This window comes from Epinephelus lanceolatus, chromosome 21 (assembly GCF_041903045.1).
Source record: "Epinephelus lanceolatus isolate andai-2023 chromosome 21, ASM4190304v1, whole genome shotgun sequence".
NCBI classification, from domain to species: domain Eukaryota; kingdom Metazoa; phylum Chordata; class Actinopteri; order Perciformes; family Serranidae; genus Epinephelus; species Epinephelus lanceolatus.
This window is the reverse complement of record NC_135754.1, coordinates 29424864-29485811: the sequence shown is the minus strand read 5'-3', so window position 1 is coordinate 29485811 and position 60948 is coordinate 29424864. Positions and strand designations below refer to the sequence as shown.

General features: G+C 42.4%; 3 protein-coding genes across 3 annotated transcripts in view; all 3 read left to right on the top strand.

Moving 5' to 3' along the window:
- The first annotated feature begins 556 nt into the window (after nucleotides 1–556).
- Nucleotides 557–50020, top strand: kif19 (kinesin family member 19). The gene is made up of 19 exons (XM_033611720.2): nucleotides 557–1102; nucleotides 6563–6643; nucleotides 32555–32665; nucleotides 32786–32873; nucleotides 35136–35272; nucleotides 40390–40515; nucleotides 40619–40813; nucleotides 43127–43273; nucleotides 43378–43500; nucleotides 43869–44025; nucleotides 44134–44308; nucleotides 44517–44715; nucleotides 44850–45120; nucleotides 45393–45517; nucleotides 46301–46464; nucleotides 46584–46689; nucleotides 47248–47371; nucleotides 48019–48407; nucleotides 48844–50020. The coding sequence occupies exons 1-19, from the start codon at nucleotides 1064–1066 to the stop codon at nucleotides 49126–49128; spliced, it is 3042 nt and encodes a 1013-aa protein (XP_033467611.2). The 5' UTR covers nucleotides 557–1063; the 3' UTR covers nucleotides 49129–50020.
- A 1986-nt stretch (nucleotides 50021–52006) lies between these two features.
- On the top strand, nucleotides 52007–59076 carry LOC117247298 (uncharacterized). The gene is made up of 5 exons (XM_033611721.2): nucleotides 52007–52100; nucleotides 54254–54907; nucleotides 55130–55330; nucleotides 56233–56362; nucleotides 56468–59076. The coding sequence occupies exons 2-5, from the start codon at nucleotides 54511–54513 to the stop codon at nucleotides 56934–56936; spliced, it is 1197 nt and encodes a 398-aa protein (XP_033467612.1). The 5' UTR covers nucleotides 52007–52100; nucleotides 54254–54510; the 3' UTR covers nucleotides 56937–59076.
- Nucleotides 59077–59932: 856 nt separating this feature from the next.
- LOC117247611 (rap1 GTPase-GDP dissociation stimulator 1-A) overlaps nucleotides 59933–60948 on the top strand; it is an 8014-nt gene continuing 6998 nt past the window's right edge. Inside the window, exon 1 of the mRNA XM_033612197.2 lies at nucleotides 59933–60387. Coding sequence (XP_033468088.2) covers nucleotides 60294–60387 — 94 coding nt within the window. The 5' untranslated portion in view covers nucleotides 59933–60293. The remainder of the gene's footprint in view (nucleotides 60388–60948) is intronic.

The window sequence follows — 60948 nt, the reverse complement described above, 5'->3', positions numbered from 1 at the left end:
ATGAAAAGAAAGAAAGAGGGGGGAAAAAAAGCAAATTAAAAAATTAACAATACAGGCAGCAACTTGTTGAAAATATTGATTTCCGGTTATTTTAAAAAAATGAATAACTAATTTATGGTGGAAGGATGGTCGTGCATTTTCCCCAAATCACTCAGGGAGTAAAGAAAAATAAGGAAAAATATTTGTTGCTTCGGGGAGGGTCAAAATAATAAATACCGGTAGATAAATCAAATAAATAAATCAATAAAAGTCACACCCCTGCCCTCCTGTGATAAGTAAAGAACAGTCCCTAAATTTCTCAGACTTGCACTTCAGTACGGTAGTTAAGTAAATATACTTAATAAATGTATAATTATACGTTATAAATTTCATCTCAGTACATTTGTGACAGAAAAACATTAATAATATTAGAAAAAACAAGTTTTTATTCTAGGAGGAAGTAGCTGTTAGCATTGTTTAGCTAGCTCGACACAACGCCGGTTGCTCCGCAGGTCTCCATGGACAACAACGTACACGCACGCGCACTCTCACTCACTCACACACACACCAACCCACCGCGGCAGCAGGGCAGCGGAGAGGAGCCCGGACACACCAACAGGGAAGTGACTGTAGCAGGTGGGCTGCTGCCGGTGACACCCACCTCCTCCTCCACCTCCTCCTCCTCCTCCTCCACCTCTCCTCTGCTCCTCGTCTGCCGCAGGATGAATGATTCTCGCGTTTCTACCCTGCGGAGCGGAAACACACCGCACGAGCGGCGGAGCGTCGACGCACTTTGAAAAGAAGGACGTAGAAAGAAACAAACGGTCGCCGGGACCGACAGTAAGACGAGAGGTCGTTAAGTGAAGAAGACACGACGTGAGGGTGTTTAGCTCGGTAGTAGCTGCTGTTAGGAACCATTACATTAGCTGAAGAGAGTCCTGTAGTTGTTGAGTGTGTCTACAAAGGGCTGCAGGTGACTCTTGTTTTACCTTTAGAGGGGGTGACATGCAGGTACCGACAGAGAGGAGCATGGTCCAGGGTCCCGTTTGACGCTCATTATCCTTCACTCTGAACACAAGTGACCATGAAGGACACGGGGGAATCAAAAGACCACCAACTAACCGTGAGTTCAAACTACACAGTGTCCTTTTAAATGCTTGTGACTTTACATCTGTACCATTGAGTCAGTGAGGTTTCCCTTTCCTCAGGCAAACTGTTGTATCGGTCTATAGTTGGTGAGGTGGGTGCACTACTAGGAAGGTGGGTAGGTTACAGAGGAGGAAGTGAATATGCTCTTCTATACATTTAAATGGATTTATGGCTGATAGTAGGGTATACTGTAGACGGACAGACAAAGAGGTGGGTATATCCTGCCTATACCCAACCAATGCAGTGTACTGTGGGTAATACAAAGAAACAAACATAGAAATTTGCTTCTTACTGTACACTCAGGGGCCACTTTATTAGATATACCTATGCAACCCAACGGTTCTGCCATAGAGTCTACTTATAGATGCCGATAATGGTAGATAGAAAGATAGAGAGATAGAAAAGGAGGTGGGAAGCTACAACGAAGCAAACCTAGAACTCATTAGATACACCTATGCAATCCAACCAAACTGTTCTGCCATAAAGTCTACTTATAGATGCCTATAATGTTAGATCAGTAGGGTGTACTGTAAACGGACAGACAAAGAGGTGGGTATATCCTTCCTGAACCCTCGACTACACCAGTGACCTTAACCAATACAGTATTCTGTAGGTACGACAGAGAAACAAACCTAGAAATCTGCTTCTTACTGTACACTCAGGGGCTACTTTATTAGATACACCTATGCAATCTATTGCAACTGTTCTGCCATTAAGTCCACTTATAGATGCTTTTAATGTAAGATAGATAGATAGATGGATAGATAGTAGAGTATACTGTTAACGGACAGAAAAAGACGTGGGTATATCCTTCCTATACCCTTGACTACACCAGTGACCTTAGCCAATACAGTGTACTGTAGGTAATACGAAGACAAACCTAGAAATCTGCTGCTTAGTGTACACCCAGGGGCCACTTTATTAGATACACCTATGCAATCTAATGCAACTGTTCTGCCTTAAAGTCTACTCATAGTCATAGATGCCTATAATGTAAGATAGATAGATAGATAGATAGATAGGGTATACTGTAAACAGACAGAAAAAGACATGGGTATATCCTTCCCATACCCTCAACTACACCAATGATCTTAACCAGTACAGTGGACTGTAGGTAATACAAAGACAAACCTAGAAATCTGCTGGTTACTGTACACTCAAGGGACACTTTGTTAGATATACCTATGGAACCCAACTGTTCTGCCATAAAGTCTACTTTTAGATGCCTATATATAATGTTAGATAGATAAATAGTCTCACTGTTTTGTTGTCTTATGACCTCCTATGTACAGCACTTTGTTTCAGCTGTGGTTGTTTTAAAGCGCTTTATAAATAAAGTTGAGTTGAGTTGAGTTGAGTTGAGTCTTTATTGTCCACCTCTGTGGAAATTTGGCTTTTCTCAAACACAGCAAAGGTACACAGAAACACATAACACAATACTCCACTGAAAATGTACAAACATAGAAGATAAAACGGTGCAAAAAGGCAGGTAGCAGCAATACGTTTTGTAAATGCTAAAGACAGCACGTCTTATAAAGTATAAGTATAAAGTAACAGCATTCCCTGATGCAGTCATTCTGTGGTCAATGCCTATATGGCAGTCATCTTCCCTGCAATGTTGACAGTCCCTGAGAGGTTTTTTTTTTGTTGTTTTTTTTTTTAAATTTGCACTGATGTTGTTGTTTAAAGGATCAAATGCTTTGTTGTAATGTTCAGGTTTTGTTGACATTGTATGAAATGTTATGAGGAGGTAATGTGATATAACGACCAAGTGGGTAAAGACAAATGATAGAACAGCTAAAACCTTTGTATACCTTACCTTGCCCTTACCCTAGTAAGTCCAGAAAATTACATCACTTTACTGTAATGTAACCTTTAAAACTAAGCAAACACAACACTTCCAATATTACAATTAGGGCTGTCACTAACGATTATTTTCATTGTCGACTAATCTGTCGATTATTTCTTCGATTAGTCGACTAATCATTTCATTGAAAAATGTGTTAAAATGTTGAAAAATGTTGGTCTGTCTCGCCCAAACCCCAAAATTACATTATCTAATGTCTTGTTTCATACTCACGCCAAAGGGTTTTAGTTCACTGTCACGGGAGAGTGTGTAAAGCTGCCAATATCTGAATGTAAGAAGCTGCAGTAAGAGTATTTTGGGGTACTTTTATAGTACTTTTCTATGAAAAATGACTCAAAACGATTATTCGACTACTAAAATAGTCACTGATTATTTTAATAGTCGATTAGTCATCGATTAGTCGACTAATCGTGGCAGCCCTAATTACAATATACAAAATGTAAGACGATATAGTCTCATATCATGATTATATATATTGATATTATATCGTTATAATATCAATATAATGACCAATCCTAGGGTATAACATGACATCGACGACTTTTCTTTTTTTGGTTAGTGACAGAGAACAGCAGAATGACTGTAATAGACATAAAGATAAGGCGAGAAAGCGCAGCAGCTACTGGTGTATACAGATACTGCTGAAAATGAGTATTGAAACTGTTGAAAATATTCCAATTTAATGTGTATTGACATGTTGATATTTTTTACCGTAATACTTCTCTTTACGTACATGAGGGATAACACCTCTGAATATAATGCCGTCCAGTAAACCACCTCTCACTATGACCCCACTGCTAAAACATACACTGTAATTCACACGACCTGTGACAGTGTCAAAAAACCCTGATTATGAAAGGCATCATAAAAGAAGAATTTTGGGCCGAACAGTTTGCATACGTTGGACTGAATTAGATCGTACAGGTGTACTTAATAAAGTGTATTTTCTTTCTTTCATTTTTTAACAACTAGATGTTTCTTTTTATATTCCTTCCAGCATCCATTATTGGTGTTATATTTTAGATTTCCCAGCCTTACACTACCTGCCCTGTGTTCTGCAGCCCATATCTGAATAATTGAAGTGGCTGTTTCAGTTGCCTGGCCTCTCTCTTGTACAGCATGTAATACACTTTCTACAGGCTGCTGACAGAGAGAGTGCCTTATTATTATTCCCCTTTGCATTCACATTTTTTTCCTGCAAATGTCTGTGGGTCACATGCATGCCATTTCACTGAAAAAAAGTCATGCAGGGAGAGAAAGTATAACCACAAGGTTGCTCTGTGTGTGTGTGTGTGTGTGTGTGTGTGTGTGTGTGTGTGTGTGTGTGAAATAATACAATGTTCTACTCAGTGGTTTTGTATCTGCGAAGTGTTACCCAGTGTTCATCAGGATAATTCACCCTCGAAAATTACAGGTGTCTGAGTGTTACTGATTGTGGAGAGAATGGTATCACTCTAATTTTTTTCTTAATTATTGGAGGAGAAATTGATATTAATCAAGCTGTGACATGATTCAAAGTGGAATGTGGAGTTTAATTAAACTGTCAAACTATTCATCCGTGTCTATATTTGGTTATGACGTTAAAGGTGGTGTGGTGTGTAAGGGTGCTTTCAGACCTAGAGTTGTCTTGCTTTGGTCCGAATCAGGGACCAATTTTGTTTCAAAGTTGTATAATTGCCTAGAGTTGGTTTGTGTTCTCATTGCGGCATTTACAAGCGGACCAGATCAAATGCCTTGTGTGAGAAAGCTGCTCTTGATTGGTCAGAATTTCCATGTGGGAAAAATCCAGGAAGTAAACCAAACGTTGAAGAAGAGTACACTTGCAAGATAAATGTGACACTTTCTAATGTCACAATGGAGGGACAACTACGCAGGTTGATTTTAGCGCTGCTCATCGGGGACTATATTGCTGTCATTGTTCATTTTAGTCAAACCATACAGTTTGAAAATGAGGCGCGGCTCCAACTAGAAAACAATGTTTTGATGCATTGGATGTGCTGAATGTGCATATTAAGGCAGTACAGGAGGAGGTGCACATTAATAATCCTCCAGGACTGTAACATGCTCATGTTTAACCCAAACAATGTGTCATGTGACTGCAGTTGGTTCAGATCCAGGTCAGAACACATTCTCACCACAAATAAACCACACCAGAATTAATTGTAACCAGAATGAGACCATCTCTTCAAGAAGGTCTCGGTCCGGCTGTTTTGGTGCACACCTGAGTGTGATTGCCCAAATGATAGTTATAGTAGTTAAAATAGTTCGATTGAACCAAACTAAACAGGGCAGGGTACCTAGACCTGTCACCAGTCCACACACACAGATAGTCAAACACATTTATTCTCATATTTACATCTATGGACAATTTTGAGTTTCCAGTTTACCTAACTTGCATGTGTTTGACCTGCGCTAGACACTAGAGAGAATAAACATGTGATAATGAGAATAACATGCAAAATTCACACACGAAAACAGCCAACAGAGTTCTGTTACAGCCCAGGAGCTTCTGCATGTGAGTGGTTTTTATTATCTGGTTAAATGGGAAAAAATCTGACTTCCTGTGCTTGACATTTAAAAGATTTCTTTTTTTTTTTTTTTTAAACACTTTATTTGTAATTTTCCGAATATCCTATAAAACAATCATATTCTCTGTTTTAACATTTAAAAGATTTCTCATGTACTCCCAGGAATTTGGGCTTCCCTGCAAAGATTTCTTTGAGGATATGATATCTAGACTTTTAGTCCTGACTCTGGGTCAAGCTTTGATAAGACTGGATCCTAAAGTCAGCTGTGGCACAGGAGGTAGAGCTCCTCCAGTCTGCATGTCGAAGTATCCTTGGCCAAGCTACCAACCCTCAAACTGCTCCCGAAGACTGTGCCATCAGTGTGCAAATGTGTGCGTGAGTGATTAGATTAGATTAGGCCCTGATGAGCAGATTGGCACCCTGCATGGCAGCCTTGGCCATTCATGTATGACTGTGTGTGTGAATGGGTGAATGTTGCATGTAGTGCAAAGTGCTTTGAGTCCATGTACACCTTACCTAATGCAATGCAGTGGTGTCTTTTCTTTAGGCTGTCCCTGCGCAGTTATATGCCTACATCTTTCAAATTCTACTTCCCCCTTTTGTAGTGCATTTTGTAGTCTCAAATCTGAAACCAATATAATCAGCATTATTCTCTCAAACCTGACAGAGCTCCTCCCGGGCCACAGAGGACATAATTCACCCCCTTTTAATAACTTGTAAACTCATTTTGATGTTTAAAATCAGTGGAGTTCCTCCCATACCACACTTTCTTTCTGTTCATGTAAAGAATAAAACAAATACTCCACACATGTAAATATTCAATTACAACTCCAGCTACAGCTGAATCAATACAGCCTGCAGACACACATCCTTGGTAAATAAGAACTCATTTACTTTAGACGCGAGAGTACTCCATGCTGTCAGTGTCCTACCCATCCAGGCAGAGTTCAATTTATTCTCCAACCTATAATTTCAGTAAATTGAATATCTCTGTGTTGATTAAATTCAAGGACAACTAAATTCACTCTCTGTGCCGCAGGTTGCCTTGAGGATCCGACCCCTCAGCGATGCTGAGCAGGAGGAGGCGGCTACAATCGTGGCCCACAGAGTGGACGACCAGGTGAGATGGCCGCCGTGTGTGTCAGTAACCTGTTTACCTCTGTGTACATGCAGTATGCGTGCACGTGAGTGAGCGAGTGAGTGATGGGGTCAGCGTGTGTGTGCTTGTATGGAAAAGAGCCGTGGTCTCTGTTTCAGAGCCCTCTTCCTGCCTGTCAGGAGGCTGCACAGATAAGGTATCTGCAGGGACCTCGGTAAAGCCAACAGCTCTTTTTAAAAACCAACTCATTTGTAAAGCTCAGATGTCACCTACATTTGTAAATGAATGCTGGGTGAGTCAGACCTGTAGCAAAGAGAGTGACCTTTCTAGCAAATGATAGAAAGCCTCAAATTATTTCATAAGCAGACGGCTGAAAGCTTCGCCATGGTGAACACCTGGGGTTTAATTGGACATCAACAACTGCAGAGCTGTGTAACCCTTCCCACATTAAACATCCGTGCTGAATGTAGTTCAGTCTCCTATGTCTCCTAGTGTCTGTCTGGCTTGAATTATGAGTTATAATTTTCTCTGTTATGGATTCATCTCACAATTGTGCAGTCATTTTCTTTCAGTTCCAGGTTATTGTTTGCAAGTGTGCCGCATCAGTTTAGCACTGCTCTTCCATAACTGTCACACTCACAGTCCACAGTTAAGAAAAAAAAGATTGTGATCTCACCCACAATGTAACTCAACAACCAACAGTTCCATGAGCCAATTTACATAGTGGCCGAACGTGGAATTACAACCTCCATGTCCGATATGTGATGCCATAGGGTCCAAAAAGACATTTTCCCATAGACTTACATTGTCAAAGAGATGTCTGTAAATCAGAATACAATTTTTGAGCGCCACCAACCTCCCTGAAATGACTCATTTCACTATCGGGATTTGATCCATTCAGTCCAATGTCATTTTGAAAGTCTAGAAGACCTGCACGATTAAATCATTTTTATCCCCAATGAAGTTAGCAGAGGGCTAAACCAGAAGCCACTTGGCTATGCCTAGCTGCCGTAAATCTCTAATGCACTTGCTCTATGGGCCCCACAATACAGAATATCTGGGTAATTTTAAACCGCAGAAATCAAACTTTTTTGGCTTCATGTACCAAAGAGTAACGTTCATAGGAATGAACAGGGGCTGGCCTCCAGCACAGTATCCAGTTCTCTTTATACATCCATCATTCTGGCATCTTATGCTAGTAACTGCTATTGTAGTCTGGACAAGATGGCTACCGTTAACTGCTTTTTACTGCAGCCATGGTACAAAATATGAAAAAAAGTGTGATGGGTACTTTTTGTTGACATTCTATAGACCAAACCAGGGCTGGACAATATAGAGAAAATCAAATACCACGATTCTTTGAACCAAATACCTCCATATTGATATAGCAGGGTTGACTGTTGGTGCTTCCAAAAAATAGATATGTGGGTATAATCACTAAGTGGGTATAGGCAAATAGTAGAACAGGTAGAATAGTAAGGTCAGTTCAGAAAATTACATCATTTCACTTAAATGCGGCGTTTAAATAAAATTAAAAACTATAATATAGTTACGATGTTGATACTAACCCAGCCCAGCCTTTAAGTGATGTTTTAAGCAAAAAAATGTGACAGGTAGCATTTGCTGATATTCTATAAACCAAACAGATATTTGATTAACCAAGAAAAGTATTCACCAGACATTTGAACATACTGTATATTTCAATTATCTTAGATGCTGACATGCTAAAATAGGTAAAACTTCTATTCCTTGTTGTTTTGCCCCACTCGATATGAGGTCACTTTAAAAATGCTTTGGCAAGTAAACTGCTTTGAATGGAGCCATTATGCTAATTGCATTTTCCATTAGCATAAACCATAACAGGGAAGTCTCTGTATTAGACAGAATGTAGATGATGATGGCCACCAAGGGCACAGGTTTCGTTTCAATGTTATGAGTCCTTCCACTAGAAATATTGACATTCAACACATAATTTTATGCATTCTGCTGATTTTTTTATGCACCAATTTAAGGTGGAAATGTCTTTAGTTTTGTCAAAGTAACCCCCCCCTGCTACTTTCATGTAGCACTGTTTTTATTGGAGAGGGGGCAAACGCACATTTTCTAAATACTGAGGGAGGTGTGTCCCATGTCCCCCCAAAATATATGCCTATGATGGCTATGGTTATGCACAACAACAGCAGCAGAAGGCTGGTCTTACATATATCATGATAAAGTACACCAGAGACATGGACAAAGAACAAACACAGACAAAAAATATGCTAACTGGATTTATATGGCTGTCACACAACAGAGGTGTTTCCCCCTCAGAGGATCCTGTCCTTAGAGCACGACCACTGTGCGCAGTTTGTAATGATGTTGTTACCATGTCACCATATGAGAAAGATGAACTCCACAAGGACCATGTTTACCAGTAGTCCTCACTTTTGAACAAGTCCCTCATGGAGACCATTTAGCAGTACCAACGCTGTGAGTGTGTGATAATGATGGAGGGAGTGCAAATGATAATGAGCATCGTGACTGAGAACCTGCTGAGGTGTCTCCTTGCTCGGTGTCGGCCGACTGAGGCGGGTGTGGGCAACCTGGTGGCGAGCAGACAAAGCCAGAAAAGTAACAGCATAGCAACAGCTGACATACTGTAGTGGCTCAGACTTACTCTGGTGTAACAGCGCTAGAGGGGAACATTATATTCATGCAAGTGTGTGACTCGTAGGGGCTGTTAGAGCTGCTGGAGGGTTTTACTAGAGAACACTTCCAGTAACAGATAATCCACCGCACTCAGACCTGACTTGTTTGTCTGCCTTCTCAGAAGTAATTCAATTACACCAAGTCTTAAGGACAACATCAGCACTTCTGTCTGCCATGACATCATTAAAATAGGCTTGGACACAGGGGATTAGAGCACAGCGGTAGGCAGGTAGATATGGTGCTGACACTGCCACCATAATAAGGCTTTGTTATTGTCTCCAGCTCAACCAAACCTCAGCTAGAAAATAATGTTTTTGTGTTTCTCTAGTTCAACTTTATCTGGTGATTGCATACCTGAATAGCTCATTTCATACCACATTATGTCCGTGGAGAGAATTACAAACTGACAGACACGCTGAATGGTTTCTACAGGGTCACATCAGGTCCACTCAGGCACGTTCACTGCGAAGGATTAACACAGCTTACGATATACACACTTGTTATTGAGACGGTTGGAATCAGGGAAGCTGCTGTTTACCTATCCGTCTTGACAAGAGCTTACCTGGGCTGCCCTGACATCAATGTAGAGGATATAGTGAGGTAGATCACGACAACACAGGGATGTTGTGAGATTATAGACCACGAGATGGCTGAATCTGTTTACCTATGACTGAACTTCCTGCCCAAGTCCTCACACGAGGCACACGCAAATACAGATATGAGCTTCACCTACAAATAGGTTCAATCCCTTCCACACACTATACTTCCACAAATACTTAACACTTTGTACTGATTATTTTGTTTGCGAGACAGGCAGACAAGCGATGGCCATATGGCCTACATGCAGCGCTCAGACAGATTACCAGGGTGCTGGTGGCTGACTTGGCTGACTGGGTGGGAGTACCCAGATCTGGCTCTCCTAGCAGAAAACAGACAACTTGAAGCTGACTAAGCCTGCGGAGATGAGCTCATTGGATGGCTTTTAGCTCAGGTTAAGCCTTCTGCCACCTGCTCTCTATGGCTTTACAGTACTCTCCCTTTGCCGACAGCGTCAGGGGATCCAGCCGCTGCCTTTCATAGACCACCTGTTACACTCAATGGGCTTTTCTTGTCCTTGAGTGAGTAGTGCACAGGTCAGAGGTGTAGTGATGTGGATTTATGAATGAGACATTAAATGGCTCAGGTGGATCTATTTTTATTCACTCAAGGTCATAAAATAATGACAAGTGTTACCACAACTGGCTTCTAGCCCAAATGGTGTACAAGCTACAGCAGCAAAGCATTATTCTAGTGGAGTTTTATCTTGGAGAAGGACGTAGGAGTAAACTTGAGTGTAAGAAGGAAAGTTAAGTAATAATTTTTAATAAGAAAGCCTTAATGTGGGCAGGCTGGCTTCTTAAAGACGCAGGTCTGGGGAATTAAGAAACAGGCCCAAACAGTGTTGTCGGGGTCACTATGGCCAGTGAAAATGACAAACCAACAACCACAGAGAGCAGATAGTGTTTGAAATGGACATCAGAAAAGGTTAAAATTTCAGATCAGGGTTCAACATTCAGGTTTTTGTCACTTGCCCGATCTGGCAGGAAATCTGCTCGCCTGAAGTCAATTTTTACTCGCCCCTATACAAATTGTTTTATCCATTAGCGGTTATCAAATAACAATTTGACGTACCTTTGCAAAACAACCCCATTTTATCTGCCGTCCTTTCAAATTAGCAGCAAACACACAGTTTTGCCCACATCTTCATACAGCACCCAACTAAACCCCAGTTTCTAGGATAACTGAAATTCTTGCTCGCGCTTCAGCTCCTAAACTTTGTCTTCACCTGCCTTTTTGCTAATTGCTAGATTTACTAGCTGACATGACAGTTTGCTCGCCCCGGACAATCCTTACTGTTAAGCTCTGCAGATTGTGCTTTGTTACGTCTTTTAAGCTCTAAAGAAGATACGAGAAGTTCTATAGATTACAAACAGGCAGCACTGTGAAAAAGAAAAGGCGGTTTCGGTCTTTACTTGCATAGAAAAAGGTTGCTGTTAGGTGTTATAGCAATTATGTATTGCCACTGTAATAATAATTTGTCTCGAGGAAGATTTAAGTCTCCACAAAGAGCGTTTTTTTGTGGATTTCTTAAGTAAATTAAAGTTGTTTCCCTGAAAAAATTCAAACCCAATAATTTAAATGCAAAAAAAAACCCCGCGTATAAACATCCCAACATGCATCACACATGCATTTTCCCTCAAAAACAGCCTGAGGAATCCTGGAGGGACTGTTTAATGCCAGACTAAATTGAGTTACTGTTATTTTAAAACTGCCAATTTATTATTTTTGGCTTCTGCGTACACCTGTTCTTAGAGCGCCATTTACTCTTACTCATTCTGTTTTTGTGTCGTGGCTGCTCAGAACTGCCTGGGCCCACTTAACTCCAATCAAAACATGAATTTACTTACAAAAATATAAATATCACAAAGCTCTGGGAAGTAGTACACTGTCACATCTTGTCCATCAGTTAAAATTAAGACTCAGAGTTAAGTTGTTGTTCTCAATGGATGTGAGTAACCTTGGTTGGACAGTGTTTCCCGTACCGCATTAGAGTAAAAGACCCTAAGTGGTGATGTCATCCCTCCTTAAGAGGCTAACAGGGAAGCTATGTTTATCCCCCAAGGGATAAAGATGGTCGCATAACCTGAGGGGACCGTTTATATCACTACTGATTTCACTCTGTGTAGAAAGGACTGCGCTGACCGTGGATACTATGAGAACATTATCCCAAATTCCTCACTCCAAAACAATCTAATTTGAGATCTTGGTAGTGGTGACTGAGTCGGTGCAGTGACCAATATTGTAAATGTATTCATACACATGCAGATCTAAATATCTTGCGTGTAGGAATGAGTGTTTACACCCTGCAGGATGTGTCTTACTTAGCCCTCAGACTTGTTAAGCATGTCTTCAGCAGGGCTGGCCTGTCAGTGGCACACAGTGGGGGATGCTTTATGGTGAGGCCTCGTCTCCATGGAGACACATAGACAAGGTCAGGGCCATTGTTTGTTTTTGTTTTTTTAATTCCTGTGCTTCAGTAATGCAGTCCTCCATATGGGAGAAAAAAGAGGGAAAAGGGCCTGTATTTGTTTTGTTTTTTTTGTTTTTTGTTTTCACGTCTGCAAATATATTGGGTGTGATAAACATGTTCTTTGAAGGAACATTTGTCTGCCGTCATTGTTTGGAGGCTTCTCAATGCAATTTGGGGTGGACTGTAAGTGTAGCAGCAATATATCACAAGGTATCGATGGTGGCCTTTCATGGTCATCTCTTGAGAGTGAGAATTCTTTATGTGCAGATAATGGAGGACTCAAAAGCCCTTCTTCATAACAAGAGAGGCAGCTACTTTAAAAAAAGTTATTCCTACCATGTATCATTCATGCGTTTATCTGAAAAAACAACAACTCTGAGACAGGTGCTTCATTCTGATCGGTGAGAGAGAGAATGCCAGCCAGCAGGCAAACAGAAATGTACCGTTTTGCCTCTCGGTTCCTTTGTAAAGAACAAGTCCTTTAAAACAATAAGCCGCATTCAGCGTGATCCAAGTACAAGTCTACTTGATTACAGTATGCCGTGAATTGGCACATTTTCTGCCTTTGTGGAGTACAAAGCACCTCCCCTCAAGTGCTCAGTGTAGAGTTTCCGTCACCCTCTACACAGGTCTGCTAGTGAAAGGAGATTCAAATTGCCTTCACCTTAGAGGCAGCACTGTAGTTAGCCTGATTCAGCAAAAACCAGCTCCCCCTGGAAAACAAACTACTGTGAATGAGAGAGGCGTTGTACTCCAAACAAAATCTAATTTGCTGCTGTCAAATACAGAACAGGCATCAGTATGTTGTTAAGGAAACGCAGTGTGAAGATATGACACTGCTAACCAATTCCAGGGCAGTGATAAATCAGGGATAGACACTAATAGTTTTAAGTACTAGTACCAAGCACCCAACTTTGATGGCCCAAATATAAATTCATTCATATCTTTGTAAACATATGGTATATTCCCAGTCTCTTAGTTCAGTCTATCATTACTTTATTATCATCTATAGCTGTTAGTGGCATAGTAAAAACAACATTAAAATGCTGAGGAAACACATGATTGTATTTGTTTTGCTAGCACTATGGAAAAAAGTCACACTAAAAAATACAGGATTGATTTATACATAACCCAAATCTGAGTTAACTGCTGTTTCTTATTGCTTTGTATTGAGCTTATGTAAAGCACTTTGTAATCAATAGCAGCTACACAGACTTACTGTTACCAAAGTACCAGTGTGATAGCAGTGTATTTCAGTACCAAATGGAGTAAATGTGTTTGGTTACATATTTTCATCTCTGACAGAAGTTTGGTAAAATGATGTAAAGTGTCTTTAAGTACTTTAAATGTGACCTACAAACTGTTCTTAGCTAAAGTACTTCAGTAACGTTACACTGATTTAACGTTATTGTACACATCATGTTCCTGTGTTTAGCTCTGCTAGTTGTTAGCTCTATTAGCTTGGTTAGCTCCAACACACAGCAGAGCTCTTGCTGCTAACAACTAACTTCAGTTTGTCATTTCAGTCACAGTTAGACCAGTGGTTCCCAGCTGGTGGGTCGCGGTCCAAAAGTGACTCGCAAACGTGTCAAGTTTGTAAAAAACACACTTTATTTTGAAGTACAGTGAATTTCCAGCACAGAGCTTTTATTTTGAAGTGCTCTTTCCTGCTGTAGAGTGAGTGACTAATGGACAGCTACTCAACATAGACGGCAAACTAGCTTGACAGTTTGACCAAATGCAAGTGTGACACTGAATATATTAAACTGTGTGGACCTCGAACTAATGACGAAGGAGAAATCTGGACCCTGTGGCTGCACCGGTTGGGAACTAATGAGTTAGACTATACAGTACATACTGTCCAAGAATCGCTTTGGTCTTTGAAGCACTGCTCCACTGTCTCTCAGATAAACTCATATAGCAGCGGTGCCTGGACAGCATGACGTGTGTGGTTGTGCTGCTGCCGTGGTCCTTTCAACATATTGTACCACAGTAGCCAGAACTATAACTCTAATATTATTACTTTCAATAATGTTGTTGTAAGCTACTGTCATTACCTGCATATCTCTCTCTCTCTCTCTCTCTCTCTCTCTCATTGTGTCATACGGATTACGCTGATCTGTTCTGTACGACATCTATTGCACGTCTGTCCGTCCTGGAAGAGGGATCCCTCCTCAGTTGCTCTTCCTGAGGTTTCTACCGTTTTTTTCCCCGTTAAAGGGGTTTTTTTGGGGGGGGGTTTTCCTTATCCGCTGCGAGGGTCATAAGGACAGAGGGATGTCATATGCTGTAAAGCCCTGTGAGGCAAATTGTGATTTGTGATATTGGGCTTTATAAATAAAATTGATTGATTGATTGATTGATTGAACCCAGGGAAGACCTATGCTCATCCCAAACACATTTGCTGTTGTCACAGAGACGTTGTTAGTCTTGAGCCCTAGTTAGCGGGACACGAGTACTATTTGCTGATTTCACAGGATGTCAAACTAAAAGGAGCTAATGAATCGAGATGTTTGTAGAACTGTAACATTGTGTTATGTTTTAGTTTTGAGACACAGCCTCATTTTCAAAAGAGGCTTGATTTAACTGCAATATTTGGTGACTGCAGAGTAACTTTTTGTGGCCACAGGCCATCTGGCCATAGTTGACGATGCTGTGCAGAAATTGTGGAAAAATTCAGGTAGCCACTCTGACCAGAGGGAAAGATTTGTTTAATCCAAAATGCACCTGTTTCCTAAGGTAAACAAAGCTAAACTTAATGTAACACGCATCAGAAATGCTAAAAATTAGCATAAAATGACCCAGTTCCCGTGTTGTTTTGTGTTTTTCCCCCACCCTCAGCTGATTGAAATGTTCTCTCCAACAGTCCATCGCCTTAATAGCATTGTTAAAAATCTGGGGGAAAACATGAAAAGGGACACACTCTGTCCATGCAGAGCCTTTTTTACGAGGCAGAGTGTTTGAATAGCTTCATGGCTGGACAACAGAGGGAAAGGAACGGCATATAGCCGTGCTCTTCTTAGCTGGGAAGATTTAACCTCCACACACTGAGACGGAGCCAGGAACAAGACCTGAATCTAAAATGGCAACAGTTGCACGGCAGTAAGACACAGACAGGAACAGTTTATTTTAGGTCAAGCAGTGAAGGTAGCCCTACTTATTTGCAAAGCTAGGTTAATATGTCAACACAAATAGACTGTCTGACCCCGCAAAGTGGATAATCTTCGCTTTCCTCATTTTCTTTGACTCCACTTCTCTTTCACTGCCTCCGAGTGACTCTCCCTGGTTCTCCTGATCCCTGCCCTTCCCTTGAGTCTCTTTTACAACGGGGGCTATTGTAGGTGGGTCTGCGCATGTTTGTGTAAGGTGGATGTGATCCCTCTCGATGCTGCTCTTCCACTCCTAATCTTGTTGAGAGGGAAGGGCGTGGCGGCTCACCACAAGCGTTCGCTGAAGGAGACTAGACCCTGGAGTGGCCCTGCTGTGAGTTCTCCTGAACAGCCTTTGGTACTCAAGTAAACACACTTAATGCCCCTGACTAACCCCTCTGGAAGCACTGTGAGGCTTATGGTGTAACAACCAGGAGACACCTAGGAATGACGATGAGTTCATTGTGCAATTTGATAAAAAAAAAAAACAAACACTATTATACAATCCAGCTGTTGCATAATAAAGGACCTAATGTAGCAGGTGTGAATTGCTCACGCCATGCTGTGTCCTTGGGTGTCTTATGAGTCACTCTTTTACTGTAACCTCATCAACTAATTATGCTGCAGGTTACACAAGCATAACATCTTTTCCATTTTCGGTGAAAAGCAACATTGTGATAAGAGCACATCATTTAGTGTGCGCTCTGTTATGTATAATAAAATCATGACTACAATGTTCCCCTGCTTCTCTCGTGACCACCTAATACCTCTTACGCAAGCAGGACATACAGGCCAGCCCCAGGGCCATCAGTGTGCCGTCTTATTGGGCTCCTGGCTAGACAGACGGGCATGGATCGGCCCATTGTGACAAAGCTAAGAGCTCATCAGTTGATTCTCACAACAAACAACATGCACATCAAAGTCCAGCGTCCTTTCAAAATCTCCTCAAGACATTGACAAATTGAGCTGAATTAGAGCTGAAAAAAAACCCCCAGCAATTTCCGAGAATGTGAAATGTGAAAGGACTCAAAAACAATCTGTGTTGAGTGGGAAGAGCAACAGGTGGCAAATCAGGACAGGGAAAAGAGATGGCACTGAGGACAGACAGATTTGCAGCTTGTGATTGAACGGTGTTTACTAAGACAACACCTCCCATATGTCTTGGGTTTTAAGGAACCGGTGGGAGTAAGTCTCCAAGGGTGTTTTCTGTGTAATTCCCCCGTCATAACAACATGTTTGTCTGGTAAGGCTCGTCCATGTGGACGCCTTTCCAGAAAACCGAACGATGGAAATGTTAAATCACAGTACCTGCCAGGAAGTGGTCTGACCCAACCTTACCTCACCTTATCCACAACAGTAGCAGATCAGAAAGAGCTGAGTCATTTTTGGAACAACAACCTTACTTTGTTGTTTAGATTTTAGGGCTGCAGCCAGAAATATTCAAGGTTTCTCATGTTTAGTGGCAGCCTGCCTCAGTATCAACATAGTCCGGCACATATTGATTTTCTATTTTTAGAACTACCACTCCCACGCTCTCTCTCTCTCAAACACATTGACATTGTACTTGTTTGCATCTAGTGTTTTTTCGAACTTACTTAAGACGAAACTGGCTGCACTGTAATGGAAACTCATGAAATATGACAGCTACAGTTGCTTGGAAAATAGCAATATGGGTCACTGAATTTGATGAATTTTCTGTTTATCAGACCACAAACAAGACAAGAATTAGCTAGCTAGTGCACCCCATGATCCCTCCACCTGCACCTCCCATCAGCTACCCACAGAAATATAATCAAATTTTGTAGGAGACACTGATATTCAACCAAGAACATACAGTTTTACTTAAAAAAAAAAACAAAAAAAAAAAAAAACATGAATCTCCATGCAAACACGCTGATGGAGTTGGCTGAACGGACTTTACTCTATTGTCCCCAATTATTTTGTAGCCAAGGGAAACATAGAGCACACAGAGACTTAAACAAAGGATATACATGACATAGTAAGATACATAAAACAGAATAAAGATACGTAAATATAATGCCAAAACCCACTGGGCATGCTCACATAAAACAATCTCTACCAAATGTCAGCATAACATAAAACCTAGAGCACATTCAGGTCCATCCTCAGGTCACAGTATAGACCAGAAGTTTTCACACCGGTTTGCAGTTTCAAGAGATCAATGTACATAACTGTTTGGTAGTGACAGGAAATATAGATATGATATGCACCAATGGATGTCAATCAAATTGTGACATTGGAACACTACGGACATGTAGTCTTAAACTTAACAGAGAGAAAGCAAAATGTTTTACCATAGGTTTTATACTGTTTGCTTTGGGGTTTGACCAAGTGGCAAGCTCTATGACTGAAAAATAAAGCCAGCACTGAAGTGCCAAAAAAACTGCAGTTCCTTGAATGACCACTAGAGGCTGGCTTCAGAAGCGAGTTAATCTCCACAGACCCCCATGTTAAATTGTCCAACTGTACGGCAGAAATAAACATGATTACAGACTGGTACAAAAACAGTTTTGGTCTCTCCCAAATATGGTAACTTCTGGCTCCAAAGCCCCAAGATGGCACCAGCTGAAATGCCGAAATTGAAGCTTCAAAACAGGAGTCCACAAACCAGTGGGAGAAGTCACGGCAGCTACGTCCTTTATTTTATGCAGTCTACAGTTCTGAGCTGTCACAGTTCACCATCTGTTTACCAAATTACTAGCCTGGAAATTCAGACTCAAATCTAGAAAGATTTTGAGTCTGGCCCTCACCGATACACCCTTCTTACCTAAGGGGTGGCACTAACTGAGGCATATTAAATGCCGGCGCACGCAATTGGATAGCACGATGGCAATCAGAGCAAAAAACAAGGTGACGTATTCATTGCAGTAAGCCCCATTTGTTTGCCAAACAGTGGGGCTAACTGATATATTATGCTTTTACTGTATCCCATCGGCAAAACGGCAAAAATGTCCTTCCTGGAAGCAAAGGCTTCTAGGGTAGTCTTCTGTTCTTCTCTCAAGGAAAAAGATAAGTGTAGTTTGCCTAGCGTTTCTTCCAATGCTAAATTGAATGGAAGCGGTCCTTCGGCAGCTGCCATCTTGGCTGTTTACTTTTAGACTCTTAGGGCGCAGCGCTGTCATCATCATGTTACGCCCGCCCAGAGCCCGCCTCTGTCAGATAGACTGATCTGATTGGTCCGATGGCGATTTAATGGGCTCTGCTCGTTGGGGCCAGATCCCCGTGCAGAGCAAAGTCGAATTTGCTAGGGGCGGGGCATCTGGATTTCCAGGTGACCAAATTACATCAGCACACTCAAAAATCAAGCAGATCTGATATGCATACTGATATCTATAAAGGACACTACATTTTGGCACTCAGCATTCTCAAAACCCAACCATCCACCCAACAATTCTGTTGTCTGTGTAATCTGTGTTGTCTCATGGGGCTGCGAGCATTCGTGGCTATTGTTTATTCTATATTTCTTTACTCTTTAATCTTTCATCTTCAAAAGACAGTGCAGAGTGTATTTTTAAAACCCTGTGGAAAGTTCATTTCCTGCTGTGGCCACAGAAGACTTGAAGCTACTTGGAAACACTAATGGCTGCTTTTGTGTTTCACACAAATGACATCTCCCCACTCTGTCATTTCTGACGGAAGCAAAAAATGGACCAAAAATGGACTGAAATGCCTGAAAATAGCACGTTGTTTAGCACTATTCTGCAATTACCAGTGTCATTACGTGTGAACATGGGCGTGAAGTTAACTTGACACTGTACTAAATGGATCCTTGCACAGCGTGCTGCCGCCGCCTTCTGAAAAGATTGCCCAAAGGGCATTACTTACCAAGGCTTCAAAACATATTTTTCTGCATTTAATCTAATATATCATTAGATTAAAAGCAGAAAAACACTATTGAGAGATCTTTATATTTATGATGCAGTAAATCATAACACTTTATAATGTTCATGTTTTATCATTACAGTGGAAAAAGAACAACAAAACAACAGGAGATGAGTGGTTAATACATTTTCATAAACAGCAGAACTGGTCAGTGTGTTCTCTGTTATAATTATGCAGAAATGTTACTCTGATGGATGATACATATTCATGTGTACCAAATGGTTATGCACTGATGGATGCAAAATTCAAGTTGGTTGATCTTGCTGGAAACACATTTTTCCATCCCAACTACATCTAATATCTGTTGAAGCTCAACAGGAATGATTAAATAATTTTATATAATGGAGATATCCAGGCACAATGTTCAGGTAAAATAAAAAACAAAAGGCTAAATATGAGTTAATGTGACTCAATCTTTTACTCAAACTGTATGTTCCAAAACAACCCAGCATACATGCAGCTGTCCTGTGAATCTTGCAGCCCCTTTCATCTTAACCTATTAAGCCCGTTTCCACTGAAGAAGTTCCTGGTACTATTTGGGGGGCAGGAACTACTACAGGAACGTCCTTTCGCTTGGCACTCTCAACCACCGTGTCTCCACTGAGAGAGCGGAGTATGAGGAGGGTTCCTGTATAAGTTACGGGCTCTGGATGTGACGTAATCGTTGCGCGACCATTTTGACCGGGGCGACGTAGGGACGCCGATAGCGGTGTCTGTAATAACTCACTAAATGGCCCGTGAAAAAAATATTTTTTCCAGCGGATGTCTTAGTTACAACATGATTGAGCTAACTGGAGTAGTTTCATGTCGTACAGGAGGCTTTTAACAGATGACGTCCTGATGTTAGCTTTGCTGCTGCTGTTAGCTGATGCTTTCTAGACATCGTGATTTCCCAAAACTGAATAAATACCACACATATCAACACAAAACTGCTTTGCTAGCTCAATCATGTTGTAACTAAGATATCCGCTGGAACAAATATTTTTTTCACGGTCCATTTAGTGAGTTTTTTTTACATGGCGGTGGAAGCTATATGAATGAGCTAACCCTCATCTGCTGAGTTTTAAAAATGCCGGCTATTTTGTTGCTTTGTGTTGACGTCACAGCCCTCCTTGAGTATATCCAATCAGCACCCAGTAAACCCCAAGCCCCAGCCAGGAGTTTTTCGGGGCCGTTCTGAGTACCTACCCCGAGGCAGGGACTTGTTTAGCCCCCGTAAAAGTTCCGGAACTCTGTCCTTCGGGGGTGGTTCCTGCAGTGGAAACGGGCCTATTAACTGAGGGTATTTTTCATCCATCTTGTTCGCTTTTCTTTGTTAGTACAGTCATCTGTGAAGTCAGCTAAAGCCTTATACACACACGGCTAGTATTACCTGGGCACTTTGTAATAATTGTGGAGGTCATCTCTGATCTTAATCCCTTGAGAATCTGCCGTGTCAGTAATTTGTCAAGTAAAAATTTCACTGCAAATAAAAAAACATATTTTGCCAAACACAGGTCGTGTGATAATATTAGCCCAAGCTAATCGGCATCACGGTGACGTAGGGTTGTGTTTAGGTTTTCTGTTTTCTCTGCACCTCCTTTTCACTTCTTTCCTGGTCGTGTATTACGATGGCTGCCTTGGTAATTATACATACAAGATTTGACGCGCATCATATCTTCAGGATAGTGTCAGTAAATCTGAGTAAAATACAGACTTTGCTTATCATGTGTGAATGTGCTGCACAAACACAACCATAGGAGGGTAATTTCTAAATCACACGATGTCCTCTGTTAATGGTAGTCCTATGTGAATCAGGCTGAAGAGGTGGTTGGATGTTGTCATTGTTTTGATACTACAGTTCCATGTTTATGGTGTGACATAAGCTGGTGATGTTTTTTTTAAAGCCTATGAAAGTTATATATTTATTTTTTATCAATCAGTATAAGTCTGCTCTTTTGTTGAAATGCAAAAACTATCATTCACCGTTTCTGTGGTCAGTCGCTTAGCAACAGTGTTCTCACGGCTTAAACCACCTGAAAGTGGAGCATATCGACTTCTTTATCAAAACTACAACCTGGTGTTTCATTTGAGGGCAGCAATTAGTCCTCGTTCAGATGTTTGGGCAGACTCACGCAGCTCATACTTGTTGGCAGACCAATTCCAGCATTACAAGGTGTTTATCAGTCATTCTTGTTTTCGCTGCATAATGACTTGTTACGAACAGATGCACGGCAAGAGTGACTAGAAGAAGATAAAACAAAATCCTAAATTCACAATATCTTGCCTGAGTTTTTAAATTTCAAAGAGAGGAATGTTACATCTTACGCTTCATTTTGTAGCAGTCATATTAAAGAAGGACACATATGAGTCTGAGTGAAGGCAGGCTTCTCTTCAGGGTTCCACTCGACTTGATTGTAATCCTGAGAGTTCCTTCACTGACCTCATTGTTTTATGCCAAAAGTACAGCTATACAGCTTCCTCTGCCCTCTTAAGTTGTTCCTCTGGCACTCACATGTTCATCCTGTGGCTTGATGTTGACCCACAAAGATCACAGAGCTGTAACTTGACTCTGTGTAGTGTGTGTATGTGTGGATGTCTGTGTGTTGTCGTCTTGGTAATCGCTGATTGTCCTAGTTTGTGTGTTGTGGCTGACCTTGAGCCTCTGGCCTTAAGGCTACCTCTGACCTTTAAGAGCCAGCAGCCTGTGCCAGTGTCTGGCACCGAACTCCCGAGTTTCCCTGCCAGTTGGTGTACCCTTGGATGTTTGTTGTTTGTAATGGCACCAAGTGGATAAACAAAAGCTTTGCTGGTAATCAGCCTAACTATCTCCTCTGAGGAGGTTGTACTTTTGGGATTGTCTTTTGTTAGTTTGCAGGATATCTCAACAATGTGTGCGTTATAGAATGTGTCATTAATACCAAAGAAATTTGTACCGCAAGAAAAAGGAAGGATTTTTGCACTTCTTTTAAAAGATACGAACATCTGGCACATGAATACCTGACATTTTTTATTATTGTATTGTATTGTATGGTGTGCGCATCATGCCCTTAAAACCAAAACGACAAGGGCAATGAGCAAGGGAGAAAAAAAGAACAGGATGTAGAAAGAAAGACAGAAGCATTTCTCTCATCCATCTCCTGATCTTTCAAGATCTCTGACTGTGTTGCGTAAGAGGCTGGGAATCCTATTGCGAGCGTCTGTGTCTGCAGGTGCACATATGCGCATCTCAGTCTGAATTACAGCGCCCCTCGTCTGACTGTACTGATCTGGCCTTCGTTTGCCACAGCCAGACGTCTTATGTAACCACAAATGAAGCGCAGGCCTCGCTATCAAGCACCCTGTATCAGGTACACCGTGATCCAACACACACCTGCGATCATCAAGAGCCCCTGAAACGGGATATACAGTAGCATTGTTGGGGTGCAGAGAGGGCAGCTCTGAGGTTTTCTATCAGATAACCAGCCGCAATTGTGCCCGTTGGACTTTCCAAAGCTTCGGTTGCGTTTCTGAAAGAACAGCTTGAAAGGTTGCCCTGTAAAGGTCAGCGCTTAGACCTGATTGCTTTCTTTTTGTGATCTTGATCTTTTATTCTTTGGGGTATTCTTGACGCAGCAGATAGCTGTCATCGCTAAACGACTCTGCCCTTATGTCATTGTGCAACCCAAAGATAAGGGAAGGGGTATGGTGAAATGTGTGCAGAGAGTGCCGATCTGTCAACACACAGTGTAGCCAGCTGATTGAGGATCAGGGTTGCAATGGTATGAGATTGTCATTGTACGTTAGCTGTCTCAGAAAATATCACAGTATAAGGTTTTACACAATTATTCTCATTTACAATGAGCCTTATAGAGAGGTCTGACAAGCAGTTGAAGAGCAAAGGAGATGTGCACGGCAGGTGAAATTCTCTGTGGTTAAATTTTTTTTTTTTTTTTCAATTCTGTAGATCAACTGCACTCTGTATGATAACCATCAGTGTTCATACTACAGTACACGCTTTCATGGTATACCCCTGCAACCCTACTGAGGATCAACTGATTATTTTTAATGTGAATCCATCTACGTTATAAAGGAGCCATAGTTCTCAAAGACACTTGGCACACAGAAAAGTTTTAAGTTCTGCAACCTCACTGCTTGATGCAACCAAATCCTACACACTGGACCTTTAAACTAATACAGCCTTAGTGGAGCTTTGATGAAGACCCCCAGTTTCGCACAAATTCACAAAGCAGTTCAAACTGAATTAGAAACATGCTTCCATGGTAACACCGATGTCACATGGAGATGAGGGTTTAATAGGATGGTGTGTCTGGGGAAAAACAAGATATATAGATGGACATGCACTTTAGATATGACACTGGTGCAGTACATGACCCACACATAAAAGCCCGCCTCTTAATCTCTGTAGCACATGCATGGTCAACTGTACGGGCTCGATAAAAACGATGTAACCTTGTGACCTTTGGAACCAGAGCAATAAAGACAGGACACATATAAGCAATAAAACGTGACACCAGTGTGTACAGGTGGTATCGCTCTGATTCAGACCCAGTCTGCATGTGGTTCTAAGTGTCCTCCATCTGTTGAATGCCTCTCTTTGAGTTTCTTTTCCTTATTTATATCAGGTTTTATTTGTAGCAGCTGTATTTATCTGCTTATCCGACTATTTATCGTCTTGTTAATTACACCTAAAATGTTTAACAGGATATTTCTTCAGTTTCTCTCCAGTTTTACCTGCTGGCAATGAGACCAGATAGAAGCTTGTCTGATTATCATGGAAAATACTGGAGCCATTAATTTCGCTTCCAGTTAAACTTTGTTATTACAGTCTGAGTGGCGGCCAGTGAACTGCAGGCCCTTTATATGATTGAGATTTGCAATTGCTCTATTGTCATTTTATTAGGGATCCGAGCCATCATTTAGTTGTAATGAAACCAGTGCCTATAAAAGCCGCTGATGTCTACACAACTGTTGACTTTTGTTGGTCGTCTTGGCAGCGTTCGCCACTTGGCACACAGTAGTGGAGCGAGTCAGGGAGAACCAACCAAGGCAGGCTGGCTCGTGAAACCGTACCACATCCAGGCTTTGAATTATGGATCGGCGGTGGGAGCTAGCAGTGCTATAATCAGCAAGATGGCCAACCAAGTCAACCCTGCCGCTTTAACAACCACAACAGCAGGTCCTGTTGATTAGAAAAGCCATCAGCCCAGAAAGGCGCTGGGCAAGGGTGCTCCATCGCACCCCGCCGCTTTTTATGGCATTTAGATAACTCCATCACGCTAATTGGTTTCATGTCGCTGCATAAGCAAGCTGTTGTTTTGACTTTGGCTGATCCTTGTGAGGATATGAATATTTCAGGAGCCTCTTTTTTTCATAGCCACAGTGTGTAAATTCACGCTCTGACCATTTGTTTTGTCAGCCCCCGGGGTCACGTTAAATTGAGTCGAGCCCCGCATCCAAATGAAAAGTGGCTGTAGCTTGTGATGTCCATTGTGGACGGGGACAGCATGATTAAAACTGCTAAAAATGACACCACGTTTACAGAGGCCGTCGAGCAGGAAATTGCTTTCCTTTTCACCCCGTGCAGTTCGTGGGTCCTTCAGGCTTCTGGCCCGCTTGTGTCAAACCTGACGTCTCCTTTAGTGGCGGCCATCAATTAGTCAGAGAAAAAGGGGTGAGTGGTCCCAGAAGAAAGAGCAACAAGACGCAATTTAGACCCCAGTGGAAAATCTGACCTTGACATCACTCAGCTGGACCACAGTCGAGAGATTTCTTTGTCTACTAATATTGTGATCTTTGAAAGACCATCGTTAACGAGCTGAAGCAGTGAACCAGTCTCCTAATAGAAGTTCAAGTGCTGATATAGGGTCTAAAGGTCATATCGGATTAACCACCATCATGTTGAGGACTCATCTCATGATTATTGATCAAGATAACTCCCTTCTTAGACTGTAAACATCGAAAGGTTAGACGAATACCAACAGGAGGTTAGACAAATAGATACACTGGCAAAGAGACAAACAGAGCGCTGATAAATGTGCTCTTATGAATATTAGAGTCGCAGCCAAATGTCCCGGTGATTAATTATCATCGCCATAGTTACAGCTTGCCCACCACTTTGTTCATTAACAGCAACACCAGAACATTTCTATTAATCTTATCAGGTTCTGTGTGTTTGCTGTGTTGTGCCAGTTGTGTTTATAGAGTGGTTGCTGTGCAGCTGTCCACTGATTCAGGAACAGCAAATAAGAGGGGATGAATCGGTCAGCTTTTCTGAGGCTGATTCTGCTGATTCTGACTGCCTGATGATCATAGAAACAGAATGAGAGTAGAACAGACATCCCCATTTAAATCAGCACAGCAGGATGGTCAGAGCAGCGGACATTTTACACATACTGCTAAAAAGCGACTCAAACTCACTGAGGTGAGGTTTTGCAGTCACGACCAAACAAGCAGTAGTGTCGAACAAAGTACGGAGAGGCGTCTTTTGTGCACTATCTCTGTTGCCTTGCTGTTAGTGAGGAATTTAGGATTGCTGGATTTACTTGCTTCATATTCCTATTGTTAAGAAATAAGATCACAATCTTCGGTCAAGTTCGATGATCTTATTCATGCCACTAATATCATTTGTCAGAGAGATTCCAGCTGAGTTTTAACCGCTGGCTCGGTAATACACCAGGGACCAGATGCATAAACAATGCATACACACAAAAGCTACGCATACGCCTCTTCCTACACACAGACTGGTGTTTATAAAGGAAGAACGTGCGCACCTCACACATTCCTCAGACCAGGCGCACACGTGGTTGTAGCAGAGATAGCTGCAGTTAATATGCCAAGGAGATTAGATATATGGATAACACTGCTTTTGGCTGTTTGCCAATTTCACTGATTGTGTTAATATTTTTGAAGCTTACACGGTGCTCTGTAAAATGGCAATCAGAGGCGTATTTATAAAGTGAATTTTAAATTATTTATGAGCAATAAATGTCACTATTATTTTTTTTTTTTTACATTCATCTCCCTGTGAATGATGGTTTAATTTTATCCTATGAAGCACTTTGTGTGTCAGTTTTAACATGAGCACTGTGAATGAATCATCAGTCTGACGTTTAATAATAATAATAATAATAATGATGATTGAGATTTTAGCACGATAATAGTTTGCAAAAAATTTACAGATTTGCCTGTGGCTGTGTGATATATTTGGTCAGTCAATGTGGAAATAAATTACAGGCTTCATCCAAACATAGACAGTTATTTTCATGGTTAGAAGTTTGGTCCCATCCCAAATTTCCATTGTTTTTAAATACCATTTTTTGTCCAATCAGCAGTCAAAACTGAAGGATATTCAATTTACTGTCATGAAAGAGTAAGAAAATAGAAAGTATTCACAAATGTTAAACTGAACTTTTTGCCTAAAATCTGCTCTCAAATGATTATTCATTTTTCAAAATAGTTGATAACTTTTCTGTACATCGATAAATTGACTAATAGTTGCCACTTTGTTAAGACGTGCGGCCATAAAATTCTCTGTGTTAACCCTGATGGTGTTAAAATCAAGTTTCATTATTGTTTAGCCACCGAACTTTGCTACGGTCACTGAATCAACAGGCTGCTTAATGTTTTTAGTGTAAAAAAACAAAAACAAAACAACAGACGACACCTCCTCTCACGCTAACACCAAGCACACTGCGTGGGTGTGTGCTGGCCTCAGCTCTCGTGGTCAGTCATGCCTCTTGCCACCCTGCTTGCACAGACTTGCTTGTTACAGAGGACATGAAATACTGCTTTCTTAGTTGCTATGTGTGTATGAGTACATGTTTCCATGCAACTGTGTGTGTGTGAGAGAGAAAGAGGGTGTGTGTGGGAGATTTAATGGTCTCCATGAGAGTGCCATGTTTCCAAATGTTCCTTAACCTGTTCTGCACACTGGACGTTAACGCTCAATGGCTAAGACTGACCCGTACTTCACCTCAGACTCTTTGTCTGTCAGAAGCCTCTTAATTGAACTCAGAGGACAGTGTGCTGTGAAGGGCATCTGCGTTGGCAAAGTCTAATCTCAGGGAGGTTAGCTGTAGTCCATTATTGGCATCAGAACCCTGAGGCTCATGCCCAGACACTCAGTCTTATGTTGCTACACAGTGTCCTGTCACAGGAGCCAGCACCTTACAGTCTTAGCAGAGGACTTATTAGCGCTATAGAGTCTGCTCAAGCAGCAGCTGCTGTGTGTGGATGTTGGGTGGAGCTGCAGAAGGTACTGTTACTCAAGAAACACAGATGACAGATGGGACTAGAGGTGTCATCAACACCCTTGGCCTGTAATGATTTTCCCAAGAGCATGCACACGGACAAAACTGTGCATGGATGAGCACACTATTTGATACCTACTATACATGCAATTATGCAAGAGCATTGTTGCATGCTCATCAGCTTTCTCAAGGAACACAATTAGACACACACACACACACACACACTCAATGCATATAGCAACAGGCGATGTTCACACTAAGGCGGCTATGAAAATGCTTCGTCTCCTTACACCCACACTAAACTGCCATTTCTTCTCACCATAAAACTGCTCTACACACTGGCACACATTTAAAAACACCATTGTCACATTTATGTGTGAACGAGGACATTGAAGCTTTTCCAAAACGATGATGCATGATGTCACAGACACATTTGGATGCTGTGAAGTAATAAGAATCCATTTTTCTGTCACATACAGCTTTCCTATGCGAGTGTTGTCATCAAGTTGTATTTATGTTTGTGTTGTCAGATGACTTTATGAACATAAAATACTGACTTGATGACAGCCTTGATGCAACAGCTCAGGACTGAACTGTTTGCCTTGGTAAAGAGGTGCTGTATGAGCCGTAATCACATTACTATTTTATACTCATGCAGCCTGACAATAAAAACAACCCAGAAATAAGACGCAAAATTCTGTCTTGTGCTATATTAAAACACAATATAAAGTCCCAGACACACCAACCCACTATCAAACAACTAGCGGCGATGAAGGCAGACTGTTGCGTCGCCTCATGTCGTCTGTGCCACAAAGTAGCACCTCAACACACCGCAAAGACTACAGCCAACGGCCAATGCGCACGTACGTTCTGAGGAAATTTCTCTTCATACTAGCAGGCGGTGGTAGTCTCTATTCATCATTCAAAAGACGAAACTTGAAGACCGACAGGCAGATGCTAGTTTGCCAGTTTGCACATTAACAACCAGATGTTGAAAGAACGAAAGATATTTACTGTAACACAATAAAACAAACAATAACAACCATTTCTGTTTAAGAGCTTCATGACTAAAAACGCAATCCTACCTACTATAACAAGCTTGTTCAGATCTCACATCCTCTTGATTTTTTTCACTAATGGGCTCTGATTTAACATGCTGAATCGGCCAAATAAACTAGTGCCCACGGTGCGAGACACACCACAAAATGTCGAGCGACAGATGCTGACCGACGGCCCGACAGTTGGCTTGGTGTTTGAGGGCTCTAAGACATCATTTTGAGAAGGAGGCGTTGGAACAGAGGTGTACAGCAAACTGTAGACCAGCTCCTGCTTGTGACATTTTACAGTCATATCGACTGTCAGCAATTTAGGACATGATTGCCAATACTCCTTCCTGATTTTAAGAGGCTTTATTTATGCTGTGTTTTGGTTCAAAATGTATTTATGAAGTGTACAAAAACCCTAATCAGTCTGCTGTAGTAATCCACTCGTAACCTCCTTAACATGTGTCGTACATTTAGAACTATAATATGATATAGCCTATAATATATAACACAGCCTGTGTATATTCTGTGTGTCTGTACTCTGTACCATCACACATCTTAAAGTAGGCTCCTGCAACACATGCTGGCACTCAACTCTGTCTGGTTGCTAACAAACAGCTGTGAAGTCACATTTTGGGAAGACAGTGACTGTGTTTATATGCACAGTATTATTCCATATGTTCCAATATTTTTATGAATGTAGCATTTTCTGATTAAAACGTGGTATATGCAGATATTTTGGTGGCTTTAGGAGCATTATTTGGACATTTATACAGCGCATTCGGAACATGCATCTCAATTGGGGTTATTACTGCGGTTTGCAACATATGACCTCTGGCCTGTTTATGGTTAGCTCTATTCGTTGCACACAAACTGACAGTTTACAAGGCTGTAAGATAGAGATGCACGCCCAAAAGACAAGCACAAACACACCTGCTTTTAAATACTATGAAAGACTTGGATATTGACAGATTTCTGGCTATGCACAAATAACGCCAGCCTTTTCAGAAAGGTTGAAAGAAGCAAAATGGCACAAGCACCTCCAGATGGTCCACTTTTCCATACTTTGACATGATAAACAACATGTTAAGGCACGTTGATCGGAGTATGCACGGCTGCATGTAAAAGAAAAACCAGAATAGTTTGTGCGTGTAAACGTGGCCGATGGGTAATAAAGCTGAAAGACCCAAGAAACTCTGTGTCTACTAATGACAAAAGCTTCACATGGTGCATTGTCAGGGATGGCAGTGTAAGCACTTCTGCCAACCCTTATCTACCATGGACACATTTGTAGATGAGTCCACCTGTCTGTCCCTTTTTTCTAACTCAAAACATTTTGACTCATCACTCTGTCTCTTTGCCATGTTTTTAGAAACTAATTCTTCTGACTATACTCGTGTGTTGGTTCTGAAGGTCATCAGATTGTCTGAGACTAAGTGGCTTAAGTGCCTCTGACCTTAAGTGCCGCTGATACTTGGAGAAGTGCTCCCTTGTTCACAATATCTTTCCTGTGAAATGCGATCAGAACTCGTACGTCACTGCTGCTGGACGGCGCGCACAGAAAAGCTAGAGGAGAGGCAGGAAGTTAAGAGGATGGGGAAAAAGAAGAGGAGGGAGGAAGGAGTTGCATCCACTGCTGCACATGCTGCTGTCTCAATCTCACGTGCTCTCTTTGTGTCTCGAGCACAGTTTGTCCACGTCTTCTTCACGTGCATGCCACAGAAAAGCATAAACTATTCTCAGAAAAAGCAGCGTGAAAAAAAACGTATTTTGAGCTCAGTAAATGAGTCAACTTGAAGGGCAAACAAGTGTTGCCTCATCTCTCCCGCCGCTCCATCTTTCCTCTTCCTCCCTATCTCTCCTCTTGAATTTCAATTGAGAGGCTTCAAAGTGAGCGGCTCAGTGGTTGAGGGGGTCATCAAACAAGCCGGGTGATTCAGCGTTACAGGCCTCAGAGGGCTCTCCAGGCCTGCTGCCGAACAGAGCCGGTCAGCTGAAAACCCTGGCAAAGTCCCAGCTGCCCCATTGTCATACCTGAAATAAACTCAAGGGTTCTCTGCCTTGTTTTCTTTATTGTTATTGACTTTTCTGCCAATTGCATTGCAGGAGATTTAAACACACAACTCTGTGAGGGGAATAGTTTTCCTTCGGCTGTGGACAACCTGTCAAGCCAATTGCACTCATTCTGATTCAACCATTTGTCAACAGTATTATAATATTTTGCTCTGACGTCGTGCCGCGTCGCTTCTGTTCAGAGTTTGTCCCTGAAATGTTCTTTTGGAGAGCTGTGGTTTGCTGCTAATTGTGGGTTAGGCTTTGTCAAATGGCACAATTGGAACAATGAAGCATCTCAATCTCTGTGTACTCACATACAGCATGAATACACAGACTCTTCAGACCGTCATGCGCACAAAACAAACATTTTTAGCAATCGCAACCTGCCGCTTGTCTTCTCGTCCAGATGCTTCAATATGAAGGTCCTTGACACGTTGGGTCATTATGTCCTATAAGCAGGATTCAGAGTAAGGCAGATGGCTTGAGTGGATGGCCATTTGCATAATGCATACATGCAATGAAGGGTCCCTGATCTGAACAGATGCTGTTTGTGTCACCATGACAGTCATACATTGCAGCAGACAGCTTTCACTGACATTTCCATTTTTTCAAATGCCATTTCATATACTCATGGGTAATTGAACATTGGAAGGAGAAAAACGGGCTAAAAATGAGAACCAGAAAAATAAACCTACCAAAAGGTTTGAGTTCAAGCTTGCAACCAGCTGTACACAATTTACAGCTTCTTAAAATATTAATGAGAATAGTGACAGTAAGATACTCGCTATAGTTGCATCTCTAGTAGTGATGAAATGCTGAAAACAGGCATCAGATGAAATATGCATAATAAATACGCCACAATTATTTCAATAATCAGGGCCGATAATCAGTCAGTGACTAGGCTAGCAAGCAGCAGCAGCAACCCGCCATCCGACACTGACACACCGTGTAGACGAAGACCGACAAACATGTCAACGGCAGAAGGGTTGTAAATGAGACGTGCTCCGGCTGTCAGAGCGAACACACTGCCTGAGGACAGTTGAACTAACTTGGCCAGAGGACTCTGCTGCAAACCGACTGGCTGTTAAAACAGGTGACATACCTTACATTCTTAAACCAGCTGCTGGTGATTTGATAAGCTGAGTGACACCATCCGCCGGCAACGTTCTGAAACTGTTTTGTCTCATCCTGAGTCTTCGGTCTTTTTGGCGAAAGGCTGTGTGATGTCTTCACATTTTCCTGATCTACACCACATGCAAAGGGTTTCAGCAGAAACAGACATCTGCATCAGACAGAGAGCCATCTGGATTTTGTGTGAGCGAGCCCTGACAGCTGATGGCCCAGCTGTGCAGTGTACCCGTGTACCTGTGGTACTGTTTCCCTGTTGCAGCTGTAATTATAACACATTATTATTATTATTATTATTATCCCAACAAACCGCCAGTGACAGTAGCTCTTGGTGAAACTATGATTTTCTGATCTGTGAGCTGTCCAGTCCCAGCCAATTTGAGGTGGTGCAGTTATTTTACATTTCAGTAACATAACAGCCATCCTTTTGATCATTTGCTTTCACCAGTTTTTTAAGCTGAACCACAGCTCACTGAGCCGAGCACACATTTGCTCATTAGCTCAACTTTCCACTGACTAACAAGAGACGTATCATTAAGCTAACTGGCTGCTCAGAGGTCAGTATGGGCTTAAAGACTTGACATCCACTCATAATCTCATAATGTATGCCTCCTTTTTTCATTCTGTCATCTCTTTCCTGTCTTTGCCTGTCTCTCCATCACTAGATGGTGGTTCTGATGGACCCCATGGAGGACCCGGACGACATCCTGCGTGCCAACCGCTCCAGGGAGAAAACGTACATGTTTGACGTGGCGTTCGACTTCTCAGCCAGTCAGGTCAGGCAAAAGTTAAAGTTAACATAAAACAAAAAACTCTCTAAACAAACGTGGCACAGCATTTGTGTCCCTACACTCAACACTTGAACCTTTTCAGTTTATTTTCTTCTTCCTGTGCAGGAGGAAGTGTACCGAGCAACAACCAAAGGGCTGATTGAGGGCCTCATATCAGGCTACAATGCCACCGTGTTTGCCTACGGACCCACAGGTTTGTGTGTGTGTGTGTGTGTGTGTGTGTCACACAGAACCCGCACACTCTGTCTGGATGGAGGTGTATCATCCACCAATTACATGTGTTAACTCTCTGGTGCACAATCTCTGGTCAGCCTCTTTCTGAGTCAGTGAGCCGAGCACACGCTCAGGAAAAGGTACTTATTTGCTTCTGTTTTGGTTTTTAATTTTAGCGCAGATCTCATCAGAAAAACGAGTCATACTTTTCCTCCCACGTTTCCAGTGGGAAGGGACAGATTGTCAAAGAGAAGTTGAGTACTGTTGTTCCATCAGGTTATTCACCGGCCTTCTGTCTGTCCATCTGTCTCGGAGGTTCACAGCTCTTTGTCTCCTCGTGTGGGGAAGTAAACACGGGTTTTAGTGGGTGTGTGTGTGTGTGTGTGTGTGTTTGTGTGTGTGTGTGTTTATGTGTTTGTTTACCAGCGTCCAAAAGTGTGGTCAGGTCAGCCAAGGACAAATTAAGACAGCACATCCTGAACATTTAGGACACAGTAAACCCGTTTAGCTTTAGCATTTAGCTTTCAGAAAGTGGTTTGGTTTAAAATCTACTGTATTACTTACTTCAAGTTTTTAAATACTATATTTTTCTTTTAAAAATTACATGTTTTTAGTCATTTCTTCCATTGTTGATATAACAAATACCAATTATATCAGCCTTAAAAATCATTAAATATGACAAAAAGCAATGTCTTAGTTCCAGTGTGATTCGTGATTTATAAAACAAATCAAAAAGTCTAAAAACCTGATGAAATAATGAAATAAGTTCTTCTTTCTTTTGAAAAGAAACAGTTGACAAACTTATCATGGACAGCTCATGACAGTGTACCGGCAAACCAATGAATTTAACAACATTGGGTTAAAATTAAATTGAACAAAAGTCCCGCGTGAACAACACTTCGAGAAAGAGAGTGCTGCAGGGATGACGTTTATTTGTAGGCCAACATGAAGCTAACATTGCCCTGGTTCCCTAGACAAAAAGCCAATGAGATTATTTTTTTTATTGGACTTTGCCAGAAGTAAAAAGCTAACATTAGGCTAGTGGTGCAGTGGTTAGCATTATCGCCTCACAGCAAGAGGGTATCTGTTTCGTATCTAGTTCGTGGGGGGAGCCTTTTTGTGTGGAGTTTGCATGTTCTCCCCGTGTCAGCGTGGGTTTTCTCCAGGTACTCCAGCTTCCTCCCACAGTCCAAAGACATGCAGGTTAATTGGTGACTCTAAATTGTCCTGTGATAGTCTGGTGACCTGTCCAGGGTGTACCCTGCCTCTCACTCAGTGTCAGCTGGGATAGGCTCCAGCCCCCCCTGACCCCCAACAGGATAAGCGGTTATGGAAAATGAATGAATGGACTATAAACAAACTAGATCACGGTCGCAAGGATGTAAAGCTGTGTTCAGCGTGATGTTCTGTAGTCTGGGGCTTTTCTGACGTATTTCACGTTGTAGAACAAACATAAAAGTCTCCGGGTGTCGGTAGCTTAGTGGATAGTGCCGGCACCCCATGTATAGAGGTGATGCCTCACTGCAGCGGTTGCGAGTTCGACTCCGGCTCGCAACCCTTTGCTGCATGTCGTCCCCCCACTCTCTCTGTCTCCCCATTTCACACTGTCCTGTACATTAAAGGCAAAAGTCTCTTAAGCTTGTATCAACCACATGCTGGCATCTAACCAAAAACCCACTGACTTCAGAATGAGGGAACCGAAAATGCTAAAATGCTAACTCATTTCAGGGACTCCTGCAGTCCTCTGTGACAACTTCTTTTGCTTTAACTAAATGTTGATTGCACAACGTAAGGCTACAGAATAATGACACCATCAGTGTTTAGATTGGTTCCTATTAGTCTCACTTTTACTTTGTGGTTCTGTCTGCCACTGGGTACGATCTCTGGGGAAAATTAAGGCTCAACCATTGCGCTACCAAACCAGGAAGAGGGTAGCACTTTTGTTTTCTCAGGTAGCTATCTATGACTATCCCCATTTACCAAAGAGCATCAATAAAAATTCTTTGCAGTGACTATCCCAATCATGGAAATGGTGGATGGTGGAACAACCAAAGTGCAGCATGGAAACTGTGGTAGCTGCTGGGCTCTGACCGAAACAGCAGCGCCAACAATAATTCCACACTTGGAAAAGCGAGGGGGGAAACTTGCCACATTTCTGGACAAATAGTCCAATAATCCCGTTTATAATTGCTCTCAGATTCTACATAAACACAACTTTAAAAGTTTTTCCTTTCCATGTCAGGTTGTGGGAAGACATACACCATGCTGGGGACGGACAAGGAGCCAGGCATCTACGTTCGAACGCTCAACGACCTGTTCCGTGCCATTGAGGAGACCAGCGACGACATGCTGTACAGCGTCTCCATGTCCTATCTTGAGGTCAGAATTGCATTCTCCGCATCTTCGCTCCATGAATATATTCTCATCACAAGCTCACAGAATCATCTAGTTAAAGAAACGGCGATGACACATCTCCTAATTATCCTGAAGTGGGCCTCAAAACGTTAGAGCTATTCACTTGATTGCTCACTCAAAGTTTAAAGACTTTTTCACAGTCAGATTGTTTTTGTCTCTCTCCGTTTCTGTCAGCATCACAACCAGAACTTCTTCTCTCACCGTCATCTGTTCACACTGATAAGATCTGAGGTTGTTAGCTAATGCCAATTGCAGGCAGATACTGCTGGTGTCCTTTTACTTCTGCCTGGCATTTGTTTCACATCTGAAATGAGCTGAGCGTGCAGAGAAGCTGAGACACAGATGAACATGTTAAGTCCACACTGGTATATGTGTGTTTATATGCCTCGTCATTTCTTTTATAACTTGTCTTGATGCCTTTTTTTATGTCTTATGTGAATGATTTAAATTGCCTCTTGTATTGCTGTTGAAAGGTGCTGCACATACACACACCTCAGCTCTCCTCGCCTCGTTAAAATAGTTCAGGACTTTTGTTTTTGTGTTTCCCGTTTTCTCCTCCTACCGGCAAAGATCACAAGCTAAAAACATCAATGCCCCAAACATTTCCTCAATTTATATTCCGAGCAGATATAACGGTAGCTTGTTCTGTTTTCTTTGTCCCTCTGTTTTATTCTGTGGAATACAAATACACGCTGTTGACTGATAGTTTTCTCTCTTTGTGCTGTTGATTAGCTGGCTGTTGGCTGTAGTGTTTACACACCCACCCACACTACGATCAGACTTTAATAGCACGATTTCATTCAGGTCAGCTTGATGTGTCAGGGCCTTTAGATGGAGTTGGCTTTTGAGCACAGTGGCATGAATAGACACTTGTTGAAGACATTATAAGCGGACAGCAGTGATGATTGTACCAGACCTAAAATCTGATTAAAGATGGGGCTTTCTCAGGTAGTCAGACCAAAATGAGGCAAGAATTAGCAAGCTAACCTTAGCCACCCCACGGTCCCTCCGCCTCACTCCCCGCCGCTGTGAACTGCTTCCCTCGAGGAGAGCTTGCGCCAGCTCGAGAGATGGCCCTTCTGTCAGAGGCTTTAGTGGCTCAAATTTAGCCAGCGCAAACACCCTGGCACCAGGTGTCACCACAGCAGCAGCGCCAGGTCTAACCTGTGTGCTGACGCGGCGGGGAATCAAGTTTGTCTGGTTCCACTGAGCTGGGGTTTGCGCTGGTTGGGTTTGGGTTGTTGCCACTGCTGACTGGGAGTCTATCTCTGGAGCTGCTGCCCGCTGTGCTCCCCGCAAGTGGTCTGTAGCAGCAAGGAGTGAGCTAACGTTAGCTATATAAACGTGAACTTGAGGCTGCAGCTGTGAGCCTGTGAGGTTAGCAGAAGACACAACTATTAGCAACATTTTCTCTTCATTTCTAAAACACATTTTATTTTGTTAATTGTCAGACTCTCTTTTAGACTTTATTTTTGATAAGTTAGTCTTCCTTTTTTGTTGCCAATACTGAAACAGCAACTTTCTCTGCAGGACTCTCCGCCATTGAATCAGGCTCTCACCGAGGGGACGCAAATCTGCATTTGTAGAACAGCCAAAAGGAATGCCTTCTCTCTGAAATGACCTGTGATCTGAAGTCTCCTGTCATAGCCTAGATTTGTTAAAACCAAGATTAGGTGCACAAGTCTAATGTTCTCTTAGTACACTTGAATTATAATATGCTCCAAGTTTATTATGGGAATTTTGCCCAGTAGTGTCAAAATGAAACTACCCACAAAACACCATAGTAAGTACCTGATTACATACTGTAGGCATAGAGGTGCTTTTGTCGCACAGAAGCCCGCAGTACTTTCAGGTGTGGAGTGATCCGTGGTCCCGTTGGCTAAGTGATTAACTCTGCCTTTGTCACTGGATGATGAACCTTAGATACGACGGCAGGCTGATGATGGTTGTTTCTCTGTGTGCCTGCTGGCTGTGGCTCCAAACCTCATTACTGAGGAGCAGGTACAGCTCAGACTGTGTGTTTAGTGACAAAGCATTTAATGGTACTGGATACAATGAAGTTGGTTCATCTGACTCTGACAGCAGTAACTGAGCCGAGCTGGTGTGACTGAAGTGTTTCCATTTAGAGAGGTAACTTCTGGCTTTCTTGACTTTGATCAGCTCAGAGTTGTCTGTTTCAAGTTATCTATTTGGACTTCTTACCTTAGCAGCTACTTGATTATTGTGATACAGGAAATGTTACACTGTGCGAACCCTGGAAATTGCCTGCCTCAGTCAGGATCTTTGTAATTATTTCAAGTACATGATTTGTCCGTCATGGTTTTGCTCTCAAAAGTTGTTCTGAAAAGATGGCAACATGAATAAAAGATAAATAAGTCAGAATTGTTCAGAAATGTTCGGGATGTCTGGAAAGGAAATGAGAATGAGAGAGAAAAGTGTCGGGAGAGAAAGAAAACAAAGGGATAAAGACAGACAGAAAGAGACAGACGATGAATATAACCTTGCACAAAGAAGAAAAATATAAAAAGAGCCTGAGCTTTTAACTGAAAATGAAAATGGCACATTATAAGCACTTGTTGAGGACAAATTTTGCCTATTGGGAGGAGGGTTTACATAAAGCACTGAAATCACATTTTTTGTTTTCGGTGCCAGACGCTATCATTATGTTCAATGATTGACAATGTGTTTTGAGGCTCAGCTCTTTACTAGCGCTGTCGGTGGGTGGAAATCAAAATGTTCTGATTAAAATGCCAATCATGGGGGCTGGATGTTCTCTGACCTGTACTGATCTCCTCAGGATGAGTCCTGACACAAGGCTGTGTGTGACGTGTGTGTTTGCTGTTTCCAGGGAGCAATCTGTTGCCACTGCTGCCTCGCCACAAAGGGGTTAAACGCCATTTTACAGCCCGACTGTGCGATGTGCACACATCTGCTCCTTTTCTTGTTCAGATCACACCCTCATTCACACGTGCAATCTCTAAAACACATGCACAGGAACACATAGGGTGAATGCAAATAAATATACTCTGTAGGGGTAAAAAAAAAAAAAAAGGCACATTCAGTTATTTTTAACCACTCACGTGCACGCAGTGCTCCCTCCCCCTTTTCTTTTATGTTCATCCTGGTTTGTTTCCCAACTCTTCTCACAGTTAGGAACCTCAATGGAAGGAAAAACCTCTTTAGCTACTGTGCGATGGCATCATGGAAGGCAATGTTAGTCTGTCTGTTGGCCAATCCATGACTTAACTCCAGACTGAAACAGGTCGCCATTTAATTTAGAACGGATATCCACGATGACGAACGATGATGATTGTGTGAACTTTACTCTAGCGCCACCATGAGGTTGACCTTTGTGGTTACAACTGAAATGTCCTCACAATTATTGGGAGGATTGCCAAAAGAATTGCAGATATTCATGCTCCGCTCAGGATGCATGCTCAATCAAAACTACATATTTTTCCTCCTCTGGAGTGCTGTTTATCAGTCTAAATTGTTTTGGTGTGAGTTGCAGAGTGTTGGAGATATCAGCCATAGCGATGTCTGCCTTCTCTCCAATATAATGGAACTAGATGGCACACGGCTTGTGGTGCTCAAAGCAAAAAAATATATTTGAAAAACTCAACAGCACTGTCTTTTTCCAGAAATCATGACCTGGTTACTCAAGATAATCCACAGACCTTGTTGTGAGCAGTTTCATGTAGGACCTATTTTCTTCCATCAAATTACACCCATCAACCGTATCACTGCACAGAGGGAAGCGTGCATCTACTCAAGGATGAGAAGTTCGTGCTTGCGACAGTGCGAGATGTGAACATTAATGCCGTCTTTTTCCACTTAGCTGTGACATTAGCTAGCTTAGTGGTGCTATGTGAGCTAGCAGTAGATGCACGTTTCCTTCTGGCGATATGGTTGGCAAATGTACTTCAGTAGAAAGAAAGATCCTACATGAAACTGCTCGCAACAAGGTCTGTGGATTATCTTGAGTAACTGGGTCATGATTTCTGGAAAGAAACAGCACTGTCAAATTTTTAAAATGGATTTTTTTGGCACTTGGAGAACCACAAGCCGAGTGCCATCTAGTTCCATTATACTGGAGAAAAGTCAGACATCTCTACAACTGATATCTCCAACAGTTGGCAACTCACAACAAAACAGTCTAGATTGATAAACAACACTACAGATAGGAGGGCAAATAAGTATTTTTGATTTTGATGAACTGTTCCTTTAACTCTTCATCTAGCGCCATTATCAAATTTCAATTTGTCCAGCATTTTGGTTTATAAACCACCTTCAAAATTAACCACATTCCCTCCAGCCTAACATACTAAACTCAGACGAACATTGTACCTTCCAAAATTAACATGTTATTATTGTCTTTTTGAGCATGTTAAAACGCTGACATTTGCATTTCACTCAAAGCCCCACTGTGTCTAGAGCTGCTGGCGTGGCTGCAGACACTTAGACTTATTTAAACTTCACCAGCAATGAAAGTGTACAGATGGAAAATATAATAGAACAAATATCCAACTGTCAGTGTCAGTAAAAGCTCCCCCCTCTCAGAGTTTGTGGTCGGGGTCTGCTCGACAAATAAAAACTGTCCTCACTGCTCCAACCTCCCAGTGGTTTGTCATCCAGTGGTCACTTTCCAGGATGTCACTTCCTGTGCTGAGCCTTTATGTGGGTTTAGGGGCTTTCATTGCACCATCACTGTCAGTTCAAAGAAGTCATCTGAGTTTGCTTTTTGTGAAAGAGGAGCACAGGCACCGGCTGATGACAGCCTGCCACCCAACAAGCTGCGGTTTCTAAATGACAGGTTGCTGAAAATATAGCACTTGATGTTTTTGTACCAGGTTTGAGTCTGTGTAAGAGCTGAAAGCCTGAATGGAGCCTTTTCAGAGGAAATAAACAACCTCCAGTTGATTCAAGTTTACAGCTCAAAGGATGTCGAGCAGATAGATTAACTTGAACATTCATCCGACTTGTACTGTATGTAACTACGCTTCACTGAGACATCTCATTACTGCGTAAATCTTTATTGCAGTCGCATTCAGCTGATGATTTTATATCTGTGTCTTTTTTAGATCTACAATGAGATGATCCGTGACCTGCTGAACCCCTCGTCAGGCTTCCTGGACCTGAGAGAAGACTCTAAAGGAGTGATACAGGTTGCTGGCATCACAGAGGTGTCTACCATAAATGCGCAAGAGGTTAGACAAGCCTAACTGAGCAAGATGTGACTTCTCATCTACTGTACTCAAAACATTCAGAATCATCAAGCACATATGACGAACTCTGCCTTTGTGTGTTCAGATCATGGAGCTGCTGATGAAGGGCAACAAGCAGCGCACCCAGGAGCCGACAGCCGCCAACCAGACGTCATCTCGCTCCCACGCTGTGCTGCAGGTGGCCGTGAAGCAGCAGAGCAGGTGTCGAGACGTCCTGCAGGAGGTCCGCTTTGCACGCCTCTTCATGATCGACCTCGCCGGCTCGGAAAGAGCAGCACAGGTGCGTGTGTATGTGCTCAGTCAGAATGTGTCTGAATGGTTGAAGTGTTTAATTAGTAGTTGTACAGGCGGGTGGCTAATTTGTCGACCTAAGTGGGTGCGTTGACTTTTCTTCCAAAGTTCACAGACTTGGCTAATGTGCCTCTTACATACACAGCTTCTTTTGAGCCTGTATGGACACATTCCTCATGTATAGACTCAAAACTACAAGTGTCTGCTCTGTGAGAGTGTCTGGACTGCTCACTGGGGATGCTTGGCAGCTGATCTTTACAACGGTCTAGAGGAATGAGGTTCCCATAAACCTCAGGACACTTTAATAAAAGCCTCTTTATATCTGCCATCATGGCACGCCGCGCAGTTTATTAAAGTAACACACCAACCTTTTGGCCAATGGGATCACGTTGTAGTACAACACAAAGCTGTGCAGTTACAACTGTGATTGGCACTGGAGAAAAAGAACAAAGGATTTCCATTTCATGCCAAATTATACCTCTACTCCACCCATTTGATTACTATAGTTAATTGTCACTTGACAGATTAGGATTGTAGATACAACAAGAAAGTGTTTTAGCAGCTGGAGGCGGCTTTTGTAATTGTTTTCATTGAGAATGAAGCTTTTTGCTTGCCGTTTTTGCGTTGTTACACGCTGTTGTTTCTGTGCTCTCTGCAAAGTGAGTGCAAATGCACAACATGTCATCTCTGCTTTTTTCCCCATTGTCCAATCGGATTATTTTATTTTTACATGTGACAGGCAAACTGGAGAATAAAAAAAAAAATTTAAAAAAAATAAAGTATGTAGAGAATTATAACAAAACCATTTACAAAGAAACAAATTTAAAAAAAGGAATAAAAAAAAAATTTGAATATTGACGCCGAAGCATTTCCACGATTGCCAAATAGTTCATTTTACTGCACAGGTAGTTTCACGCTGTTACCTGCTCTGTTGAGAATATAGTCTCTGGTGTTGCGATCGATACTTGTGTGGAGAGGAGGCTGAGCTGTATTGTCAGACAGGAAGAGAACACCATCTGTGAGCTGATTCATTCTCTCCGTTTTATCATTGCTGTGACCTTCTCTTTTGAAGCAGCCAAGTGAGGATGTTCAGAAGTTTTTGTTCAGTTTGTTGTCTGCAGTTTTTCAAGTCCAGTCTGCTTTTGTCGGCTCAGCGGCTCGGATGAATGGCTTGTCATCTATGATCTATGCCACATCCATGCCCACCATGAGAACAACATGCAAACAGTCAGTGAGTGAGAGCACTTACTTACCATGGAGACTGTTTGAGAGGCTCACGGCCATACTATTGATGAACAGCACATATATGGCCTCCATCAGGAAGTGAGCAGAACACAAACACCTCTGTCAGTTGAAGCTACAGGGAACATTTCCTTTAGAGTGTATGCAGTTAGTAGAAGTTGAGGAGGTGATGCCATCTACTGGGCAAGAATGGAAACATGACAGCTTCTCTGAAACAAACAGCCAAAGGTCCATATGTTCGTAGGCTGGGCTGCCCTGATGGCCAAGGAGTTTTAATGCCCATGAACATTTGGTGTCAGTTCTTAAGTATGAATATTCATCACTAAGTAGGCAACAATCAATGTTAAAAAATCCTTAGGTGTTATTCATTAATATATGTTTTTCTTACACAATACTATCAGAGCTATAGAGACAGAATACCCTGCATTGACTTTATACTGCTTGAAAGTGCCTTCTTGTCACTTCCGTCTGTTAGCAAACAACAGAAAAATGCCTAAAAGCTGCTGTGTGGTGGGACTAACAGGATGAAAAGCCCAGAATACGTTTTTATAAGCTGAACTTGAGACTTTGAAGGCCCAGACACACCAAACAGACATCAAAGAACTAGTGTGTCGCCTCACATTGCCTGTGTCTCGGCCAAAAAGTTGCTCATGAACACACCGCGAAGACAACAGCCATCGGCCAACTAGCATGTTCATTCTGCGTCTGTTTGAGAGGAAGTAACTCTTCATACCAGCAGGCGCCGGTCGTCATTCAAAAAGGGAAATCAGAAGACCGACAACACGGATTCAACACAAACTGATTTTGAAAAAACAAAGGCACAGTTTGTTAGCGAGCGATAACAGAAACAATTACAAACCATTTCTGCAAATAAGTTCAGTGGCTGAAAATAATAATCTTACCTAATATATCAAGTTTGTAATGATCCCACAACCTCTTGACTTTAGCAGCTTGTTTACTTTCCTCACTTCGGTTTCTCCTCATAGTGATTTTACTCACCAAACAGCTCTCACGCTAATTCAACATGAGATTTCTCACTCCCTCTATATCTGTTTCTCAGACTCAGAATCGGGGTCAGCGGTTGAAAGAGGGTGCCCACATCAACCGCTCCCTCCTGGCTCTGGGCAACTGCATCAATGCCCTGAGTGACAAAAATGGCACCAAGTACGTCAACTATCGAGACAGCAAGTTGACTCGACTACTGAAGGTACAGCAATTCACAAATTTATAGGGAACCAACTGCAGGATATCATAACTGATATCATTACTGTATTCACACGTCATTACTTTTTCTTCTGATGTCTCCGACAGGACTCGTTGGGCGGGAACAGCCGAACGGTCATGATAGCTCACATCAGCCCCGCCTCTGTGGCTTTTGAGGAGTCCCGTAACACGCTGACGTACGCTGACCGTGCCAAAAACATTCGAACACGGGTGAGAACACATAATTCATCTTTTAGCTTCTTTATCTGTCTTTACTACAGCTGATATAAGATAAATGGATTTTGTGATACAATGAAATATATCTTTACATTTCTTTAAATTATACTTGACTGTTAAATATGTTAACATACTGCACCTATGCTTTGTAAGGATGAGTAAACTGTTTGGTTTGCTTTGTTGATGCTACTATATAATTGCAGCTATTTAACATCTAAGTGTTTCATTTTGTGCTGTAGATCCTTCTAAGAACCAAATTAAACTTCTTGCGGTTACAAAATCCACTTTTCAGTGTGAAATTTGAGGCCTACCTAAATATCTAAATATTCCCTTCTTGTCTTCCTCATCACTGTGTCCCTCAGGTAAAGAAGAACCTGATAAATGTGTCATACCACATTGCTCAGTACACCAACATCATCTCCGACCTGCGCTGTGAGATCCAGCGGCTCAAAAAGAAGATTGCAGATCAGGCGAGCCGCCAGCTCAACTCAGACCGGGCTGACATCCGCCATGTCCAGGGTAAAGTCTTGTCCACTCTACGTCTGACTGCCAAAAGAAGAATAAGGGTCAAATTAAGCTGTTTTCTGACTATTTCTTTATTCTCCTCTCATCTTTCCCAATGTGCAGCCGAGGTCCAGGCCCACTCCAGCCACCAGAGTCGGGCGGAGATGGACCAGTTGAGGGAGCAGCTCCTGGATGCTTTCCGCCAACAGATGGAGATCAGGAGGAGCCTGATGGAGCTGGAAAACAGCAACATGGAGATCCAGATCGACACCTCTAAACACCTGCTTACCATTGCAGAGTCAGTTTATTTTCTCCCTATCTGATGGCACACATACAGTAATCTGTAATTATCCCCTGTGTGACATTCAGGAATTCAATTACCACATCCAGTATGAATTATACCAGCTCTGGCCAACAGAAGACTGACAGTTATGACTTGCTGTAAATTATAAACCAGATGACATTATTGCTGGCAGGTAAACATCTGTATATTTTTGTTCTCCTAGCTGGGAGCAGGAGCGGAGTAGGCGCCGGAGGAAGTGGCGCGCCGAGAGGAGGAAGGAAAGTGTCAATAAAGACGACAGCGAGAAGGACTCTGACTCCCCGGAGTCTCCTCCAGACAGCACAGAGACCCAGCAGGTGGCGATGGCCCGAGAAAACCTGGTTACACTCATGGCCGAACAGAAAAAGATCCACAAACAGAAGGTAGGATTTGTTCCTGTAGACTATAGAAGCTAATCACATGCCTTAGCTGTGATTTAACATGCCTTTACATGCCATTTATAATGAATAAAAAACAAGACCGTGCCCACTCTTCTATTTTCCCGCTCATCCTCAAGGCATTGCTCGAGCGCAGATTTCTGGAGCTTCGGGATCGGGCGCAGCGCCTAGAGGAGCTGCTGCCTCGGCGGGTGAGCTCAGAGGAGCAGCGCGAGGTCCTGTGCCTCCTCTGCAAGGTTCATGAGCTGGAGATCGAGAACGCAGAGATGCAGTCACACGCACTGCTCAAGGACAACGTCATCCGGCACAAAAACTTTGTGGTGCAACGCTTCGAGCAACACAGACACCTGTGTGATGAGATCATACAGCAGCAGAGACAGTTCATTGATGGTGAGTTGATTGATGTTAACTCCAGAATTAGTTGAAAAGCCTCCATTTAATATTTGTTGTTTGGTTGAATGCTGCGTAGATCCTTTACACAAGTTGTTTTGTTGGTCTTTCATTGTAGTAAATTGAATATTTTTGAGTTTTAAACTGTTGGTTGGACAAAAGAAGAAATTTGACAATGTTGCGATCATATAGACCAAAGGTGCAGATTTGAATAGTCTAGTTTTTGTTTTAGGCACCATGGATGTCTGGTTTACTGTCCCTGTGTGTTCCAGACCACAGTCTGCTGGTCCCTCCACACCTCCAGGAGCTATATGAGATGTACATGAGGGAGCTGGATGAAAGGAAACTAGATAGAGCCATGGCGCTGGATAAGGTGACCACCAGACACACCATCAAGGTATCTCCCGCATGACAATTCAAATTTAAAATCTAGATTTAGGCCTGTCATGATAACTACTTGTGTTTGACAAGATATTGTCCCAGAAACTTTTAATTTTGAAGAATATTCAGACATTGGAATATGTAAAAAGTATTTAACAAACATACATGTGTTCATATATTCAAGAAAGTATATATAAAAATACCTTTACACAAATAGCCCAAATATATTTCTTATGCTTGTTACAAAATTTGGCAAACAAAAACAAAATCAAATGATGCCTCTTGTGACTAATAGACAAGATTAGCAAAGCTCCGTCAGCGCAGTCGGCTCCCAGGATGGTACGACCTGGGGGCTGGGCGGTTTGCTGGTGGATTTACAGAGTGTAGGATGAAGTTGTTGGAGACTAAAATTAGAAACAACAGACTTTTAGCAAGCTAACCACCATCAGGACTGTGCCTTTTCCTCTCCAAAAGTGCAGCTGCAGGCTACAGGTGAGCTACGCTGTGTTGCCTTTGAAGTGCTGTTTCATTTTTCTTCTGACTCGCGGAAGTAGGTGGGGGTGGAGACAAAAATTACTGCGCCCAGGTCTTAGAATAGTTGGGAAAACCTGCTGTTTATTTTGGCTTATGTCGGCTAAAATGTTGGTGATATTCTTATGTAAACATGTGTAAACAACAGGCAATGTCAAGGCCGGCAAAATGATCAAGGTGATGTCCATAACTCGCACGAGAAGTCGATGTTGTGACAGGCCTAACTAGGTGAATATTGATACTAACAATTTATAATAATCATTTCCAGGAGGGCTCTCTGCCCAAGATCACCCTGCCCGGTCAGGGTCCAGACAACATGCAGGACATGGACTCGGACCAGGAGAGTGTACGCAACATGTGCACCGATAACAGACGAGGCCAAGCCAAAATCCGACGACACACTTTGCCCCCCATTCTGCCAGAGCCTGAGCTGTAAGAGGAAATCTTGTTCCTATGTTTCCTTTTTCTAATTTATACAACAGCATTTACAACAGCATGTATCATTAAACCATTGTATTGCAATAACTCAGGTCTTTCTGTTTCCATGTCAGCGACAACAACAGGGTTTTTAAGAGCAGCCCTCACGCCAGGCAGCTGAAACACTCGGCTGTGGTGACCCCGCCTCCTATACACATAAATGGGAAGGGCAACAGAGAGGTGAGGACACTAATAATGAGCAGTATTTCCCTTGATTCATTCCTTTTCAATAGCTAGAGAGAGAGGTGAATTAATACAGTCTAGACAGGTGCTGCTTCTCACTTCAAGCCAAACGGGTTTCTGTTTGAAATAGACTCACGCAGATATTTCACTCCTGTAGAACATTTTTATTCTCAACCCACACACCTCCACAAAAGAAACTCCAACATAAGCTGTCCTAAGTATTCACTTTCAATTCTTGGATTCTGGGTTTTTGCTCAGCTTTCCACATTGAAATGTGCAAAGCAGCAGAGTTCCATCTCTGCTCTTGGCTTGAAATAATATTACCTCCATCTAATTTTCTGGCAGAGCAAATGTCTCAGGAGTGTGACTCATAGACAAGATGAAGTGAGAAGAGTTACGAGTGCCGGAATTCAAATGCCATATTCAAAGCAAAAATTTCATTTTCGAGAGGCGCAGAATTGATTTCAGATGGCACTCGGTCTGACCTCAGCTGAAAGCAAAGGACTGCAGCGAATGTGTCATCTTAACGTGGCACTCTGCATCTGGTGTTTGCAGCTGCAGCCGCTGGTTCCTGAGAGCTCTCTGAGCTACAGCCATCTCAGCCACAGTGTCAGCAGCCACCTGGACTCATCACCGGAGAGCAGCGAGGCTGGGGCTGATATCCCCCTTTCACGGAGTGGTAAGATGTTCAAACAAGTACACATGCAGTACGAGTTCAAGGAGGGGGTTTAAGAGAGGCTGGACTGGTGTGAGAGCATTCAACTTAAAGGTCCAGTGTGTAGGATTTAGGGGATATATTGGCAGACATGGAATATAATACAGTAAGTATGTTTTCTTTGGTATATAATCACCTGAAAGTAAGAATTGTGTTTTCATTACCTTAGAATGAGCTGTTTATAGCTACATAGGGAGCAGGACCTCGTTTATGGAGATCACCATGTTTCTACGGTACCCCAGAACAGACAAACTAAACACTGGCCCTAGATTGGGTCATTTGTGTTTTCACGCCAGCCACCATAGTTAGATGATCATCTGTGACGACAGCCCAACCTAACCTTAACAATGAACAATGAACACTGAAGGAATTCTAACCGGGAGAAGTTTAAGCTGGATGCAGTGTGCAGTCCTCACCACTAGATGCCACTAAATCCCCCTAAATCATACACACTGAACTATTAAACAGTTGATTAGGAAAACTGGTGTTGATTTTTTTAGCTGTGCCCATAAAAGCATTCCGAGTCATTCTCTGTCTTTAGTAGTGTTTTAATGGTAAAGTGGGTAAAGAAAGTGAAGTAAAGTAACAACCATGTCCCCGTGTGTCCTCAGAGCGGCAGCAGATCCTTAAAGGCGTCCAGAACATTGTAGTAAAAGCAGCCCGTCGGCGCTCCAAAGCCCTGGAGGTGGACGCCCTGCGGTTACACCCTCCCCCGTCTCCCCTGGACCCCAAGAAGCAGAAGAGCAGCCTCTCTCTGAGCGAGGCCCCTCCTACAGGTTTGCCAATGCGGCGCGGCAGACAGCCCAGCCCCGAGCTCAGACACGCCACCTCAGACGATAACCTGTCAAGCAGCACGGGCGAGGGGCCCGGCCTGCAGGTGACCTGGACACGCCCACGGAACCGGCAGGTCGCCACCAAGAACCAAACGCCCCGGGAGATGGACTTTGAGGCTCGCCGAAAGAAGAGGCGCTCACGCTCTTTCGAGGTCACTGGTCAAGCAGTGAGTATTTTCTGAATTCATTATGCACAGTATTATTATAGTAACATTTCTGAGTACGCCTTCAGGACACACTGGTGTATTTATATGAAATATTAATGCAGCTCACATGAAGCAGCAAATTGTTTTTGGCCAGTAAGGGGAAAAAGTCTCCAAAGCAGATGGTACGCAGCCTTAATTTACCCCATCAGTGCATCACAGTCCTCTTTCAGTCTATTTTTAGTATTATTATGGACAAACAACATACAGATAGAGAAGCCAATCACACATCACTACACTGTACAGTCTGATGTCAGAGTCCACTGATACACACTAACTACTGAAATCATTTTTGTTTCTTTTGTTTCATGTGAGCTGTACATGACTGAGCGGCACCATGTTAGACTCAGAGTCAGTTTAAGAAAACTGTGATATAATTTCTTCCTCCTCTCGCTCACAGCTGCCTCAAACCAAGACAGCCACAGCCCAGAGGTTCCGTCCTCTCGACAGCACATCAGACCCTCATCTCCACAACAACAGTCAGCCCCAGGCTCCCACGCTCCGCCCCCAGTACAGAGGGGTCCCTCCTCTCGCCAAAATCAGGGCGCCCCACAGCATCCAGCAAATAGAGTCCTCCACACCCCACATGAATAACCTGAAGCGAGGGCCTCAGCTGCGGCAGCCGCAGCCACTCCTCTACATCACCACCACGGGCACCGGGGGCCAGCGCACACGCAGACACTGAGCCACAGCCCGGATTTATCCTCAACACCAGCACTAACACCCAAACCAGCCTGTTCAAATGAACAGTTAACCCCTCAGTGACTGACGTCAGGCAAGACTGTGAGGCAGTTTGACGGAGACTCCACGCCTCCACACAGGTCTCCTCTATGCTTAGTTGTGGACACTGAGCGACGGTGCTGACAGGCTGCAGAAGATTGTTAGACGTACTGTTCTGTTCCGTCAAGTGTTTCCACTTTAGCTTGCTGTCGTGCTGAGTTGTGCGTTATCGTCACGTCAGGATGGTGTCAAGCTCACTATGAATGCAACACTGTACTTCTGTTCGTGCATTAAGAGTATAAACGGTCTGGTAACGTTCAGTTCTTGTTTTGAAGGCCAGAAACTGCAGCATTAAGATAACGGTGGGAGTGTACGCAGCTCACAGTGATGATGTAAATGAGAAATGAAGGAAACGACTGCTTTATTAGACACAGGATAAAACAGCTGAGAGGATGTTACACTAATGTGATGTAAACACTGTGTAACGAAAAATGGTCTTTCTTGTAGTGAGGTTGTTCAGACTTAATGACACACTAATATTTGAGTTAAAAAAAAAACATTCCTCATCTTGATTGTTGTGAACTTCTGGTTTCAATGTCGTCCTCTCACGCGGCCCGGGTCTCTGCCTTCTCTCACCCACACCTGACTGTTGAACGTCATGTCTGTTTGTGTAGACGTGTAGAACCACAAGTTGCTTTTCCAGATTAGTCGGCTGTATTTTTAATTCATTATTTAACTGTTGCCTTTTTTCTTTTATGTTGTCGTCGACATTGTTTTCATAATTACTACTTTCTATGCTTTATTTTGTACATTTTTTTTATTTGTACCCAAATAAATGCAAATGAGAAACATGAAAAGTTTTTTTTTTTTCTGGTGCAACAGACAAGAGAAAAGGCAGGTGATGAATTGTGTGTTTGCAGGAGTGAAAGAAGAAGAGTGTCAGTTCCAGTGATCACTTTTGTCATAAAACTGCCTCGCATCTGCAACCGTGACATTTCTGAAGACATTTCTGCAGCAGAAATTGTTGATTAGGATAAAATGAGAGAAACAAACAACTGGATCAAGATTCAAATCAACACATAAATGAGGGAAATTGTTTGTAGAAGAGTCGAATTCACGCTAAAGACTGAAATATTCTTTAATGTCATGGGAATTAAATTTCAGCACGAGACTAACAGGATGTTTCCTACTGGCTGGATGTGTAGTATTCTTAAATGTCCACTAGATGGTGCACATTGGCCACCTTTAGGCAGAAGATAATCAATGTGGATCAAGCAACCAGGCAACAGCACACCATCTCATGAACCATCTTCCTGAAGAAGGTAGAAGAAGAAGATATACTTTAGAAAGGCGCTATGCAAGTGCAGTCCATTTACCGTCTACACCAGAGTGGGAGAAATTGAATTTCCCCTCAGGCATTAATAATCTTCTGACAACTCAAAGCGCTTTTTCACTACGAGTCACGAGCTGTGTCTCAGTTCAGGGGCTGCACCCTTCAAAGGCTGCATCTGAAGACCGATTGCATCACATGGGTGCGACCAAGGCCATCCCATTTTGAAGGCTTTTTCAAATGCAGCCTTCTTTCCCAGAATGTGGAGGATGCAACGGATGAATCCTTCATTTCGACCAATGAAAACTAAATTGCTACTTGTCAGCCTTACTTTTAAATGTTAAAAGGGCTTGACATACAACTCCTGCCAAAATAACAATAGTAGCAAATATATATTTGATGAATAAAAGATATGAGGAGGTTAGCAATCATCCAGATGACCCACTATAACTGACTTCTTTTGGCAGACTCTTGACACACCAAAGGGCCTCTATAACATGTGTTATCACTCTTATCACGACATAAATGTTTGTGTTTATTTCCTAATATTGAATAACATTTGACAACCAACCAAATATTTACTAACAAAATGATTCAAGAATTCCTTTTACACTTTTTAAAGTTACAACGCACCAATAACACATCCATTTAAACAGGAAATAATGTAAGATAACGTGAACTAATGTGATGTGTTACACACTTATAGTTCCCTCACATGAATGACGACAAATAGGGTCCCCATGAAGGCTTTTTAAATTAAATTAAATCACGTTTTAAGGTAGAGTGTGCCTCTTTATGAGGAAATGGGTGCACACAACATGCAGATTAAAAATCAAAATAATATTAAAAAAGCATTCATGACTTATTGTGTAGGCCTAGTTGAATATTGCAACCATAATCCTCCGGCACACCATTTGAGAACAACTGCTTTTAAGGAACAGCATTCCTCTCTTAATCAAATACTCCGCCTCTATTTAAACTTTTAAGAAAAATCTTAAGACGTCCATGTTTTCAATGGCCTTTGGTTGCTTTTAGTGGTTTTAATACTCTAGTATTTTATAATACTTCTAAATATGTAATTATTTTCACCGGTGTTATTCTGTTTTATATTTTTGTACATGTTATATTGCTATATTTGTGTGTCATTCTTCTTATTTGTACAGAACTTTAGTCAACTGTGGTGGTTTTAAATGTGCTGTATGAATAAAATTAATTTATTTAAAGACGTTCCGTTTCTTGCACTTATAAACTGCGATTTTTAACAAGTTTCTGGCGAGCAACAGTTATGAAAATTAAATAAAAATACAAGTAAGCAAATGAATAAGAACAAGATTTATCAGCCAATGTATGTGGATGAGGCTGAATCGGAAGTACCGCCTCTTCTAAGCCACTGACAGCGTTCTCAACCAATGACGACTCGGCGGATGCGTGATTGACACGCCCGTCGACCAATCAGCGGCGGGATTACGGCTCTCGAGCGGTAGTGCACGTACGGCTGATTTGCAACCCGCCGAAGCAGCAGCGGAGAAGGAGGAAAAATGTCGCTGCCGTCGACGCGGACCGTTCTAGGATCAGTGTCCTTTTAGGAAACTACAGACGGCAATTCGGTGAGTGGGACAGCCGTCACTAGTTGCATCCAAGGTTAGCGGTTAAATTCGGTCTGTCCCGTCCAGAACCGCGACCGTTTCTCACAATTTAACCCGGTTTGTTGAACGTTTCAGGCCTGCTGTTCATGGAAAACTAGCAACGGCCGCGCCTGGCAGCCATGATGGATGTTAGTGACGAAAAATGGAGCGTTGTTGATATAATTCGCGTCGTTATTTGCTAGCTTTAAAGTCAGCGTTTCCTCTCATATAACGTTAGCGACGAGTCAAAATGTGACAGCGTGTTAATTAAATGTTTCTAAAATGGCAGTTGGAGACTGAAAATATTGTTTTGGTGTCATTATTTAAAAGTTATTAATTTGGATATCAGAGCTGGTATTCTGAGCGCGTTTATCACAAGCACGTCACGCGCATCCTTACAGCATTTAAAAGTTAATAGGAGTTTAGTTATTGTGGACACTTACACAAACACTGTGCAGTTAACGTTATATGAGCTGAAACATAAAGATAACCTCCTGCTCCGTCTCAGCCGATCACAGGCGCGTCTTCTCACAGCAGCAGCTGAGCTGAAGTGTCCAGCAGACACACAACAGTGCTGATTATTGACATTAAACTGTCCTGGCCTTCTAACATAACTTATTTTAATAAGAAATACCGTTAACACATGCTAATATTCATGCTCTCCTTCTGTGCTTTGTTATGTGGCTGTGCGTAATGCGCCTGGATGAGTGTTGCGCTTTTACGCACCAGGCGCACCACACTCCTGCTCTCTTTTTCCTTCTTTTAAAAACTATAAATCAAAGTATAACTATAAGACAAAGCTGAGCAAGTTAATGCTGAGATTTTGGACTTAGAACAGCATTTGACTGCTACACAGGGACAGCACCTGGGCTATTTGGTGTTCTCTAGTCTTCTTGTGCCCCTGCAGCTCTACACAGAAACCACTTGACTCAGTGTTTTTGACAGGATCTTTTTTGTCTTCATGTTTAACTAAATCTCCTACTTCATGCACATCAGTTCAGGACCTATATGCATTTTAATCTTCCCATTATAAGTGCTTTATTCAAAACCAGGAGTGAAGTAAAAGATGATAAGAAAGTGAAAGTCAATACTTTGGAAAACTCATATTAGAGTACACTGAACTCAAAATGTAGTGTGGCCACACAGTGGTGCAGTGGTTAGCATTGTCGCCTCAGTTCCTGGTTTGAACCCAGGGTAGGGGAGCCCTTCTGTGTGGAGTTTGCATGTTCCCCCCATGTCAGCGTGGGTTTTCTCCGGGTACTCCAGCTTCCTCCCACAGTCCAAAGACATGCAGGTTAATTGGTGACTCTAAATTGTCCGTAGGTGTGAATGTGAGTGTGAATGGTTGTCTGTCTCTATGTGTCAGCCCTGTGATAGTCTGGTGACCTGTCCAGGGTGTACCCTGCCTCTCGCCCAGTGTCAGCTGGGATAGGCTCCAGCGCCCCCCAGTTACAGAAAATTAATGAATGAACTCAAAATGTATGAAGGTCACTGTGTTGGTGCTGGGTTTTTTTTTCGCTCTCTCTCTTATTTGTTGTAAATGTAGTGTTTTTCTCAATTAGTATGATGTTAATTGACAAGATGACACTGGATACCATTTTGTTCCTGCTCCTGACGATTAAAGTATATGTTAACTTTTATTTTTTTTTTGCCCACTTATTTCCTTTAATTACAAACTGTACTAATCCAAAAAGAAACATACACAAAACACTGGTAATATTTTTGATTAAAATACACTCAGTATAAGTACACTTAAATGCTTGTTCCATGATTTTATTATCAAACTCTTTGGTAGTTAAACTGAAACACCATCACCATGTCGCTTGTTTTTAACTGTATGAAATTATTAAATAGCGATGTCTTTGGACTGTGGGAGGAAGCTGGAGTACCCAGAGAAAACCCACACTGACATGGGGAGAACATGCAAACTCCACACAGAGGGGCTCCCCCACCCTGGGTTCGAACCAGGAACCCTATTGCTGTGAGGCGTCAATGCTAACCACTGCACCACGTACCACCTGCACTGTTACTCATCCCTGGTCAAATTACTTTAAATGTGAGGAAGCTCAATTACAAAGTTAAAAAATGACTTAACCTTTGTCACTGACTATTATCTTTCTTATTTTTTCTTTCAGGGTGAAACTTCTGCTGTGGTGTTTCTATGATAGATTATAAGCTTCATGAAACTGTACAAAGAAGGTGAAACAGTTTCAATGTTGGAGGTTTTAGTTGGACTACAGAGAGTCACCTTACATTCTCCTTTAGCCAGCGCAGCTTCAACCCTGAACACCTAAGAACACAGGAGGGTACTGTAACGCTACATGGGCCTGTAAGGTAACCTGATCTGATAATTAAAGCCTCTAGAGCCTAAAGGTAAAGTTTCAGTGACGACATGGACCCGTCTACTCGGGTGGTGGGTCTGGATGCCCAGGGGAACATGGTTTTCACTGTGGTCAAACCAGTGATGGGCATCTTCCAGGTGTCTTCGGAGCAAACAGGGAGTGTGGCACAAGGGGGCATGGGGCTGCAGGGTTTATCTGAAAACACATTAATCCTCCCTCAAACGCAAAACCAGGCTCCGCTAGACCAGAACCAGATGGATATGCACTCCATGCAGCCTCACATCCAGATGCCCCAGATGCAGGTTTCTGCCCTGGCCCAGAGTGAGGCTGTGCCCCAGATTCAGGACCCACAGCCGAACTCAAGCACAAACACAGAGTCTGGTACACACATGCCTTTTGCAGAGGTGTCGTCGCTCCTGGATCCCAACATGAAAGGATCGAAGGCTCGTAAGTGGCAGTCATTTAGTTCAACAGCACATATATAATCTGGATTTTTTTTTTTTTTTTTAAACTACTGTCACTTAAAATTGTTGAAAGTCAGACCATAATAAACATGCTAAGGGATTCAGATGTGAGAGGCAAATTTGATTTTCAGATTTAATAAAATGCTATTAAATCCCGACCCGGCTGTGCTGACTCATCTCCTCCCGTCTCCGTCTCTTATTTTAGGGAAATATCTCATCTCGTATGATGAAATCAAACGGCGCCTGCAGGCTCCGGAGAAGATGTCCCTGCGCTCCCTGGCAGCCTACACTCGGGTCAGCAGAGGCCCGGCCAGCAAGAAAACCCTTCTGGAGTCACTCAATGTCCTTGGCCTCACGCCAAGCACAACTACCTCTGTATCCTCCTCCTTCTCCAAACTCACTGAAGGTGACAGATTCAAGAAGTTTATTGTCATATGCGAGTTAGATTTTAAGAAACAGTAAGCAGAAACAAGATATGTTTAGGGTTGGGTTTCTAAATACAGATTACATGTCAATTTTGGTAATTAGTGAAATAATTGGATTCCCAAACAAAAGTAATCTACTGATCCTTTGGATTACTTATAAATTAAACACTGAAAATACTGCACCTTATACTATAAAATGGATACAGCCACAAAAATTGTAGCTCTGCAAATATTCTTTTATTTCTCTTTTAACATCTCAAAAAAACACCATAAAACTCTATTCAGAGCTGCGCCTTGTCAAAATAAATCAAAACCTATATGACTGGACCATGTGGGAAATTAAATTTGAAAGGAGTCAGGTTAATTTCCAGGGCTGGTACCTGTGGTTATTCCACAGGCTAGGTAATAACATGCACTTTGCAGGAAATCCAAAGTGTGGGATCATTTTGAGAAGGTGAAGGACGAACCCAAGGTGATATGTAAATTCATCTTCATTGGTCGACTACAAACATGACGTATCATCTGAAACATGGAAGTAGCTACATGCCCATTAGCCCACAGCGTCATTAACAGGCGGCTCGCTCAGTGTGTGACGTGCACTTGTAGATAAAATATAGGCCTATATTAATGAAGGTTCATTAGTACGGTTTTGTATTTCTCTGTAATGTAGCACAGTGTTAACAATGTTACTGATACTATTCTTTCTCACACCTTCAACTCAAACCTCCAAAATATATCATTTAATAATTAAATTAATATCGTAAACATGCGCTGCATCCATGTCCATGTATTTCACCTGTAGGTTTGATAACATGAAGAGTAGAGACTAAACTGTGTTTTATTGGGTGTGTGTGTGTGTGTGTGTGTGTGTGTGTGTGTTTAGGCGACACCAGAGCATTGTGTGACGATATGAAGGACTTCGCCCATGACTACATCGACTACAGCAACATGGCGAAACAGCTCATCCCTGAGACAAACACAGTTCAACACTGGTCCAAAATTATTGAAACCAAGTACGTACTCTATGACCTTGTTGTAACATGACCTTTAAAAACCTGTTGTTTTTTTTCCAAGGAGACTCGGATAAACAAAGTAATACATTGTTTTTCCTCTCTCAGGAACCACCTGGAGGATATGAGAAAATGTTTCAAGGACCCAGTGAACAGCGGAGCGTTTGACAATGTCACTCACGGTCTGGGTCTGGGAATGTTGGACGTGGCGCTGGACATGATTGTCATGGTAATTGAGCAGCAGATTCGTATCCTGTCTGGCGCAGCGGCATCAGACCCAGTTGACTCTGGTCCGCCTATGCGGCGCATCCGCAGACGCCACCGCAAAACCCACTCGACTGACGAGAGCCCCAACAAAGTGTCTGGAGGGATCAAAGATCAAGGGAAGGCCATTTCTAAAGGCAAGGGGCGAGGCCGAGCCAAGAAGAAGATAAGGCAGGAAGCTGGAGCTGCTGGTCCCGTGGAGACCCCAGCAGAGCAGTGCAAGTCGGACGATGTGGAGAGTAACGTCCTCACCCTGGTGTCGGTTGGATATGAGACTGTTTCCAGTGGTCTCAACGCAGCCGGAACTGTTTGACACATGGTCACATGACCGGTCCAAGAGCCAATCATGGTCCCTTTCATAGGGATACTCAGAGATGAGACACGAGCTCTGCACAAGTTGAGCTGGGCGGACAAAGCTGTGGTGAGCTCAGCATCAGCGTATAGTGTCACAGCTTCAGTCCAGCGTAAAGGAATAGTTTGACATTTTGGGAAACACATTTATTAGCTTTTTGATATGAGTTAGATGAGAAGATTGATAACACTCTCATATCTGTACGGTTAATATGTAGCTGGAGCCAGCAGGAGGTTAGCTGAGCATGAAGACCAGGCCTGTAACTATTATTTTCAGTATTTTCCTTTTTAAAGATTTTTTTTTTTTTTTTTTTAACTACTTGTTTATAAAATGTCGGGCCAGGGTGACGTCTTCAAATGTTATTTTATCCAAAAAAATCCAGAGTTATTCAGTAAATTATCATGTATGACAAAAGTAATGCATCAAATTCTGACATCTAAGAAGCATCAGCCCAGCAAAATGTTTACCTCAGAAAATAACTGAAACAATTATTTGATTATCAGAATAGTTGCCATTTAATTTTCTGTTGATCGACAAACTGATCAACTGATCTTTGCAGCTGTAATAAAGACTGGACACGGGGAAACAGCCAGCCTGGCTCTGACCAACATTTACAGAATACACTCGCCAGCAACGTGAATGCTGAAAACTAAGCAAGCAGCAGGAATTGAGGCTCGCCACAATAATTACATTTGTCTTCGGCTGGGTGGCGTGTTCGTATGTTTCAGGCTGGAAAATAATTCTTTGTATCACAGGTCAACTGTTGACTGATTGGCTGCTGGTTTACTCTGATCACTATTCACTGCCAAAATTTAAACGGCTGCAGCTCTCTGAGCTCGTAGCGGCAGCTGCAACTTAACACAAACTTTCTTGACTGTTTAGTTTTTGCAAAAATTGAAGGATAGGAGGTGTTAATAAGAGGTTCAAAAGTTGGAGTAGGCAGATTTTGTTTCCGTTGGACAGAGGCAGGCGAGCGGTTTCCTCCCCTTTTCACTCTTTAGGCTGCATTCACAACAAATCAGGTGTTGCAGCAAAAACACCACTGCTCCCATATATTTGAATGTGGGTAATGCATTAAGGTTGCGGCAGTGGGGCCCCAGGGAATACCAACAAATAAATAAACGCAGCGGCATGTGACAACAAGTTGACACAGAATCAGCTTTTGGGGAAATGCAACTGGGCGTCATACTGCATACTACTCCCCTCCTCCATTACGTCCTCGTTACGTCTATGATAGACGTAGGCGTTGGCATGGTAACGTTAGATACACGGAAGAGGAGAGCGAGTGTAACGTTACAACCAAGACAGTCAAACGCCGGAGTTTTAAAGCTCGACCGGAGTCAGTGATGACTGATGAGTTTTAGAATAAGGTTACAGTGCTAATGTTAGATAGTAGCATTAACGTTAGTAGTAAGTGGAAACGCACAAGGAAGATAACGTTAATGTTTCAGAGGCTACACTACAGTAGGCTAACGCTAGCCATTAGCAACTGGATGCTGTGTTGTCATATAACGTTGTATGTTATATTAGAAGCAAACTAAACATAATGTTACCTACAGAATTTGGAAACTTTTCCGGGGTCAGTGATGACGGATGAGTTTTAGAATATAACGTAAATGCTAACGTTAGATAGTACTGGCAGCTTGTTTTGTTTTTTTAACTGTGTCTTGTAAGGTGTCCTTGAGTTCTTTGAAAGGCACCTATTACTAAAATGCATACATATTATTATTAACATATGTACTGTAGAGACATGAGAGTGCTATCGATCTTCTTCTCTAACTCTTGACAAGAAAGCTAATGAACACATTTCCCAAAATTCAGAGCTCTTCCTTCAAGTGAATCCTCTGTTTTCTAGTAGCAGGTTTTGTATGTGTGCAGTCTAACTGAGTCCATATAAATATATATATTATTTTTTTATGCTATGTTTTCAGTGAACAGACAAAAATCCCCACCGATGTATAAATGTAAACACGCTGAACACTGTTATGTAGAACAGATATATCAGAGGTCAGGATTATATTTTTTTGCTGGTGTTACAATGTCTCCTGTTTCCCTGTTGTATTTATTGGTTAGATTTCCATTAAACATCTGTCGTTCTGTACGAGACTGTTGGAAATATTTTGTTTTTACTGGAACCTGAAGAGTTGAGTCAAATATAAAGATTTACTTTTCGTAACTACTTTGATTCTGTTGTTGTCTTGGGATAGATGTCACAGACCGAGCAAGCAGAGTCTTCATCACTGCGGCTTCATGAATTTAATTTTGGAGTTTAAGTGACTCTAACATTGTAGCATTTGATATAAAACTCTGGAAAGAAGACAGGTAAGGATATTTAATTTCTAAAAATCCAGAAGTCAGAAGTAGATCATGTTTAACATGCACAGTGATGCAGATAGTGGCTGTAATTTGGTAGAAAGAAAATAGTTCCTACATGAAACTGCTCACAACAAAGTTTGTGGATTATCTTGAGTAATCAGGTCATGATTTCTAGAAAGAGACATTGATGTAGAGTTTTTCAAATGTATTTTTTATTGCTTTGCACACCACAGGTCGAGTGCCATCTAGTTCTATTATTTTGGAGAGAAGGCAGACATCTCTACGGCCCATATCGCCAACACTGGGCAACTCACATCAAAACAACCCAGACTGATAGATTGCACTACAGATAAGAGGGAAAGTATGTATTTATAATTTTGGGGTGAAATGTCCCTTTAAATTATATGAAGACATCACTGCGGCTAAACTCTGCCCCAAATTTTGCGCTCAAGCAGAAATGCTGTCTAATAATACACCTGTGCACACAAACAGATGCCAGGTGTCCACCTGTCTGTGTTGTTGTTTTGGCTTGGATTTACTAGAAGCCGAAAGGCATTGTGGGAGATTTTTAGGGTGGTGAGAACATGCTCAGCAGAGTCAGCCAAGTGCTAATACCTTAACTGCACCCGCACACACACACTCAGGGAGGGGGGGAGAGAGAACAGCTTTAGTGAGGATTTGCTCTGTATTACCCTAAGAGGGGACAGAGCCAGCTGGAGTACAGGGAAGACACACCAGACAGGCGTGCAGGGGAAAAAAAGACAGGTATTTTTTCTGCACAAAACAACAGTGAAAGATGGGAAGTGAGTGCAGCAGTGGGATTACAGTGAGAGGCAGCGTAGGTTGAAGCAGGTTTCCTCAAAACAACAGCTAATGACTCCACAGACTGGTGCTACAAGTGAGGAATCCAGCAAAAAGAGGACGACAGTGAAAATGTGAAGTTACTCTGCATGAAGATGTCAACCTGAGAAAGTTTGACCATCAGCTGTTGCAGGGAGCAGAATGGGGCACCCTAATGTGCCACTCGTGTACACTTACGCACGTTCCCACAGGGATAAACGCAGGTCCAGTCGACTGCAACCCTACACACCGAACGGTGAGTGGAACAGCCCCGTTAGTCAAGATTTAATGGTTAACAGTGGATGTGGGATCTGGATACTGGTGCTGACGTTAATGTGGTCGAGTACCTTTTATTTATCTAAAGAAGCTACACACTTTTGTTTCAGTAATGCTAATACTCAGTGTTGGGGAGGCTACTTTGAAAGCTAAACTTGGCAAGCTCCTGATTACCTCACACCGCAAGAAACAGCAACACAATAAGAGATATATTGTTAACTAAAGCTACTTAGAAAACATGGTTCAAAGTACTTTGTAGACAACGTACATCCATCCATCCATCCATCCATTTTCAACCACTTATCAAAAGCCGGGTCGTGGGGGCAGCAGGCCAAGCAAAGCACCCCAGACGCCCCTCTTCCCACCCTTTTCCAGCTCCTCCTGGGGGACCCCAAGGCGTTCCCAGGCCAGATGAGATACGTAATCCCTCCAGCGTGTTCTGGGTCTGCCCCAGATCAGATGCTTGATGCGAAGGAGCAGCAGCTCTTCTCCTCACCCTATCTCTAAGGCTGAGCCCAGCCACCTCACGGAGGAAACTCAT

What these genes read in the sequence shown, in the direction of transcription:
- LOC117247298 (XM_033611721.2), top strand. Translation starts at nt 54,511, where the DNA reads ATGGACCCGTCTACTCGGGTGGTGGGTCTGGATGCCCAGGGGAACATG. An exon ending in CTTCTCCAAACTCACTGAAG is followed by an intron (nt 55,331 to 56,232) that starts GTGACAGATTCA and finishes GTGTGTGTTTAG; the next exon opens with GCGACACCAGAGCATTGTGT. An exon ending in TCCAAAATTATTGAAACCAA is followed by an intron (nt 56,363 to 56,467) that starts GTACGTACTCTA and finishes TTCCTCTCTCAG; the next exon opens with GAACCACCTGGAGGATATGA.
- kif19 (XM_033611720.2), top strand. Translation starts at nt 1,064, where the DNA reads ATGAAGGACACGGGGGAATCAAAAGACCACCAACTAACC. An exon ending in CAAAAGACCACCAACTAACC is followed by an intron (nt 1,103 to 6,562) that starts GTGAGTTCAAAC and finishes TCTGTGCCGCAG; the next exon opens with GTTGCCTTGAGGATCCGACC. An exon ending in ATGGGAAGGGCAACAGAGAG is followed by an intron (nt 46,690 to 47,247) that starts GTGAGGACACTA and finishes TGGTGTTTGCAG; the next exon opens with CTGCAGCCGCTGGTTCCTGA.